This window comes from Trifolium pratense, linkage group LG2, assembly GCF_020283565.1.
Source record: "Trifolium pratense cultivar HEN17-A07 linkage group LG2, ARS_RC_1.1, whole genome shotgun sequence".
In the NCBI taxonomy this organism is placed as follows: Eukaryota; Viridiplantae; Streptophyta; class Magnoliopsida; order Fabales; family Fabaceae; genus Trifolium; species Trifolium pratense.
In genome coordinates, this window is record NC_060060.1 from 20,413,727 (window position 1) to 20,477,840 (window position 64,114).

Consider the following 64,114-nt stretch of genomic DNA (forward strand, 5'->3'; position numbering starts at 1 on the left):
GACAAATACTTTTCACACCCCACATCTGATTTTGTATCTCATATTATAAAAATAGTTGTTTTTTTTTAGTTTAATGGATATACTTTGTCAGTGTAAACTAATTTTACACTGACATTCAATAGAAATCAAGCATTCTTCCATGTCATATGCTTAAAGTGGAGTATAGTAGAGTGGTTTGACAGAATACGCAGTTACTATTGAATGACAGTGTCGAATTATTTTACACTGTCAATGTGTATCATATTTTCTTAGAAAATTTATATTTTTTATAAATAAAAATTTATAATCATACTCTCACATTATGGAATCTGGCTCCTCTAAAACGATTAACTCTAAAAGGTTAAGTGAGTATTACGGGGCATTGGTTAAAAATATATTTAACTGTACCTTTTATATTCTTAATAAACTTTATATCAAATATATAAAACTTAATTAATAAGATTTTTATTATGAATAATAAAATTTATATCAAATTTATATTTAAGATAGTAATTTAAATTTATTAATTTAATATATCTTTCATATATTATTAAATTAATTTTTATATACTAAAATTTTATTTTAAATTTATTTTTACTATAATGTAATATATATTTTACGTCAAGATGTACATGTGAATGATTTACATTAATTTTAACCAATTAGAGAGTAAGCGTCAAAGAGTATTAAAAGACGATATTCCTAGTGCTTCTCATTTTTATGTAATATCTAGATGGAAAAATACCTCTATAGGCGCAACCACATACAAATAATTTTTACTGTATTTAGGAATACATACATAAACATTCACATTATTTATTTATTTTAGGGTTAGATATGTTTTTGGTCCCTATAAAATCACAAAAAAAAAAAAATTTTGGTCCATATAAAAAAAGTGTTATGTTTTCATCCTTAAAAAATTATTAAGCACATAGTTTTAATCTCTGTTGTTAAACCAATGTGTTTTTTTTTTTTAATAATTATTTTGCATACATGTTTAGAAAATTATAAAAAACTTTTCAAAAACAAGGAACTAAATATTTCTTAGTCAACATTTTCGTTACTTTTATCTTTATCTTTTGAAATTTAAAATATTCTAAAATTTTGTAAAGTAATTTTTTATAGTATTCTAAACATGGTTAAATAAATGAAACAATTATTAAAATGCTAAAAAAAAATTGTAAAATAGTGTGTACTAATTTCGATTGTTGGAGAATTACACCAGAAAAACCAAAATATTGGCCCCACATATCATATCTATTTTTAGCAGCCGAAAGTACAATTTCAAAAATACCAATCGCTTTCTTCTATATTGTGTGGGTAACAACAAATGGTATATCTCTATCATTCTAATGTCTCTTCTTAGAAACCCTAATATCGACCCATACTATATACCATATTATCAAATACGGGTTGAGGTACTGATTTTACCTTGACTTTGTCGACTTGCATTACAACACAAGTGACACCACCTCCCGCTTCTATTTCGTTGAATAAAACTTTGAAGTAAAACATTTTATGCAACTGTCAGAACAAAATCTAGTTAAATTTTAAATCCGATGCAATGTTATAAAGAGAATAGTGTAGCCATTATATTCATCACCAACATCATCCTTTTCATTTTTGTCGTATATTTCTTTCCCAATTTCTTGTCCTTTCAAATAGGCACACACCGAACAAATTCGAGAACATATTTTTTGTCCCTTTATGCGATTATTTAAATATTTTAAGTTATTTGATTTGGTAAAAGATAAATAAAAATTATTTGATAAATAATATATAATAAATGTATTAGGGATTTCATAAAATTAAAATAAAATAATAGGGGTTAAAATTTATAATTATTTTGTATTTCAATCATATATAATATGATTAAATATGTTTTAAGTTTCTATAAATATCTCAAATTTTGTTTTTAGTCTCTATTAAAATTTTAGTAAGTTTTTGTCCCTCAAATATTTTATGTCATGATTTTTGGTCTTTGCTTTTCAGTCAACTCATATATATTATTCGAAATTTCAAAATAAAAATGCGATCATGTTTAGTACATTATATGAATCTCTCTTGTAAATGTTGATATTTTTTTAATAAAGGATATTAAATATGATATTTATTGTTATTTTTTGCGCTTAAAAAATCATAAAAAATTCTAATTTATTGTGGGAGGTTCTTATAATATTATAAACATGAATACAAAAAATCATTCAAAAATGTGAAAGTACACAAGAATTGATTTAAAAGTAGGACCAAACGTTGTGATAGAAAATATTTGAAGGACCAAAAGTTGATGAATTTTTTATAGAGACTAAAAATAAAATTTGATATTTTTATAGGGACCAAAAATTTATTTAACCCTATATAATATTAATACTCACATCCATGATTTAAAAACTCATATTTAACACATGAAAATAAAATAAGAGAGATATTATTCTTTACAAGATATATTAATAGGTATATAGTTGTTGGTGTTATTTATTTTTTAAAATGCATGACTACGGTCGTATTTAATTCATGAAAATTAGAAAGAAAAAAATTAATTAAGTATGTATGAATCTGGGTGCATCTTGTGCTAGGTTGAAAATGAGGGACGACTTAGCTGACTGAGTTTGAGAAAAATATACTAATGCAAACAATCAGCATGAAAATAATTCACATATGTACTTCACCTTTCTTTTTGTATAATTTATTTCCATTAAGTTGATGTCATCAGTAATACTTAGCCTATAATATATTTTTTTTATACAATTAGCCTATAACTTTAAAATAATACTAATAATGCATTAGTTTTTTTAGATTTAATAAATTAAAAGAAATGATATTAAAATTTTAATTTTAATAGAGATTAGAAATATTTTTTTAGAGTGTCACATGATTGCTTATGAACTACTCAAGCTTCCTTTTACTAGTAATAAAAGAAGACTTTTGAGAGAAGGTGTTTGTCAAAATCTGTGATTGATTTTCAAATGAGGCACCGAGCCTTCTTAAATACAATCATAAAGGGCAAAAAAGTAAAATGTCATGATATAAAATTATATTTAAAATAATCTAATAACATAATACTTAGTTCCTATTACAATAATTATTTCCTGTTACAATTAGCCACCTCTTATCCACTTTCTTTATTCTTTTACCCATAACTGGTTATAAGAGTTTACAAAATATGGACAAATTGGGGATCAGATTATTCAAACCCATGTCTAGCTGGGCGTTGTCCTTGTTGCAATTTTGGTTTCAACCCATGTTTTTCTTTAAAAATAGTGATTTTTTGTGTAGTGATTTATTGTCTCCAACATTAAATTTAAAGAAGAAATATCACATTTGAGATCAAAATTTACCTTTATTTTGAGTCAAAAATCACTACTTTATTTTATATTTTGATTTTTTCAGAATATATTTTGATTTTTACGTAATATACCATTATTTTGTAAAAATATTTATTTAAGATTTTATGGAAGTTCTATTGAATTCAAATTTATAAGTCGTAAATCTCATATACTCCTTTCTAATTCTATTTGGTAAAACTAAAGAAAGTGTGAGATGGAGAAGTTGAGAACAGTTAGAAGGATATTGTTGAAATTTCAAGAAAATACAATGGTTAAGTTGTGTGAAGGAATGACAAATATATTCACTTTTAAAAAACTGTGTTATTTTTTCATATGATATAATAGAGAGAAAAAAATTAAATTGGTTAAAGAAAGAGGTAATTTGAATTTGAGCAAAATTAAAATTAATAAATATGCAAAATATTATCCATAAGTTCTAGTTTAACCGATAAAAACTTCGAAATTGTTAGCCAAAATCTCTCATCTACGTGTTTGAATTAAAAAATTCAGCTATTTTAAAATCAGTAATTCACTTTAGAGTTTAAAGAGAATAATATTAACATTCAATTAATAAACAAAAAATATTCTCTAATTGTAAAAGAAGAGTTGGGATCTTTTGATAAAAATAAAAAATAAAAAAGAAGAGTTGGGGGTCCATGAGAAAAGTGCTTTGTGTTATAGTCCTTATACTGAAATTCCTGACTTCTTGCACTCACAAAGACAAGCAAGTATGAAATCCTTTTGCAGACAACTACGCTGCTGCTCACAATGCTTTGGAATCTTGAATCATGGCACGCTGCTTGTTTGATGGAACTGCTTCCTTGTAATTTCTCTTTTATGTTATGTACGGCGGTTCCCAGGTATGTTTGGGAGAAGCGACCGTATAGGACATCAAATACCAAATTTTGTTTTGTTGTTTAGTGTGTATATGTGGGCGAGCGTGGATGCATGTATATTAAAATAAATAAATTATCATATTATGTCTTATGAAGTTCCTGAATGAAAGGAAAGAGAAGTTGTGATGGGAGTGGCTTCAACATTGTTGGCGTAGTTTTCATGTTTCTACTTTGGAGTGCGGTTGTTGAAAGAAAATTCACAATTTTTGTTTTAACGGAACACAAATACTGTTAACTTAAAAGGGTGTATAGGTCAATTGAAATACTATTAAATAGGGGGAGGTCAATGTCATATTAAAAAATAGAGGAGGTGTGAGTGACATTTCAACCTGCCTAAAAAAGATCGATGTAATTTTCCTATAATTTTATGGATGCAATATTAGGCTTGCTCCAGTTCAAAATTCAATTCGGAACAATATATTAGCTTGATAAAACAATTAAATCAATGTACCGTTGAGATGATTTGCATCATGATTCTCATTTAGTGAAAGAATCTGAGTTTGCATGTCTAGAGACAAATTGACTACGTTTGAAAAAATTGAATATCTCAACACAAGGATTAATTTCGAATTCAAAAAGCCTCACAATCCATAGGAATATCTCTGGACATTGGTCAAAAATTCTAATTACATTGGCTTATAAAAAAAAAGTTAACGGATGGACTTGTAGCAGATAGTTAATAAATGGGTAAATAGGGTTTTACCCCCTGCAAAATACGTGAAATTTGCTTTACCCCCTGCAAAATTATTTTTTGTGATTACCCCCTTGTAATATCAAGATTCCATCATTTACCCCCCCAATAGACACCTAGGCCTTAGAATCTTTACTTTTGATGATGTGTCAAGCTTAGTTGGACGCTGACTTGACAAAATTGATGATGTAGCACGCCTATGTGGCTTTTCATTCATTTTTTATGAAAATAATTTGTGTCACATAATTTAATAATTATTTTTTTAAAAGAAAAGAAATTAAAAAAATTATTAATATAAATATATAATTATATAATATGATCCAATTTTTTTTTTGAAGACATAATAAGATCCAATTATAAATATAATTCTTTCCTTTTCCCATAAATCTAGAAAATCAAAGTTCACTGATAATTGCTTTTTTTTCTTCCCAAAAAATACAGAACCTGCTTCTTCTCAAACGTCAAATCTGCTTCTTCTTCCCAAAAAACCCAAAAATCAAAACTGCTACTCAAACCTACTTCTGCTTCCAATGAGTAAACAAAACTTTTCCTCTTCTTCCCAAGAGTTTCTCTTTGTTCTTACTCAATTATTTTTGGATTTCACTTTCCCCTTTTTTTCCCTTCATTCTGCACAACATATAGTAACAAAAAAATCTCAATAGTTCACAAAGAAGTTGGAGCAAAAGTTTTGCAGTATAATCAATAATAAAATCAAACTTTTGTTTTGTATAGATGTTAGCAACAACAATGTGAAACAGAAAATCCAAGATTGTCGTCGCCGTAAAGTGGCGCTCGCACCTTCCAATATTATTAGGGTTTGGTGATTGAAAATTGATTGGTTGAATTAAGTTATCTTTTGAATAGAAATTATGAGAGAGGGGAAAAGTGGTGCGATGATGGAATTGAATTTGAGAATTGGAAGAAGGAATGATTTTTAAGATTGGGAAGAAGAAGATGAAGGTGAAGTGAAGGAGACAAGTTAGCGTGAGAAAATAATTTGTTTAGTTTTTTTTTTTTTTACTAAAAAAATATTATTTGAGTTTAGTTAAAACAAATTTAAATCAGGGAAAAAATTATATTTTTATAAAATAAATTGCATGTGGCATTAAAAATTAATAATAAAAAATTAAATTCCAACTAAGCTTGACACGTCATCAAAAGTAAAGATTCTAAAGCCTAGGTGTCTATTGGGGGGTAAATGATGGAATCTTGATATTACAAGGGGGTAATCACAAAAAATAAAATTGCAGGGGGTAAAGCAAATCTCACGTATTTTGCAGGGGGGTAAAACTCTATTTACCCTTAATAAATTAGTAAATTGAATATGAAGTATTTGATAAAATTAAATCAATAACAAAACTTTATAAACTCGTGAGACGCAATAAATTCAACTCTATTTTTCATTTTCATCAACATAGCCACACACAGCCATTTAGAAAGAATGATCTATCTATCCCATTATGCAATCCAGCCATTGACATCGCTGGATGAAACAGAACCCACGCTTTCATCACATAATCATATTCTCTATGCTGAAAGGAAGGAAGTGAAATTATTCTCCTTTTCTTCCACTCTCTCTTGCTTTTGCTTACTTCATATGTGAAATCATTTTTTCAAGTACTCACCCAAACTATTCCCTTTTCCTTTAAAGGAATTTCTTTTTGTCTTTAAACGAATACACAAATACTACTGAAATCCACACACTATTACGAAGTCTTTAGTTCGACCTAATAATATCAACATTGTCAGTTGAATTAAGATTTACCGATAAAATTATATTCCCTTTACTACATGCATGTGGCAATTTTGTCCACATGTCATGGTTTTATGACCAACTATATTGGACTCCTTGGCTAAGGAAGGAATGAAGTTACATAAAATAAGAAAGAAAAGAACAATTAAAGGAAGAGCATAAAATGCTCACCTTTATTTTCCAATTAAGCACTTCTGGGAAGCTTTAACATAGAGTCATTTATATTTATATAGGTTAAAATTCAATTTTGATTCAATTGATGTATTTGGTTTCTACTACTAAAAATCATTTTTTGAAGTAAAAAGTCTAAATCTCAATTTTAAGTTAGAAATTAGAATCAATATAAAAATACTTCCACTTCAGAACATTGAAATATAAAAATTAATTCTATAAAATAATTTCAAGACCTCTCAAATTTAAAACCAAACCTTCACAAAATGTTATTGAATTTATCAAGTACAAGTACACTGACTTAACATAAATTTTTCTGGACTCAGATTCAACACCTTATCTTTCTCTCACATTTTTTAAAGTATACTATTTCAAAAAAATTACTTGAAATGAAGAATCAACTTCTCAATATGTATGAATGATGATATCAATATTACCAACTCAACACTCCTAACTAAGATTCCATCTTTCAAAAGGAATAAAGACAGGGTGACCCCATTAATCTAATCTAATAAGGTTGCCCTTGTAATTGATTGCTAGTGCTTCATACTTTTGTACAGATCCCAATGTTAATAACAAAAAAATATTGGTCTAACCTTTCACAGTTTTCAATGAAATCCTTGACCGGATGTCTTAACATTTTTTATTTATTAATGATATGATATTTAGGGGAATGACCCGATAATTTAGTGTCCAGCTGCAAAATAAAAAAAATTTGAGTAAAAATTATTTTCACTAAAAATTAAATTTGAATTTTTCTAGAAAATTCATTCAAAGAGAAATTCATTAATTATTTAAACTGAATGTCTCGATTTAATATTTAATCTTAAACAAACTATCCTGCAGCTAAATAATCATCTTTTTTATAATAGCAAATCCTAGAATTTTATGTTGGTTGGTTGTTGTATATAAGTAGTGGGGCCAATCAATAGTGATCTAATAGTTTTTGAATTATAGATTTTAGTACTGTACTCATATATTAAAATTTGAATGGAACATAATTTAATCATGCAAAACCAGCTCAAGGAAAATTTACACTCACTTATAAATCTATGTTCGGATTATCTTCCATTTACTATGAGACTCTTTAACAACTAATTAACATTTTTATGCATTCTATATTTTTACTCATTAATTGTATTAGTTGAAAAAAATAAAGATATAGTACTATTTTCTTCTGAAAATTCAGTTTTTAAAATTAATAGTGCATGAGAGCATGATTAGTTTTTAGTTGTTTAACAAAGTATACCAACCACGAACTATGAACTAATTCTTTAAAATAAAGAGATTCGTTTAAAAAATTGACCTCAACATACTTGAGAATCATCTTAGTCTTCTTAGTCCCTCTTAGTCCTCTATATACATTGTCGAAAATCGAACTCATAATCACGTACAAGAGACTTGGGACCATCTTCCAACTATACCACACTATGGTGGATCAGTTTTAAATCATTATAAAATGTCTCCCCATTCATATAATTTGTAGCAAGAAAAGTAACAACATATCATAATCCATGTTTTGTATGTAGTGTGTAACATCTCATTCAAATGATTATCAAAGGGAACACTCCAAGTAAACAAAAGCTGCACTTTCCTTGGGCCTTGAGAGTACTATGTCTCTTGATGCCTCAAGATATCACTTTCTCTTCTTACAAAGCAATCTCATTACTCATCAATGAGTAAAGAACACAAAGAATATCTTTATTCCTTTTCTTTATTAAAGCAAATTCCCCTCTCCTATCTTTTTAAATTCAAAAAATATTCCTATTTATTTCACACCCAAATTTACTCTCTTCACACCCAATATACTTGAGTAATTCAATCACTCTAAATTTACCTTAGTCTACACTCAAAGAACCACAACTTCAACCTCAAATATCAAACAATTTTCCTTATTTCCCTCAAAAACAAAACTTTCTTATTACCTAAGATGTCTTTACAAGAACAACCAATGCAGCAGCAGCAACAACAGCAGCAACAGCAACCAGTTCAAGTCTATCCAACCACTGTCACATACCAATCACCACCTGAACCTGACCACCATTCTTCAAATGGATCATTTGGGTCAGTATTTGTTGTCTTAGCCATCATAATAATAATTTCTGCTGTTGCTTGTTGTCTTGGAAGGTTTTGCAGCCGTCGCGGTAGCGGTCACAGTCAGAAACATGTTAAGCAACAAAAGCAGCAGAAGCAGAACAACCAACATAACTCGCGTCCAAAAGAAGTTGATATTGAATTTGGATTCGACAAAAAAATTGCCGCTTCTAAGCCTATGAGTAATGGACATGGCCATGGAGGAGTTAGAGTTCAGAAACCAGTTTCTCATGGTCATCATGATATGAAGAGTTTTGAAATAAAGCTTGGTCCTCCTCCTCAAGGAAAGTATAGGCCAGGTCCATAATGGGGTTAGAAGAGATGATTATTATGTAAACATGGTTCTTTTTCTTAATTATTGCAACCATTTCACCACTATAACATTTTGTGGCTATTAATTTTCTCTGCTTTTCTCTTTTTCTTAGATTTGAAGATGTATGATGAAATGTATAATTATCTTTTCTACTTCTTTTTTGCATGCTAATGTTTTATTATAAGATTATGAAAAATGTTTTTGTATTCTCTGCCATATGGCTTTGTGAAAGTAAAGACAATGTAAAACATGTGGAAATAATTAAATTTTAAATTAATGTACAACAACAGAATTACTCGAACATAAATTCAAAATGGAAAACACAAATCGTAGTTTTTTATATACAAACTCAATGTATCATTCAAAATGTGCTATAAGACACTCAATCTTCAATCATATCCCACAGTATAGTATAAGATGTAGTACAAATTTTCAATGTTCCCTGCTATAAAAAAAATTTGGGGAAACAAAACAGAACAAAATTTGAAGAGAGATAGAGAAGGAGTTTTGTGAAATTTGTACTTCTGGTTTCTAGAGAAAGAGTTTGGTGAATTTGTGTTCTCAACAAGACTTGTTATCAATATCAACAGTGCTGTTTTAGTTTTGGATAGGTCTAATTTGTGAATCACCACTTGAAGTGTGTGGCGGCGGCACAAATGTAGATCTAGACATGTCTCCTGAACTGTTTTCTGTGTTGTACATATCAAATTCAGCAGAGTCACCAAAACTTCCATTAGCCATCCTTTTGAATTTCATTAAGTCTTCATGATACTTTTCAGAATCATAAATTCTGCTCTGACCATACTTCACCCCGTTCGATAAATCATATAGTTGATCTCCACTGTCCAAGGCTCTTGCAATCTGATTAAAAACAAGTAAATGATTACTAAATTGTGAATGGTTTGAATATTATAAATACATATAATTATGATGAAAATAGTCCATGTTTAATGGCTTAAATTTTTCATGGTACCATATAAATTTGTGTTTGAATTTTCTGTGGTTGCAGAAAACCCTAGAGTTGTTTCTCTAAATATAACTATCGTAAAGTTCTATAAGTTCGAAATTAGATCGTCTACACCTGCTTTATGGTGCAACAGCTGTAGGGATCGTTAGATTTAGAAAGATAAACTTTATCTCCCTAAATTAAAAGGTCCCTACTCCCTAATGCACCGTAAATTCTTAAAACAAGATAGGAATGACTTGGTAGTGTTTTCACCTGAACCATCCGCGGTCGTTTTGGGCCAGAATGCCGAACACATGCTGCAGCTGCTTCAATCATTCTAACCATTTCACTGTCAATATATTGTCGTTGAAGTCTTGGGTCTACTAGTTCACTAAAGTCGCCTGTTTCAATTGCACGAACGAGAAGTGGACGGGCCTGTGAAGATAGAGGGAAAAAATTCAAAGGACATGTTAATTTTGTGAAATTTCAAACGAAAAAGAAAAAGAGAGAGAGCAGTTGAACAAGTTAACTGTGTTCATGATCAACATACTTTGCAATTAAGGCTCAATTGCAATTTTGGTACCCTTAATTTTTCTCGCTCACAGGATTTTGGTCTCTATTTAAAATCTAGTTTTTTAGTCTCACTCAGATTTTTGGTTACAAAACTGATGTGAAAAGTATTTTGCCAAATCACCACTTTTTGGTAATGAACATCAAAAATTTTAATTTTAGAAAGGAGTGATCAATTTTCCGAGCAAGTGAAAATAGACGAACAAAATTACAATTAAGCAAATATATAACGAATAGGGTTAAATACATCTTCGGTAAATTAGCATTGTAATTTCTACTTGAAATTAAGATGATGATTGATGAATGTTTTTCAACTTGGAATTAAGACTTCTAGTAAATAAGGAAATAGTTCATACATACCCACTCAACCAAACTCTCTTCTCCCACAGGCTGTGTTGAATCAACAGGTTTCCTTCCAGTTATAAGCTCAAGAAGAACAACTCCAAATGAGAAAACATCTGATCTATCCGTTAGTTTTCCAGTCGTTGCATACTCTGGAGCCATGTAGCTGCAAATTGATGGTAACAAATTTGATATTACTCGTAATTTAGTGCACAAGGATTTATATTTAGAGACAAAGGGAGAGTTAATTTTAATCACATAGGAAACCTACCCAAAAGTACCCATCACCCTAGTTGATACATGAGTATGAGCAGCATCGGTTAATTTGGCAAGTCCAAAGTCTGCAACCTGGGTTAGAACATGATTAAATTACAATCTAGGACTTCAATTTATAAATAAGGAGCCATGAAAAAATCAAACTAAAAATGTATATGCATAATATACCTGAGCCTCATAAGCATTGTCCAAAAGTATATTCGATGACTTAATATCTCTGTGAATAATCTTTGGGTTGCCTAGATAAATAAAAAATAAACTTTAGCATTACATTAAATACAAAATTACCTTTCAAATATTAAAATACTAAATTGAAATAAGGAGCATGTAATAGAAAACATAAACCATAGCACAATGCTATCAATATATACATATACTTACAGCCTTCATGTAGATATGCAAGGCCCCTCGCAGCACCAATTGCTATCTTCATCCTCTTGGGCCAATCCAAAACATTCCATGCACTTTCTGAGATCATGACACACAAACAGCACACATATAAGAAACACTTCACACACAAAAAAACACATCATTTGATATTTGGATCCCCCACAGGAAATACATGGTGCAGTATTTGCGGAGACCATTAGATCTAGAGAGAAAAAAACTAAATCTAAAGGTCTCCATAGTTGCTGCACCATGCAAATCTATTTTCGCTCTTAATTTATCTAAAGAGAGGGGAGAAAGTAAAATGAAACTCACGTTACCATGCAAATGTTGATCAAGATTTCCATTAGGAACAAACTCATAAATGAGAACTCTTTGTTGCTCAGATATACAATAACCAATCAACGATACCAAATGTCGATGATGAACACGACTAATAGTATCAACCTCTGCTCTAAACTCTCTTTCTCCTTGACCACTACCAACCTTCAACAACTTAACTGCTCCAATTCTACCATCGGGTATTGAAGCCTTGTAAACACGCCCAAAACCTCCTTCTCCTATCACGTTTTCACTTGAAAACCCGTTAGTAATTTTAGCAACATTTTCATAACTAAAAACTATTTGGCCACCACTAATTTGTTGTTGTGTTGTGTCTGAAGGAGTTCTCATATGTTGCATTGCACCTACATTGTTGCTATGACTATATCCAAAACCCGGTGACTCTACATAATAATGCACATCTGCAAAAAAGTTAATTGCACAAGTCAATAATATTAATAATTAAAATAGCAAAAATGCTAACAAGTAACAACAAACTCTTTAACACTATGTATGAGTATTGGACAACGACACAACATTATACTTGTGATTACATACATACAAGTACTTTTTCACAAATTATTATCAATCTTTATGTGTTGACGTCAGTGTCATGTCTGGAGGTTGTGTCTGTATCGGTATTTCATAGAATTTTAGCACACTCTTTACAATATTGACGATAAATTATGTACAAAATATTAATTTAGTACTTTATTACCTCCATTCATTTGAGGTTTCATATGGGGTGGCATACCATAGAAATTCCCTCGTCTTTCTTTTCTTTTTAATATGAAACAAAGAATGAATGCAATAAATGCGAGAATAAAAACTGCTGCTATAGCAAAACCAATGTATTGTCCTATATTATCATTGGAGGAGGGCTGTTTAGATATAGAGTTGTTTTTGGAAGGAGGAGAGCTTGGTTTTGAACGGGGCGGTGAAGGACGATTTTGCAGCGGGGGAGGACTAGTTTTGGAAGAGGGCGGAGGTAAGGACGGAACTTGAGGAGGGGAATTTGATTGTGAAGGAGGGGGGGAATTATTGCCGACCGGTGGTGGTGGTGAAAATAATTGAGGCGGTGGAGACAATGTCGGTGTTGTAGGCGGTGACGATTTAGAAGGTGGAGGTGAAACTTTTGATGGAGGTGGTGAAGAATGTGGCGGTGGAGATTGCTTTTGTGGCGGTGGTGATAGAGAAGGTGGCGGTGCTGTTGGCAACGGTGGTGGAGAATTTGATGGTGCTTTTTCTGGAGGAATTGGGTCCTCAGATGGTGATAAAGATGAAGATGGAGACGGGGCAGAATCTTTTTCAGAATCCCTTTTTTTTAAATTCAAAGAAAAAGACGTTCCATTTGACTTAGTTTCATTAGCCATTTCTGAATTTATCAAAAATTTAAAATCGATATATTCTCAGAAATGGCTAGAAATTGAAAAACAACAATATTGAACTTTTAGACCATTTTTGAGGATTTTTGTTTTTAAGATCCAATACTCAAATCAGAGAAACAAACAAAAACAATGTAATGGTATTGTTCAGAGAGACAAACAAAAACAATGTAATGGTATTGTTCTTGTTTGAAGGATGAAGCTTAATCTGATGATGAAGTATCCAGCAAATTCATTGATTTTGGGTAACAGAATTGCCAGCACAAACAATGCAACAAGAAAAAGAGAGATGTACGCGTGTGTCTGAAATATGAGAAAGATAAATTAATGATAGTAGTAATTATTATTATAATAATAATAATAATAATAATAATAATAATAATAATAATAATAATAATTCTGAAAATGAGTCATTATAATTCCTTAAACATTATGTGTTAGCACTTAGCATTATTTTAGGTAGTTGGTTTCATGTTTGTATAGATCCATGCTCCTTTTCGGTTGGGTTTGTTAAGGAGCCAAGTATCACTCTTTTTCTATTGTCTCCAACTAAACCAACTTTGGTCCTTTACATAACAATGTCTTACATATTGGGGGTTGGGGTACATATGCTCACATTATTGGAAATGGACTTTAAAGACTAGTTATCCTTCTAATTAATAAAGTTTTCTTCGTTATAAGTTATTGACCAAAAAAGAAATTTTTTACATGTCTTCAATAGTAAATCCTTTGTACTCCTACAAAAATAATAATTTATGATCCTATATTTTTGTCTTTGCTGAAAATTTCAATTATGACCCCAAAATAGTATAACAAAATTGCAACTTGAATAAAAATCAAGTTATGCAAGGTTCCAGCAACTATTCATTGATGGAGTAAAGTTGTTCAACTTTCAAACAGAATGAAAGAAGTTAGAAACAACTGATGAATAGGTCATAGTTAGTTTTTTAAGCTTACACGGTGTATATTTGGATGATTAGTGAGTTTGATAAAATTACAGTGTCACTGTGATTTTGTTGTAGCTAGTAGCTACAGAGAGTAGTTTTTACCAAAATCATGGTGTCGCCGTGATTCAGTCAGTCTAGATGTCAGTCCAAATATGCACTCAAACACCTAAGTAAATGTTTGTCATAAAATAAATCAAGTTGTAAGGTACTCCAAACATACCCTTACTTACAACTTATTTCTACCAATCAAATAATTGACCCTGCTACCAATCTTACTCTTTATTTAAATTACCCTTTTTTTTTTACTACTGTCCTAGTGGCCAACGCATACACAAATAAACAGGGAGTTGAAAGGGGTGTCGTGGGTTCGACCCCCACACACCCATACTCATGTCTCCATTAGTACTAACCACTATACTCCAACATGAGGGACAAAAACGAATGAGAGGAGAAAATTGGACAGACGAGCACGTCCATACTAGTATATATAAATATAATATCTTATCATATTTATAAAACTGTGGTATGTGAATTATCAAAAAAAAAATATGTGGTGTGTGAATTATAAATTGGCCCTACTCTAAAAAAAATTGGCCTCCACCCTGCTATGTGGACGGAGACAATTTGAGTGATCCAGTTTCTTGTCTTTTACTATAGTGCTTTGATTACATATACATTATCATTTTTTATTTAATTAAATAAATGAGTAAATTACATCTCTCTTTTCTGGAAGATAGATATAATATACTATCCACCCTCTTTAGTTAATATATGCAGTCAGGTCCATTTAATTTAAAACTTATTCTGGTATGCCAAAAAGTTCAACATTATTTTGAGGCTAAGGTTAATTTATCAACCACATTCCTCTACCACCGAGGAGCCTTTAACATATGGCAAAACTGTGAGTAATTACACAAAAGCCCAAAAGGGGAAAATACTTCAGAAATGTGGTGATGTGGGCTTGAGGTTAGAGCTAGTGCTCCGGTACACTAAGAAGTCACACATTGTTTGTAAGTTGAAGTCAAGGATAATTTATAAACACACACAATCACTCCTCTACTCATTGATTCTCATTTTACAAAAGACAAAACTGTGAGGGCGTGCCCAAGATCCAAACGCAGACAATAACTCGAAAATGTGGTGTTGCGAACTTGAGGTCGGAACATAATTTTTTTTTTTGAAAACTTGGTATCCGGCCCTAAGACTGACTAATCCAAGGTCGGAACATAATTATTACATTTATTTTAATCAATATTTTAAAATAACTAATATTAGTTTGTCATATTACAATTAACCTTTCTGCTGTTATTGTGTGCCGTACTTGTCCTAAACTTTCATGCTATGATTACTGGATGTTTCTAAACATAACACTACTAGAAAAATTGGTTTGAGCGTTGGCCAAAATCCTACACTGTTAAGAGGCCTACATTGGATGACATGCCAAAATAGAAAGAAAGAAAGAAACCAAAAAGTCTCTTACCATTATAGTCCTCTGGAAAAATCTTTCCATTCATGTCAATCATTGGTAGTACAAACCATAGCTGGCTTAGTATCCTTTCTCAGTCTCCCTCCCAACAACATCGAATTCCTTCTGAAAAAACAGGTCAGAGATTTATTACTCACAGTTTACTTAAGGTTAGCAGCACCAACTCAAAAAGTAACAGATGACAAGCCAATATTAAACACAAAATCAAGCAGAAAGATCGAGTAAATATGAGAGGTGGAAACAAAAGGCACTGATCAAATAATGAAAATAGAGAAAGAAATAGTGTCAAGTCTTAAATTCTGCAATATCCCAAATTAATCAAAGCATCATTGACTACTTGCATGTAAAGTAGCCTGTATATGTTTGATACATCTAGGACAGAGATTCACTCAAATCTGAATGGCTACATCTTGATTCTTAAGATTCCAAATGAACCCAATCTAAGCAAAGATAATCACACATCAACTTTGCCTATTGATGGATAAGCTTGGGAAGTTACAATGATAATAAATATACTCTAGTCCCATTCAGAGACACACATCAACATTACACTAACACACAATAGTTAAGTATAAACAACAAGTAACAACTATAAATAAATCAGTAAAGGATTGAGATATGTGCTTTCAAAGAAGGAAAAATGCTTACATTGATAGAAAGAAAATTTGATGACCAAGTAAGATCCAGCAGTCATAGGAGTAAAACAATCCAGTTACTTTTGCAGTATGAACATAAAACAATGTGAGAGTAAACCCAAGACTCTGCAACATGAAATACAGTTTTAGACTTCCGATAATAGTAATAGAGTAAGAAGAAAAAGCAAAAAAAAAAAAAAAAAAAAAAAAAAAAATTGATCGTATCATTAAGAGTTGGGAATGAAAAGTTCTTATCTTCAGAGAATGATTGAAAGAAAAGGATTTAAAAAGAATAGATGGCCATTTGTTTGTGTGATTCTAACAAGGGTAACACTAACATGTAACACTTCTATTTCTTTCTTTCCTGAGAAACTGAAGTCTCCTCAATTGGAAATGATGCATAATGAAGGCAATAAGCGCCTGGAGTTGTGCCCAATGCCACGGTATATCTACCTCTCAAATCACAATTTTCAATCATGGCATTTGACAAATGAACTTAATCCAATTATTCACTCAACTGACTCTACATATTGTACATGCTTGCATATCTCATAAGAACAAAAACAAAAAATCTCATCATCACACAAACCAATATAAATTTGTTTTCCTCAGTTAATGGATGATTTGCATAGTAATGGTTTATAAAAGAATATAGGACGTCATCGCACATTCTTGCACAAGTAGTAAGTATTCTTATTTTTGGAAACATTAGTCCAACGAGCGAAAGTCTTGTTAAATAATGAGGATAGTAACTAGAAAAAAAATAGAGATGCATTGATCGTGCATTAAAATATCATATACAATGAGGAGGGATTATGGCAAGCAGGGGGTATCAAGGTCATTCAAGGATCCCTCCCAACCAGTGACAACGGGAAAATGGAACAGGGTTGATGAACTTAAAATACTAGTATCAAGATTCAGGTATGATAATAAGCCATACAGAGATTTAACATTGACAAAGTTTTAATCAAGAAACATAGAAAGTACTAACTTTAATTAGATTATACAATTGAAGACAAAAAATAGAGGAATTGATAAAAAATTACACAGAGAAATTAAGTTCAGTTAAGCAGAAAAATGACTAGAAATCTCTTATTAAGATATTATTATTAAGCAGAAGAGTTTAGTGTGCAATATGTAATGCCATTGATCTGTCTTTTATATGTTAGCCAGAAAACACAAACATTTCTCTCTATGACCTAAACTAGTAAATGAAATTTACTAAAATAAACTATCAATTTAGTCATTAAATTATGACTTCCTCAATAAGTTGTCTCTAAAGTATATAAAATCCATCAATTTAGTCCCTTTTTTTCAGTCAATTAGCCTAGTAGCTAGAAATTCACATCTTGAGGTGAATAAGTGGAGAATCTCGGGTTTGAACCCCCGCTCCTGCATATATAATGTGATGTCCCAACTAACAGACACATCAATTTAGTCGTTCTATTAAGATGTTACGGACTAATTTGATGGATTTTTATATACTTTAGGAACGAAATTGAACAATTTCATATTTATCTTTATATAGTTTATGGATTAAATTGATGATTTATTCAATTTACACAATGCATTGCAGAGAAAAATAGAGTGTGTAAATATGGGATGATAGTGCATTAGTGTGTCCTAGCAACAATTACCAAAAAGCAATAGAGAGATCACATTCAGCTCCAGCATGTAATCAGTAAGAACTGAGGAAGAACAAGTTTTGACTTGGTGAACAGAAACTGAAGCGCAACGAGTTGAATTGCTGAATATTTCAGAACTAAAGAAGTGATTTGAAAGTAAAGAAGTGGTAACTAACCTAGACAACTTCTGGCTGATGGGATTCGCAGAAGAGGGGAGTTTCGACGGAGAAGAAGGAAGAGAGTAGAGACTACATGATTCGGTTCAGCTCCAAGTTCGACCGAGTTCAATTCCATATCAACTCATTTTTACGGATATGGATTATCTGCAGATAACCGTAGTTAAAACTCAATCATTGAATTAGAATCAAGACATTTTTTGTGGCTATGGCGGTGTGGTTTGGTTCGATTTTGAGCATAAAAGTCATCTTAATCGCGAGATAAAAATACATGTGGTTCAGTTTGGTTCGGTTGGTTTTTAAAAAGTCATTCAAACCAAGTCAAACCAAACCAATGCGGTTAGGATTGGTTCGGTTTGTGCGATTTATTAAGATATAAAAAATATTACAATATTACCAACTTGTTACAAAATAAACAAAAAAATTTAATTTATTTTATTGTTTACATGATATACTATGCATACATGCATATTCAAAAATTGCATATACATTAAAACTTATTTATAATTTATAATATCAACAATATAGTTATGGACTAAATGTGGGTTTACATTCAAATTGGTAGAGTACATCAATCGAAGTCATTACATATTCAATTTCGCTAAAAACTAAAAAGGATGAATTTGCGAACAATCTCACAGCATCTGAGTTAATAGCATAAAACAGCTTAATGTCTACAAATATGACAAAGCATACAATTGATATAACAAATTCAAGTGTCTGGAATAGTCATGCCTTCGGATCTGCAACATTGATGACTCTAAACTCATTGAATCTGCACTGAATTTGGATCAAAGTGAATCTGCAAATCTGAACAGAACAAACACTCCGCACTAAGACGGGATCAAACAACACCAAAGAAAGAAATCACAAAGGAAAAACTCAAATAAAAACTAAAATTATGTGTAAACCACTTATTTAATTGAAAAAGAAATAAAAAACGATCAAGAGGAGTGATTCCGGATCAAAATTGATCCTAAATCACCCCTTTCTAATGGATGAATCAAGAAAAAAAAACAAAAAAGAGAGTAGGGTTTGAAGAATGTGTGGCGGCTGCTAAGAGGCAGAAACTATGTAAATATGTTGATTGCCACTAGTTGATAGAGTTAAATTAGTTATTGCGGTTTTGTTCGGTTTGGTTTTATGAAATAAAAACCGCAAACCAAACCGTGCGGTTTAGAAGAAAAATGATTCGTGCGGTTCACACAAAATGCACTTTTTTGCAGTTTTCGGTTTGGATTGGTTCGGTTTACGATTTTACTTTTGGATTGGTTCGGATACGATCACCCCTAATTAAATCTGTGTAATTTGATTTAAATCAGACGGTGTATAATGCACCGGCATGGAATCCATATCCATTTCTTACGCAAACTTTTTTTTTTTTACAAATACTCCGACTCTTTTAAAATTACGTAATTTAAAAATAAAATTCAAAATAACATAATTTAAAAGTAAAACTTTTTTATGTGAATAGATTTGGCATGTTCCGTTAATAGTTACGATTAGAGGTGGAAATAGGCTAGGCCGAACTAGGCTTTGCCAAGTTTGAGTCTGGCCTGTCAAAAAATTGAAGGCTTGAGCCTGGCTTGTGACGCGCCTATCATAGGCTTATCTTTTAGGTTTGAGCCTGACCTTTTGAAAGTCTAATGTGATCTGTTAGCCTGTTTAAAAGCCTATTTCACATAAACATATTTAAATAAAAAATAATATTTATTTTCAAATATGCTTATGAACTAATAAATCAATTTCCTTTTGATGTTTAATATGATATGTTAGAGACTTTGACTATATATGTCATCATATTTCAATTCTAGTTTATAATGATACATTATATATGTGAAAAACTAATGTCGATTAATAAACTTAAACTACTGAAAAAGTTAATAAATTTATAATTTAATCAAAGTACAAATTTTAATATATAAATAATAATAGTAGTAAGAATATTATTCATATTAATTTAAATAGGTCGGCCTAATAGGCTAAAATGCTTTTTTAATGGCCTGCAGCCTGGCCTATTTAACTAATGGTATGTTTGGTAAAAATAAGCTATAAGCTAGCTGATAGATGATAAGGTAGGTGATAGCTGAAAAACTAGCTTATAGCTGATAGCTGAAAAACTAGCTTATTGAAATTAAAGTGTTTGGTAAAATTAGCTTTTAAAGTGGTTATTAAATATAAAATTACATAATTGATAGTGGGTAGTTTATTTTTTAGAGCGAGTAGTTATTAAATTAAAGGGTAAAAATGGAATAAAGTGTAAAAAGCTATAAGCTCAAATGCTACTTGAAATAGCATCTGAAAAAAATCTATAAGCTAGTACAAAAAGCTTGTTACCAAACATCTCTAATTTTTTGAAACAAGCTTATAAGCTCATATAATAAGCTATAAGCTAGCTTATTTGTGTTACCAAACACACCCTAAATAAGCTTATAAAAAAGCACGGGCGTGCTCTATTTAAAGAAATAAGTTGATCTAGCTTAAGCCTATGTAGGCTAGGCCTTAAGACCCGGTAGGCCGATCTGGCCTGTTCCCACCTCTAGTTACAATGATATTGATCTTGCCATATCAGAAGGATTGTTGTTGGAGAATGTTAGGTGATTGCGAAGGAGGGAATGTACACAACACATTCTGACGTTCAACTCAATGTTCGGCATGAGAAGGGTATATGTAGTCTCCAATGCAAATTAAAGGACATCAATGTGAGAGTGAATCTCGCGGCCTTGACATTGATGGTTGTCATAATAACGGCTGAAAAGTCATGATTGACAATAAATATCATATATTATAAATGTCAATCATTTTGATGTCGATCGTTATAGAATTTCAGACCTTTGTGGTTGTTGGGAAGGAACGTGTGGCTCTAGGCCAGCGTGTAAATGGGCCGAGCTCGACGCCAAGTTTGGCTCAGGCCTAGTTAAGAACATAAGACACTCAAGTCGTTAGTCTCATGCAATAGAGTGATGACTTGAAGTTGCTTCGTTGTTAGATTCATGTTGCCGAGCTTGAAAAGGTTAAAATGTCTTAATGTCAGACTTTAAAAAGTGAGCATGCCTTGATGTCGTGTATATTGACTTAAGATCTCTTCGAGAGGATTAGTTGTCAAAGATCTTAGCGAGCGGATGGCTAAATCACCAATTTCATAATGTCGATAAAAGTATTTTAAAATTCCATAATTTTTTTTTCACCACCAGTTGAATCTGGTTCGAGGGTCAGTTATGACATCAAGTGGTTCCAGCCCCCTCCTGATCGCAGTTGCGGGGGATCGAATCGCGTCCTCCCTACCTTCCGTAATTTAATTTAACTTTCTATATTTTCAATTACTCAATTAATTTGTCATGAAGACTAATTTAAAGAATGGACTAATATTTTATTGAGATTGCATATATTAAATGGTTTTTTGGCAAATCAAAGGTGTTCTCTGCGCGCAACTGTAGAGACTAATCCCCTCGAGATAATTGAGATCCATTTAAGGGGTTGACATCTCCCAACAGATGCTTCTTCATACGCACCGGCTGAAGATCGAACTCATGACCAAATGATTAAATAACTCAAGTGTCTACCACTTATATCACACTATATTGGTTATTAAATAATTTTTTGATGCAAAGGCCAAAGAAAAATAATATAAAATATTAATAACGATCAATGAACAAAATATATAAAGACGAAGATATAAATTTCATCAAAAACAAAATAATTAATTACAAAGTAAAGTCACTCATATAAACCAAAACGATCACGTTGTCATTAAAATAATAGTAAAAGAAATATTTTACTTTTAACTTCACTTCCAAACAACTAAAATTTTACCGTCTCAAAGTTGACTATTAACTTTGTCATATTTACTAAGGTGACTACTTCTCTACCTTCACATAAATTGAGGGTAGTTACCCTATGCTGATGTGACACCAATGAAATTCATCCATGTGTATTTAAGTCAAACATAATTAATTTTTTACCATAAATTATTTTGACTACTTTTATTTTCAATTAATTATATTTTATGTTACTAGTTTTCTTTAATTATATTTTAGACTATGTGTAAATATAATTAGAATTAATTTGATCATTGAATGCTTGTTTCTAAACATTATATATTGATTCTAAAATATCAATGTTATTAGTAAAAAAAAAAATCAATGTTATAGGCTCGAAAAAATAAATATATATCAATGTTAGTTTAAATAAAAATAATAAGAGAACAAAAACAACAAAGAAAAAAAAACTAATATCTCTAATTTAAATATACAATTCCACTTGTACATTTATTAAATGAAATCAATTAATGCTTCAAAAAAAATCAAATCAAATAATTTATGCTATTCCGGTGTAAATACTCCCTCCGTTTCAAATTACTTGTCGTTTTAGAAAAAAAAATTGTTAACTATCTAAGTCACTCATGTAAATTCCAAATATTTAGGAGTAGTCGAAACCGTAAAAGATTTATATATTTGGAAAATTAAAGTTCGTCTTCTTATAATAGTCGAACCTTTTCATTTTGATCGGATAAATTTCATGTAGACCGCACTTGTGATCGGGCGAGCTCCCGTGTGTATGTTTTCCGACAATGGTCCGACCTTTCTTTTAGTTCAGATGAACTATTTATATTTTTACTTCTAAACAAGTTCAAGAATTAGTTCGTCTTCCTAAAATAGTTGAACCTTTTCATTTTGATAGGATAAATTTCATGTAGACCGCACTTGTGATCGATCAAGCTTCTGTGTGATTGTTTTGCGACAATGGTCCGACCTTTCTTTTAGTTCAGATGAACTATTTCAATTTTTACTTATGATCAATAGTTAAACCCTAAACCCTAAACAAGTTCAAGAGTTAGTTCGTCTTCATAAAATAGTCGAACCTTTTCATTTTGATCGGATAAATTTTAGGTAAACCGCACTTGTGATCAGTGTTTTAAAAACCGGACCGGTCATCGAACCGGCGAGGGTACTGGGTCACTGGTTCATTGGTCGAACCACCGGGTCACTGGTCGAACCGCATGACAAACCGGATTAAACCGGATTAAACCGATGGAATGAACCGGTCTCTATGATAAGACTATATAGTTATTAAACCGGTTGAATCAGATAACTCGGTCTTTAAAAAAGTATAAAAATATGAAAATTTGAAAATTTCATAAAAAGAATGCCATAAATTCTATAAAACAAGGACATATACCACTAATAATAATAAATAAATTTTTATATAAAGAATGTCATATACAAATAAATTATGTTTATAGGTTTTAAAAGAATAAATAATAATTGTATATCTTACCAAAAAAAATTGTATGTCAAATATACTTGATTTATTTTTATTTGGTTAAAAAGAAAAGTAGTCTTTTTATAATATTTTGAGCTATTAATTTACCTAGTTTTGTTGACCCAAAAGCCCAAATAAAAGCTATAACCCTAAAATTGAAATTTCATTACTCCTATTACACAACCTACTTGCACAACCGCTCTATCTTCTCTCTTCCTCCATCTGTTACGTTTTTTCTTTCTTTTTTCTCTTTTCTTTGATTCTTTTCTCCTCACTATTTAGCCAGATCTTTGTTCTTTCTTTTCTTTCTTCTTTTCTCTCTCTCTCTCTGTCTTTCTTTCATCTTACTGATTTTTTTTTCTTCTTTCAAACATGCCTAATATTGATTTTGTTAGCCAAGGTTAGACCTTTTCGGTGATTGATCTATGGATTTCAGTTCATGGGATGATATTGTTACTTTCTTCTTGGAATATTCAAATGGGTTAATAATTTTGAGCAAGCATTTGTTTCTTTTCTATTGTTATTAGTTTTGCCCTATCCAATGTTACTTCTTGTTATGCTTTGGATATCAAGTGAAATTTGTTTCGTTTCAAAACAATTTCATCCGTTCTGCTTGTTGTTTACCGTAACAAAAAAAAAAAAACGTACAAAAGAAAGAAAAAAAATAGAAAGAAAGGAAAAAAAAAACGTAAAAAAAAAAAGCATAAAAAAAATTTAAAAAATCTGCCCGCAAATAAACCGGCCGGTTCAAAAAACCGCCGGTTCACCGGTTTTTCCGGTTTCCACCGGTTCATTCCGGTTTCCACCGGTTCATTAGCATGTCCGGTCCAACAATCAGACCAGACCGGTTTACCTCCGGTTTCTGGTTCAACCGGTTCGACCGGCCGGTCCGGTCCGGTTTTTAAAACACTGCTTGTGATCGATCAAGCTTCTGTGTGATTGTTTTTCGACAATGGTCCGACCTTTCTTTTAGTTCGGATGAACTATTTATATTTTTACTTCTGATCAGCTAAACCCTAAACAAGTTTAAGAGTACGTTACTTGATATACCTAGTCTCTATTTCCTTTTATGGAAAGGCAAAACAAATAATTTTTATTTATTACTAGATCATTCCTTACAAAACCCGTGTCTATTGCATATTGTAACCCGAGTAAATTGTGAAATACCCCTTGAAATTTTAAATTCATCAAATATCCCATGAAATTTAGAAATATGCAAATACCCCTCCTGAAATTTTAAAAAGTCAATCAAATTGCCCCCTGGCGTGGACTTTGACTGGTAGTACAAGGGGGCAATTTGATTGACTTTTTAAAATTTCAAGGGGTATTTGCCTATTTCCAAATTTCATGAGGTATTTGACGAATTTTAAAATTTTAAGGGGGTATTTGACGGTTTACTCATTGTAACCCATTACATAGTGCAATTAATTTGATTCATTTGAGTTTTGAATTTTCAATAATATAGTAATAAATATTGAATCATATTCCTTATTAGTCAACAATCATAAATCAAATTCTTCTTAACTCAGTGGCCAATCAAGTGGATCAATTTTCTTGATTACATTCTCCTAATTTCGTTTTGTCTTCTCTAAACTATTTTGTTTTCAATTTTTTCCCGATATGGACAACCAAAGAAAACAAAAACAAAATGACGATGAATAGGAATCACATTCTATGACATAACAGGAAAAAATAAGGAAAAAAAAACAGGAAAAAATACGCTAAAAACATAACATCTAAGAAATTGAAAATCATAAGTTTTAGAATCTTGAAGAAATCCGGTAGATCGGCGGCGAAGGCTGCAGTAAAGATTGACATCGGATAACACAAAAGCGGAGGAGCCGTAAAATGCTAACATGACGGTGGTGGAGGCTGCGGCAGAGATTGAAAGCATTAAGAAGAAGAAGAAAGTTTTTTGACGATAAGAAAAAAACTTTTTTTTTTATGCGAAGAAGAAAGTTGTTTGAGACGTAATACAATTTGAAGAAGAAGCAAACAAATCAAAAGTAATTAGGTCCAAAATATAAATTCATAGAATATAATACATAAAATATAATTAAATGAAAATAAAAGTAGTCTAAATTACTTTGTGGTAAAAAATTAATTATGTTTGACTTAAATAAATGTGGATGAATTTCATTGGTGCCACATCATCATAGGGCACCTACCCTCAATTTATGTGAGGGTTAATTAGAAAAAACCATTTACCAAACACCTCTTGATCAACTAAGGCGTAATTTAACCATTTTGTTTCCTTATAATTGATTTTAAAAGTATTTTCAAAAGTATATAAAACTGCTTGGTATATGCACGAATTCAAAATACCCTATTCATACACTATCCATTACTACTACTATGGAGAAGGATCCCCTACAGTGTATTATTTACTTAATTTTCTCTAATTTTAATCACAGATGTGAGATGTTAAATTCTCCTTGTCTTCTTTTTGTATTTTTTAAATTTTTTATTGGAAGGCATAATCTCACAAGAAAACTGCTAACGGGAGATAATCGACTCCCGGTACCATCCCTTGATTGGTCCCACGTGATTAGTGAGCTGATTCGTGCAGATTTAATTTTATACTGATAGCGATACTTAACATTAATTAAAAATGGCTTACTCCCTCCGTCCCAAAAAGAATGACCCAGTTGACCGAAACACGCATGCCAATGCATAACTTTGGCGACTAATATCTTTAATTGTATAATAGTAAAAATTATAAAAAATTGATATTTTGAAAATACTCATCGAGACGAATCTAACAACATCTTATATGTTAATATTTATTTTTATTTATTAGTAGAAAAATATGGTCAAAACAATATATATGAATAGTGCATATATTCAAAATGGGTCATTCTTTTTGGGACGGAGGGAGTAATAAACAAGATAAATCTTTGAAAGTCAACAAAGTTAGGGGTTGCTGAACTTGGAAATACGTGAGTCAAAACATGGATTAGGAGAACTATTGATTCGTTGAAGTTTAATAGGTCAGCGTTGGGCTTGGCTACCAAGAAATGAGAATCAAATCCCATCTACACGTGCTTGTCTACATTCACATTCAATATTCACGATTCTGCGATACTACTTATAATCTGTATTTTAATAGATACTACTCCATTGCATATGAGACTAACGATTTGGGTCTTCTGTTCTTAACTAGGCTTAAGCCAACTACACCGTTAATCCCAAAATATAAGACCTCATTAATCATATATGTTTGTCAATGCATAATTTTGATTACAAATATATTTAATTCTCTATTAGTAAAAATTATAAAAAATTGATATTTTAAAAATACTCACTCAAAACAAAATATATTAATAGTGCATTTAGTCAAAGAAAACCTTATTCATTGCATGATACTTTTTTTTTTTCTCTTTCTAAATATAGAAATAGAATCAATATAACTTTTGTCCTGATATCAAAATATTAAATAATAATTGATCAAATAGAAGAGAATGAGATGGTGTCCCTTGCTAGTGGTCGATGATTTTCTCTTCTATTTGATCTATAAATTTGAAAGAAAGTAACACCATCTCATTCTCTTTAGTTTTTCATTTAATTCTTCTATTATTTGTTATATTGAATACAAAATATTGAACTATTTGAAGATTACGAATTTTTGGATAATGAAATTTTAGATGTAAACAAATTTCAATCTAACCTTTTTTTTACCACCAGTTTAATCTGGTTATTTCAATCTAACATATAAAAATTTGGTTGGACAAACGAACATACAATAGTATTCTACACCTAAAACTCTTACATAATTTAGAAATCAAGATTAATTATAGTTTATATATAACATTTACATTCTTGAACCTATCAAAAGGCCTTTTACAAAGGCAGAGGTGCGCTTTTGGTCTAAAACAAACAATATCATAATATGTCTTATGTACTATCTGAGAGTGAAACAGAACGGATAGAAATCTTAAAATTCGATATCCAAACAAGACCATATTTAAGCGATATGGTTCAATTATGCATCCCATAAAAAATAATGTCTAATGTTCACAAATTCTAGCTCAACTGACAGAAAATGTCGAAATTGCTAGTGTCGGACGTCTTGATCGGAGTTCGAACTCCGATCACTCCACTTTGTGTGTGTGGGTTTTCAATGGCTTTGTAATTTCATCTATCAATAAAAAAAAGTCTAATTCAAACGTCTAGCATTGATTTTTTTTTTTTTTTTACAAAACGTCTAACATTGATTTAAATCTCAGTTTATTTCAGTTCATCCAAATTCAATTTATTAATGAAAAGAATCACCACCAAATATATGTTTTTGGCTGACACTTATTGTGTAACAAATTGACCACGATGGAGGAACTATTTAATAAAGGGATCATAACTGATGTTATTAATAAGTTTTGTGTGTTATACTAGTGCATATCGGAAAGTCACGCATCTTTTTTTCGAATGTCCGTTGGCTTGTAGCTTATGGAACGCTATTTATGCCTGACTCGACTTTTGTGCTGCTACGCAAGAAGTTGGATCGGCGCACTTCATTGCTTTTGGCGAACCCCTTAAAGCTAGCAAATTTAAGTAGGTGAGACAATTGGTTTGGTGTGCTACAATCGTTCTAAGAAATGTAGTGGATACTGAATAGGGTTAAACACTTTTCTTGGTTTTGGTTTGTTAGTAGGAGTGAAAGAAATTTATATTATTCATATACCAATTGATATACTACTTTAGATTATCTTAAAAACATCTAAAACTTTTTCTTGTATTGATTGAAATACCCTTTGTACTTTCTTTTATAGTATAATACTTTTTCTTATAAAAAAAAACAACCAGAACACATTACAAAAGTGCACTAAACAACTTTTATGTTATTTTAACTTTAATTTTAAAGTAGGTTTAAACCCCTAAAAAATTGGATCAAACTCAAAGTAACCTTTATACTATTCAATTTATTTAAGAGAAATTTTTCGGTACACATATTATGTGGATATGTATCAGTACATTTGTTAAGGTGAGTAATTATAATTAATTCACAAATAGTATGAACTTTTCAGAAATTGTTTTTAACCAAATACAATCATTCACGTAAGCGTGTCCCGGTACATATCTATATAATATGTGTATTGGTGTTCATCTTTATTTAAGTACTTATACTTATCAGTTACATAATTCACAAGTGTTAACAAGTGTGCACCCACACTTATTTACCAAGTCATCAATGAGATCTTCAACCACGACCATATCATAATCCATTAGATAACCCATGACGTAAACTATTATGCTCATGCTTTTTTTAATCCCACACCAACTCAATAAATCATATTTTAATACTCATTAATTTCAGCATTATTCTAGATGAAATTTTTAAATAATTTTATTTCTCACACATTTTCTCTCTCATTTTGTTTTACAATCTTAATTATTTATTTATATTCCTTCACCAACACGAAAAATCACTTTCTTAATTTCAAGCCGTTATTGCCAAGGAACTTCACTTCTCGAAGGTGAAACGAAACTTCTCCGCTTCAACAGTTTGAACATACAAAACGTGTGAATCTATCTATTCAATAAAGGAAAAATCCCTTTTTCACTAGAAAATTATTCAGAAGACCAAATAAAAAATCAAACATAACTCTTTTTTTAATAGCCTCCTCAACTCACACATATAAATACCTAACAACCTTCTCATTTTACTCCTCACCAATCTTCAACTCCAACCACTTTCTCAACAACAAAAAAAATAAAACATAACTCTTTCATCTTTCAGTTACTCCAAAAAAAAAAAAACGCAAAAGCTTTCATTCACAATGCAAAGCGTTTCAGTTTCATCTCTCAGCGAGGTTTCTGGAAAGTTCGAAAACGATTTCTTTGCAAAGCTTAGAATCGAAGACGAGAAAATCGAAAACGAAAACGAAGTTAAACACGAAGAAGATGAAGTAGAAGAAGAAGATGAAGATGATGATGAGTTTACCTTCGTTTTTGCAGATCCTGATGGTTCACCGATTTCCGCTGACGATGTATTCGATAACGGTCAGATTCGTCCGATTTTTCCTATATTCGGTCAGGATCTTGATCATTTCACCGACGATTACGATAACGAATCTGGAAACCGTTCACCGGTGAGAAAAATCTTCGTTGAATCGGTTTCTTCATCAGAAACTGCAACCTCGTCGAGTTCCGCGGCGGCGGAAGGAACATACTGCGAATGGAATCCAAAAAAAGCAGTGAAGAGTAACTCAACAGGATCATCTAAGCTATGGAAGTTACGCGATCCGAAATTAAGAAGTAACAGTGACGGAAAAGACGCGTTCGTATTTTTGAATCCGGCGAAGGTAGAGAAAACGAGTTCTAGTGAAACGAAGAACGTTAATGTTGTTGTGAAGAAAGTGAAAATGGTGAAAGGTAAAACGACGCCGTCTGCACATGAGAAACATTATATGATGAGTAAAGCGAGGAAGGAAAGTGATAAACGGAAATCTTATTTGCCATATAGGCAAGAATTGTTTGGGTTTTTTTCTAGTACAAATGGATTGGGATTGAGTAGGAATGTTCATCCTTATTGAGAATATTTTTTATATGATTTTGAGTTCATGTAATTGAATTCATGTTCTTTTATTGATTTAGTTGTTGTAAATGTTTGATGAATATATATTGATCTAACTTTTGAAATTCGTATGAAATTTTATGTATATATTATATATTTGTTGATACTTGATAATATAGCATTTTCAGTCACAAAATAGTTGCATGTAGTATATATTAATAGGATTAAGAACCAAGATTAAACAATTGCATGTATATCTTTTCTTTTGAACAAACGAAGAGATTTGAAAATAGTTTTCTTTTTGTTTCTTTTTGGTTGTTGAATGAAAACAAATAATATAGTATTGAATTAAGTATGACTCAATGTTCATCAAATCAGATACAAGAGTTGACCCAAAAAAGGGAGATCTTAGCTATCCACACCCCTTTATAGTTTATGACCCTATCTTCATCTAAAAGTTTTTTTTTGTAGAAGCTAAATTAGCCCTCCTAAATTGGCACCAGAGAGAATCGAACCTCAGACCTCAAGATGAGCACACTCCCAAGTCCCAAGTCAATACCAATGCACCAACCCAAGTGGGTTATCTTCATCTAAAAGTTGTCTTCTCTCCTTGTGAATTGCTCATAATCTCTCATGTTCTATAGGAAAATATTTTTGGATAGTTTGTTTTTGGACAAAAAGGAGGCATTAAAGTTGAAAAAGAACATACATCCTAACTAGGGTGGAGTTTAGTGAAAAATGTCTTCTTCTTCAACTCAGGACGATTAACTCGTTAAAGTTTAAGCTCACATTTGCGACAATTATAGTTTTTTCACATTTTTCAAAAATAATACAATTTTAATTTTTCTCCCTTACTTTTCTATGGATGCCATATTTCATAATCTTTTTTATGAATATGAAGAATTTCAAGATGACTAGTTCATCAAAACAGGTGACAAAACTTGGGATTGTGTGTTCCCGACATGGGGATGAATTTGGTAAATTCAGTTCAAATATATAAAATCTCGGATTATGATTCTATGCTGTTAGATTTTTGCCAAATTGCCTTCAAAACAATAGTGATATCGATTGAAATTGTATGGTTTAAATTTCAAGTTCGATATTTTATTTTAAATAAATTAGAATCTATATTGTAATTTGGACCATCCGATCTTAATTCAGCGACCACGATTGTTCTGAATACGTGAATGTGGCCAAAATTGGCAGTAGTGAATCCAATATTATTCATGGCCGACCTGCGACACTGTGATATTTAAAAAGCAAACATATAGTACATATGTGGCAGCTAACCATTTTTCTGCCTAATATCTGTTCCGATTACTGCATTCATCGTCAAACATGTGTTAGTATGATCAAGACATTGAACTCAGGTGGTTAATAAACTCTCATTAGATTAATTGTTCGGAAAAATTCGAGTTTAATTTCTTGTGGGAACAATTCGTAGTCAGACTCTTATTTCACGGCCGAACTCTGAATTATTATACCCTTTCCCAAAAAATCAAAGGATTATCGCAAAAATAAAAAACATGTATTAGTGTGATAATGAGTATAAGGCAAGATGCTGATACCTACAATAATTAATGGTGTAATGTGAAGATGATTTGGTTTCACCGCTCCAACCAGAAACACAATTATTACGAATGAACTGTCCAAATCGTCGGTGGATCCACCCCTCTGCGACATAAATGAAAATAGCAGCAGCAATGGCCAGCAAATTAAAGTAAGAATAAGAACTTAACTCAAGTTGAGAGTTTCTAGTTTCTACTCACTGATGTAGTAAATTTTAGCTCTAAATATGTGTATTTGTTTCTCCGAAGTTAAAATTATATTTGACACAATTTTGACCTCAAATTCGTCAATAAATTTGATGGTTAATCCGGTTCAACTATGTGTTTTTTTGTTACATGAGATAAAAAAAGGAAACTAAGGTAAAAGAAAACTAAGTCCTAATAAAAAACACACCAACAACGTCAACTAACAAGGCCGAGAAAAGACACGGAGGCGGCTCATGAATCATGACCAAGGTTTCAATACAATTAACTACTAGTTTGTTAGAATATCTGCACAAACATTACCCTCTCGAAGAATGTGGTTGAGGGTAAAATTCAAATCCTTCTTCATGTAATAATCTAATACTCTCTAACGTATGAGCGTAATGATGCAATCGATGTGTGCCCATAGTTGTTAACTGCATTACATGAAGTGAATCAAAATAGTATATGACCTTTCGAAAGTCAGCTTGCAAACACAACTTGAGACCTTTCGAAAGCCATCTCGGCATGAAGCACATTTGACCAACCTATATTCTCATAAAACCCGAACTGAAAATAAAGTTCCATCATAATTACTCACAAGAACCCCAAACCTGTTTTTCTTGGATTCCACATTATGCATCAAAGTATCATGATCACCTTTATACCAGTGAACTTCTCGATCAAGTAAAGCAGAACAAGGAGAGGGGGTCTGCAAACGCTTGAAGTGACATTCGAAGCTGGTATAATCGAATGTCGAATTGGTTGCGTATCTTCATAAATTATTGTATTTCTACATACATATATGTTCCACATGAGCAAAGGGTCGAGAATACTATAAAAACAGGAAATATGTACACAGAGAGAAAAGTGTGATATCAAACTTTGATATCCCATTGAAATAGCTGATTCTAGTTACTGATATAATTTGATTCTCCTTTAAATACCAACCTCAAATATCACTTTAGCAATCAAACTTGGGATATTAGCTATAGCCCAAAGCATGCGGTTAGGTTAATATAGTTTAGTCAATGATTAATGGACAGAACAAAGTGTCACAATTTATTGATCATTCATCGAATACAACTAACTACAATTGTTTGCCCATTTCTGTGATATAAGAAGTGCAGTTCACGAGTAGATTCTCGTGTATCAAAAGCTAGAAATCATAGAAATCTTCATTGAAGTTATTCAACTTTCAATTTATTTTGAAAAGTTTCAATCCAAAATAAATACGAATGTCCAAGAGGTAAGTACTAAACTGACCTTATTACATTAAATCAAATGTAACAATAAATGTATATCAGAACTATTCTTTCATGTGTAAATATTACATATGTTTCCAGTAATTATACTATACATCCGCCGTGGGATAGTATGTGCCGAATCAGAGTCATTTTAGCGTAAATCAAAGATTTCAAACCTTAGATTGGAGTTTTTGTACACATTGGAGCAGTGCTCGTACACAGGGCTTCCATTATCTGGTTCTTTGTGTGGATGAAATCCCGTCTCGGGGCAATTTTTCAGAATATTCATCCCATCAGGTTCGGTTAGGCGAAAGAGTCCACAGCTCCTGGAAAAAGAACATATAACTAGTAAATCTGTTGCATCCGTCAAGTGAAATTCTTTTTTAACACGGCATTACCATAGCAGATAGGCTTAAATCGTTGTTCAAGAAAAGCTAGTAAAAGAACTTTAGCATTCTGCTTCTATAGGAAAAGTTAAGCAGGATTTGTTCAAAATATTGTACATTCAGAGCCATTTTTTTGCCTAATTATGCAAATTAGATGCAACTACAAGGAATTTTTTTTTTAAAAAAAGAAAGATAATTATAAGACCTTGAGGTATCAGTTGGCGCCAATACAATGGCAAATGCCTCAGGAATCATCGCCTGAAAAATGACACCAAACTGTAAGTTAAAAATTTGGACTGCAAAGAAAGAAAAAAAATTAGAACACTTTTCAACTACTTAATGAAACCATGGCGTCGATAGGAATTATGATTTAATGGATAATATGTTATGCAATATATTTTGCCTACGAAAAAAACATGTTTTCATAAAGGAGATATAACAAGACTTTAGATGCTGATTTGAAGTTGATGATAGAGGAACAAAGAAATGCTTTTACAAGAAATTGTTATACTTGGATCAATCACCTGGTAGGAATATTGAGTGTGCAGATCCACCGATGACATGAAACAACTTTGAGAAGGGTGCGTCTAAAAATGTTAAGAAAAAGCGAAGGGTTAGATATAAGTCAACAAGTAAGAACTGCTATAACATAGGAAAAAATGGATACAAACTCTTAGTATACATTTTGTAGTAATTTTCTACCGAAATAAACATATCTTAGCAATGATTGAAGTTTGTGCTAAAAACCTAAAACTAGTGTCATAACATAGCAAAAAGCTAAAACATACATGGATCCATCCAACAGGATAGAGGGATCTGTCATTTAGAATTGTGAAAACTTCCTCCTCATTTGTGGCATTACACTGTAATACAGTGCCGTAAGTTAGTAACAAGCAGTAATAAAATCAAGACCACCTAAAAAATCTGCTAAAATAATGTAAAACTAAGCCATAAAGAATGTAAGATTTCAAACCAGATACTAACTGAATTAGATGCCGATTCCTGCTTCGGTATGATTAGTGTAGTCATGTAGAGGGTTCCTTTCTCCTGGATAATTGAAAGACATCTCCGTATATAAATTTAAAAGACTACAAGAAAGAATTTAGTATATGTTGGGAATGATAGTAAGTTTGGAAGAATAATTGTGTGCTACCTACCGTAGTTTTGCTAAAAACTACACTTTGGAGCTTCAGAAAAATCACGCCACCATGATTTGGTTAAACTCATCGAGATTTAAAATATGCACTAAATCACTATATTACAATGTTGTGTACTTAAAAATCAACCATGCATGACATTTAAGTAAAAAACAAATAAATCTAGAAGACTTAGAAAGTTGTAAAAATTATTAATGAACATGACAAGAGTATATACATAATAAGAGAGGAGAAAAAGAATTGCAACACAGATTAAGTGAGGATATGAATCTCATTTATTATGAATCTATAGAAAGACCTAATGATAGAGTTATGTTCTTTGTGGAAATTTTCTGATAATAATGCCACAAACTGATAAAGCTAATATCAGTAACGGTAAAGCCTTCATCGTACAAACAAGTTTAATAATCTTTATGGTTTTAAAGTGATTCTTACAAGAAAGGCACCAAGTATACCACATGTTTCCAGATCCTTTTCTGTATTTTCTTTAGCAAGATCAAGAAAATCCTCCATTAACCGCATTGACTGGAAAATATGAAACGAACACTTGTTAAGCATTAATAATCTTCAAGAGTCATGGCCTCAATGAGGCTAATTGTATACAGGAATAGTCCTGCAATGTTGTAAAACCTATGAAGCAATGGCACATACACCGGACACGTATTGCATGTCTCGGTGTTGGACACTGACATACATTCAGTTTAAAGTGTCGGTGCTGCATAGTGTAAAACCGAAAATAAAAAATTTAAATTTGTTGTATAATTTTAAGATTTGCAGTAGTGGTTCTTACAATATGTACATCGCGCACGGTCTTTGATGAAGAAGATTCATTATATGAGTTTGTGGATCCATCTCCTGAATTATAAGCTGTAATATGAGAATTTTGTTCATCTTGAGACACTGTCTCCACACAGCAGAGGGCAGGCGAAGGTGAGGACTTGGTTACTTTATGATCTAAAAAGGATTTATGGAGTTCCATAATACAAATTAGTGATTGAAAAAAATAAGTTCAATTGGCACCACCAAGTACTACTCAAATCTCCTAATTAGAATGATGAAATTCCAGCTGCTTCCTTATCATTGACCCTTAAGCTGCATCCCACCCAAACAAAACAAATTAATTTTGTATCCTAAATATCTATATTCTTAGCATGGTTTTCCATTCGATATTCAAATTGTGAAATGTGGATGAACTATTTTTCATATCGTGAATCAAATGTCATTATGAAACATAAGATACATAGTCTATTAAAATGTCATGTACAAGTAAAACCAAGAGACGAACACAAAAAAAACAAGATATCTTATATATGACTTCAAAATGACAAAAAAAAAAGAAACAGTTGGCTACACAAAGCTTAGGCCAAGTTGTGATTCACAGGATAAGTCATAAATGAATCGAGATTTATGACTAAAATAGACAAGCACATTGAGATACAACTCGCATGTATTGTAAGATATTGATAACCATGATTCTTAGACTTAAGCATGACTTCGATCCAATGAAATATCTCGATTTTTATTCATTTGATCCCTCATTTTAATATGTTTATCAAAGTAGTTCTATATAAAAAATTTGTTTACCAAATGAAAAGAATATGCATAAAGTACCAAAGATATTTCAGAGAGCAAAGGGGGATTTGTTTTCTTCTTTTGCCTTTAGAGGGGCTGGAAGAAAGATGAGCCACAAGTTATCTTTCAATCAATAAAGAAGATATTCATATTACTTACTTCTTGTTCTTCATTAGACTTTTTAAACAATCCGGAGATCAATAGTCGAACAATCAATTAATTTAATTTTTTTTATTAAAAAATGTCCAGGTTTGTTGGATCCCGGGGGCTCACCAGGGCCGGGGAAAACCTTAAGGCTCAAAAAGTACTTACATATTGTCCACCAACAGGATCCTAACATTGACCCCAAGAAAAATCTTAAGACTCAAAGAGCACTTACAAAAGTACTTAAATATTGTCCACCAACAAGATTCTAACACTGACACCGGGAGTTGAAGTCACGCCCTTGCAGGGTATGAATCAACTTCTTCCGAACTGGACCAACCTATATTGTCTCAATTAGATTAATATTATTTTTTTAAAAAGTCGAGGTTTGTTGGAACCCGGGGGCTCACCAGGACCGGGGAAAACCTTAAGGCTCAAAGAGCATTTACAAAAGTACTTACATAGTATTGTCCACCAACAAGATCTTAACACTGACACCGGGAGTTGAAGTCACGCCCTTGCAGGGTATGAATCAACTCATTACCAACTAGACCAACCTATATTGACTCAATTAGATTAATTTTAAAGTTCAATACACCTAATTTTAGAGAAAATCCTCATTTTCCCCAGCCAATGGATAACCCCTTCATGAACAACATAATTCAAACCCACAGATCAGAACCAATTTGATTGCTAGTACAAGAATCAATAATTATATTATACCATCATTTAACATAAAAAGAAAAAGCATGCAATACTACTAGAAAGAGTAAGTAGGAAACAATTACAAGTATAAGATAAACTAGGAAGAGTATTATTTGTTGTTACCTTGTTATTGTTATGTTGAAATTTTTGTTCTGAGAGGAAAAATGAATGATCCAGGTGATGAGAATTGAGATGCATGCATGTCCTTTGAGAGAGTCTGCCGTGAAAACAATGAAAATGAAAAAGAGGATGATGACATTTCAAGCCGACAGCCACGTTAGATAAAAACTTATCACTATTCTTAAAATACCACTTATGAGAGAGATAGTGCCATTTGCATCATATCAAATAGGAGTAGCGTAGGATATTTCAGGGACATGACATATGTTCGAACTCCAAACACTTCATTTATTAATTTTTAAAAGTAAAATTTCTAGATTGATTGAAGAAAAAAAAAGGAGTAGTGTAGTGTGTATAAGGAAATTAGAATAAGAAGCTAATCGAATGGCCGAGGCGCACATTAAATATGAGACTTTAAAATTTTTTAGGAAGAGTTTTAAAAGTACTATGTAAATAAAAAACTTTTAAGTTTTTAAGAGTGCTGGTTTTTAATATATGGTTTTTGGTTGATTATAAGAAAAATGAGTCAGAGTTCGACCAAAAACATTTGACTTAATAATTTCAGCATTTGCTACCAATTAAATTAAAAATTATAGATATTTAAAAAAAAAAATTACACAAACACTTCTATATAAAGTTAAACGTTTTGAATAATCACATATGAAAATTATGATTGGTGAAGAATCCTTTAAGACACTATTGTATTTTCTTCAACAACACTCTTTCATCAATTGAAATTCAAATAAATTTTACTAAATTATATATAAAAACATATAATTCCACATAAATTTAATGAAACTCATATTTTTACCCATATATAAAAATCATTATAACATTTTTTTAATTTGGGTAAAAGCAAATGTGTCACATGTATTTAATTTTTTCTTCCTTTGTCGTCTTAGTATAACATTGTTTTGTTCATCTTCTTGGTGCGACGTTGTGTTGTTTTCTCTTCTTGTTGCATTGTCATTGTTTGTTCAGTTTCAATTGACAAACTATGTATATTTAATCAATAAATTTTATGTTCTTATAAATTTAGAGACATGAGTCTTTCGATCTCTTTAATTTCATCATATTTGTACACCGTTCTGGACTAGACATATGATACAACTATATATCTTTTATAAGATTCTTTAATCAATGATATAGATAAAAATGATCAATACTTTTTGGTAGAGTGGTGGTAATAATACCAAATGAATCCGATGGCTTACTTGGGACAATATGTTTAACGGAGCCGGAAGATGAAAAACACTTACATTCTTTGAATGTGTGTAATAGGGAAGCTTGGAATGAAAAACACACAACACCTGTTACGCAACAACATACAACCCATAGAGTGCATCAATGGTATCCACACCATGTCCCGGTTATTTGAAGTGCGATGTTGACGCTAACTTTTATGACACAACTGGAGCTACGGGATGGGCTTGGTGTATTCGTGGCCACCGAGGACGATTTATTCTTGCGGGATCAAACTTCATTCAAGGAAGATTCAACACAATGGAGGAAGAAGTAATGACACTAAATGAAGTAATTTGTGAAGTAATGCAAAGAGGCATATCACATGTCATATTGGAAAGTGACTCTAAATTCGTTGTTGATGCTATCTCATCTAGACAAGGAGGAACATCTAAATTTGGTATATTAATTTCCCACATTATGTTTTTACTTTTGTTAGTGTCAACTTTTGAGGTCGAGTGAGCGACAAGCGAATATGGTTGTTCATTCTTTAACAAGGACAACCTATTCTTTATCTAGTCGTTATATTTTCAACTTGATTTTTCATTATATTGATAACTATTTGATTAAGAAATAAATTAAGTTTACTATTGTCAAAAAAAAACTAATGACGTATAATCCCACCACAATTTTTTATCTAATAATTTCATTGCTCTTTACAATTTGCAAGTTTTCTTGAGTAAGCACAATTTGCAAATTTGAAGCAACTTTTTTAACAATCTAGCTTAGAATACATTAATTTCTGACCAATTAAACAATTACCAAGTCTCTATAAATATTAAATATAATAATCTAAAATTATGTATGAATTTTTAGTAATAATTGTCACTTCCTCCATATAAAAAATAAAAAGAAACATGAGTCTCCCTTTAAAATGCAAATACAAACATAAATCATCAAATTCATTACAAGACAAAATTGGCATTGGTCAAATCACATTCACAAATATTCTTTTATTACTAGGACTAAGATAACGTTTGGCAAGCAAGTTTTATCTTCACCTTTACCTGTGGCTTAAGAACAATGTAACAAAATGTTCATTCAGATTGACACTGAAAAATAGAGATAAGGAAGTAGTGTCAATTACAAACCAAAAGCTGCTATTAACTCACATTTCGCTTTCTTTATCCTTTTCATTGTGTGCTTTGCATATACCCCCCTTCAAATTCATTTTCATTCCTCTATTTGTTAGATGCACCTTTTAGTCCAATGCAACATAAGCACCTAACAGTCTGTTAGCTATTTTTCTCAAATTCCCTTCACCACCAATATCATTCATCTGGCAAGGCAAAATAAGTCCAATTGGTAATCTCTTTTCCTCCCTCTCTCCAATTATCTACTTTTGATACATGTCTTTAAAATTTATATTTTGTATATTTGCGGATGGTTGGAATGACATTTAGTTGTGAATTTTCTTTTCAATTGTGATGGAGAGAAGATGCATTTGAAAAATAATATTTTGAAATTTATTTAGATTTTTTTAAAAAAATATAATCTATTTAAAAAAAAAACATTTTCAAAACCTTTTTTAATGTTTTTTTATAATGTTTATTTCTGACGAATTCTATAATGTTTATTGTATTAGTGCAAACTGGAACAAGAAACAGTAATAGTAAGTTGGTCACAAATCTTATGGGCCACAAGTATTAGAACTTTCCTGCTTTTGACACCCCCATAAGAACACATTTTTCACCACTTGCTTTTAACAATAAATTAACGTTTATTGTTCTAAAGCGGTAAAGCCCCCCCTCCCCCCACATTTCTCTTCTCACAAAACAAAATCCATTTTTTGCAGCTGAGAAAAACTTTGAGTTGCGTTTCCCGAATTTTTTTGCCTTGGTTTGGGGGATAAAAGATACATGTGTGTTATGCTGATAAAATATATAATTTATTAATATAATATATCTCTCAGTCAAAAAATATATTATCATAAGATACTTTTCAATAAAATATGCACTCCTAAAAGATATCTTTCGATAAGGTTAGAGAATTCTAACAAAATGGTGGAAGAAAAGCAATTGTACGAAGTAATACGTAATATTCTTGGGATTATTTAGATTTGAAAATTGAAATGGTTGATTTTATTTATTTTTTTGTCTGGAAATGCAAAGCAGGGTGAAGAGGAGCAAATACATTCATGGCTGGGGCATTCAAAAAATGCATGCTGTGTTGTACAAGCAAGATTGTGTCGGTATGTTTGTTTATTGAGTTTTGATTGATTTTGAATCTTTAATTACTTAGAACTAGACAGGTTGTCCTCAATAATCAATACATTAGTTTAATAAAATAAAAAATCAATAATTGTTAATCTTAATCAATATTGTCAACAAAAAAAAAGTTAAGTTGATTATGAAATTGGCATGCATGGTCAAACAAAACAGGTGTTATACATTTATGCACCAAAGTACCCATTGGTGACACATTGAATTCATTAACTTGCTAATATAAAAAATTGAATTCATAGTACAAAGTTCTACAAGGCACATGCCTTGCCATATATGTTTTCCTATCCTTTTATTTGTGTTCTCACTCTCTTCAAATTGTTAATTAATCTCAATAAGTCAACTTTCCAAATAAATAAACTACTACTACATCACTGCTCATCATCTATTTATTATCATTCATTAAAATAAAAGGGAATAAGGTCAAAATTTTCCAATTAATTAGGAAATAATGTATAGCACTCCCTCTGGCTCCTTGCACAAAAAAAAAATTATAGTACTAGTAGTATGTATGTAGCACTAACTCCATTATAGGACGTAGTAGTATTTTTTTGTTAGTTTATGACTTTTGTTTACACATCAAATTATTCAAATATACACCCACCTATATATATAATTGGTCATTTTATACCGCTCATTTCCATCACCACACCTTTTTTTTAAAATTTTATTGGATAAATGAAATAATCAGAATTCAAGCTTCGATCTCTTATATATATATATATATATATATATATATATATATATATATATATATATATATATATATATATATATAATATAATGTTCCTCTCTACTGAACTAAATTTACCGGAAAAACATCACAAATTATTGGACTGACTATTTTAAGTTTTTAAGATTAAACCATGATACAATACTCCACGGCCCCACCTGTCATCAGATTCCACTTTGTTTTTCTAGTTAGTTACAGTACGCATGTGATTAAAAAAAGCTCTACATACTATCACCGAATAGAGCCTATATTAGCCATATGTTATTTACACCAAATACAGCCTATATTTTTAAAATTATAAGATCTGTTTAATATGAACAGGAACTCTACTATTTATAATATATTTTAGTGAAATGTTATTAATATTTCCCGTACGCAATCCTTTGTAATTCAATTTTAATTAAAAATGGTAAATTTAAATAATTTGATATATTTATATATTAAATTTGGTTGGGAGAATGGAGTGAGTCATCCCTAACACGGTGAGTTTTTTTTTTTAACAATGTAATTCATTTAACATAGTTACTAAAAAAAATTGCAACCTCTTGACAAAAATAAAGAGGGTAAAATTGCAACCACCTGGGTGATTGTTTTTTTCATATCTTTTCCCTAATTTTTTATGGTATTATCCGGCCATTATGCATGTCTGATGTCTTAATATGTAAGGACATGCATGTGAAATGCAGAAATTCGGGTTCGATCCTTGATACTTGATAAAAAAAAAAATTGGTCACTAAGCTGTTTGATAAAAAAAAAACTAATTTTTTTCACATGATAAGTCTAATCTTTTTTGGTTTTTTGTCAAGTAGCATATTAGCTATAAATTTCACCTTAAATATAAATAATTTGAGTATTCAGGATTCAAACTCTAATTCCTATTGATATATTTACTAATTCACCTAAATTCATGGGGACTATGATAAGTCTAATCTGTTTTGCTGAAATATTCTCCAATATTAATGTGTACGATATTCTATGTTGCATGGGTACTCCATTTTAGACCGAGTACCGGTACCGGATACGTACCGGGTACCGGTACGCGTATGGTACTCCCCCGGTACGCACCGACGCCGTACCTAATTTTTTTGTTTGTTTTTTGCAATGGGTACACGCGTGGTACACCTGTGGTACGCGCGTGGTACACCAATCCAAAAAAACACGATTTTTTTTTTTTCTCCTTTTTTTTTATTATTAGTTTTCTTTTTATAGGAAGATTTACGTTTTTTATTTGTTTATAATATATAGTTGATAATCGTAGAGATGAATGAGATTTATTTAATATATAGTTGATATTCTTGAAATTGCTAGTCTTACTCGCGGTGAACCTAACTAGAGGTCACTCTTTTTAGTGATGATGAAGAGGGAAATAATTGACTCTTTTTGAGCTAATTGATTTTTAATTTTTTGATGTTTCGAACAATTTAAATTACATTTAAAGTGTGGTGTGATCTTTTTTATGGTTAATTATTTGTTTTAACAATATAACTATATTATTTGATATATATATATAATTATATTTTTTAAAAAAAATTATAGGACGTACCCGTACCTTAATTTTTCTAAAAATGACGTACCCCGTACCGGTACCGGTAGCGGGTACCGGTACCGTACCCGCACCCGGGCAACATAGACGATATTATATTTACTTATCTATTTATATATAATCATATATTCAAGTGATTATTTTTTTTATAGAGATTATTTTTAATTGATTATTAGTCACGGCACACATTATTTTTATTGTCATTTTACTAGAGTAATTAATATAAAAGCCATAAAAAGTATTAAAAAATTGTATGTTGAAAAATAAAAACAATTCCTTTTTTTATAACAAAAAACAAAAAAACTACTTGCCAAAAACAAAAGAAGATAAGAACAATATTCAGTCAACAACAAATTTGATCGTATTTTTTTTTTATAATTTTTTTTGTCAAGTAGTTTAATTAGTGATTAAAAATTTCACTCTTAAATTTGATAAGTGTGATGATCGAGGTTCGAACCTCGCGCTTCTGTATATATATATAATGCAATATTACTGTCAATTGAGCTAAACTCACCATTGAAAACCATAATATTTTTATTTAATAAAAGTTATTTCCATGTTTAATCCTCATAAAAGACTCGACCCTAAATAAGATAGTGCATTTATTAATTATTCTCTCATTCCAAATTTTTGATTTTGATTACAAACAAAATTGAGTAATTTGAAAATTGAGTATTGTCCACAAGTCATAACTCAATTGATAAAAATATAGAAATGATTAGGCCGGACTTTATGATCAGATTGAAATATCAACTTCTTCATTTATGTTTTAAATTATAATGACTTTGTCATTTTATCTATCCAAAACATAGTATTAATTTGTCAAACAATAAAATAGAGTAATTAAAAAATGAAACTTATATTTCACGCACAATGCTAAAATTGTTAGATCGGACTCCATGATCGGAATTCTAATCGCGACACCCCATTTATGTGTGTTTATAATAGCTTTGCCTTTATGTGCATCTACCAAAAAAATAAAATAAAGCAAAGACTAAATATTAAACAACGATACTTTCTTTTTTCTTTTTTTTTTGAACTCTGTTTTTTTTTTATATAAAAAAAATCTCAATAATTTAAAATTCGGTATTGAGTTTAATCACTTGATTATATTTTTAAACGAAATATTATTTATTTTTGGAAAATGTTAACTTTTTCACTAAGAACATATATTAAGAAATTCAAAGCAGATATAGCATAGTATTATTTATTTTTGGAAAATGCCAACTTGTTCTTTAAGGATACTCCATAAGAAACTTTTTTTTTTTTGAAAAATTACATATTAAGAAACTCAATATTTATTTTTGGAAAATGTTAGCTTGTTCACATATTCCAAAAATGGGCTGTTTGCCCTCATCTTATCAAAAAAACATATTAAGAAATTCAGTTCAGTGTAGATAAAACGTAGTACTATTTATTTTTGAAAAATGCCAACTTATTCTTTAAGAATACATATTAAAAAACTCAATGCAAATAAATTGTTTTACAAGCCATGCATCTAATATTCCCTTAAAAATTTAAATATCTTTTTATATAAAATTTTTTGCTTTCAAATTTCTTTTCACACAAGTTAATTCAACTCTTTATTTTCTTTTCCTTTTTTCATGAAAATGAAATACTCACTAGTTTGTTTATAGGTGGTGTCAACAACAAATAATATTTCATTTCATTACAATACAAACCGTGTTAAGTGGCACACCAAACAAAAGTCTTGTTCCCCTTTCTGCTCTCTCTCTCTCTCTCTCTAGACTATAGCCATAGCCATATCTATTACCGCGTCAAACTTCTTTCCTATTTCCTCCAATTTTCTTCATCACTATCACACACACCAAACAAAAAAACAAAGGTTCGATTCTCTTCCAATTCCACAACCAGATTCAGATCATACTCGTTTATTACCTACGATTCACGTCAAATCACAAATATTAATTATAATTTATTTATTGATTTCATTCTTGATCTTCACTCTTATCTTTGTTTTATTATTAATCAATTTCAACTTATCTTGTAATTAATGTCATTCAACTCATCGATTCATTTTCTGTTATAAAATAATTTTGATCGGTCAATTTCTGTTATCATACGAAAAAGTTGATTCGTTGTTTTTGTTTCGTCTCTGTTTTTGTTACGAATTCAGAAGGAAGACATGGCTGCAGAATCATACGAAGAAACCATCGCAACACTCACCAGACTTCTCCAGTAAGATAACAAACTCTCTCTCTCTCTCTCTCTCTCTCTCTCTCTCTCTCTCTCTCTCTCTCTCTCTCTCTCTCTTTCTCGTGAATTTCGGTTATGTTTTTTGGTGTTAACTTTTCATTTGAGAAGGAGGTGACGGTGGTTCTGTTACGGGACCCACAGAAACTTTGTATTTTCCGTGCAATGTAACGGTTTCCGTTTCATTTTTTAATATTTTTTTATTTTAGGGAGAAAGCTGAACTAGGAGGAATCGCCGCCGTTAAGATAAAGCAGCTGACGGCGGAGTTACAGGCAAACGGTTCAAAGCCGTTTAACCCGGAAGAGAGGATCCGATCCGGATTTGTTCATTTCAAGACAGAGAAATTTGAGTACGTTTTTGCTTTTACTGATGAGTTTAATTAGGATCATTTTTGCTACAATTGGTTTCGTACCTACGGAATTAGGAAGATTCTTGTTTAAAAGTAACTGTTACTATTGGATAAAATTAGTTGACGGAGAAAGTGAAAGCCAAACCGATAGTATTCTATTTTGTCTCATATCTTAAATCAGATGATTCTTTTTGGTTAATTAAGCTAATCTACTTACCAAAAAAAAAATTTAAGCTAATCTATAATGAAAAAATAACTAGTATTGGATGAAATTTTTACTTAAAAGTTGAAAATTAGATATTTAACTAGACAATGTTAATATTATTAAGTATAATATCTTATCCGATTTAAATCGTGTATTGTGTTATGTGTCTGTATGAATTTTAAGGAGTGTTTGACACTTTGTATCGTGACATTACACGATACTTTAATGAGACTCGAATATAATTTTTTTTATGTTTTCACAATAAAATTTTGACTGAAATACTTTTTTTTGTTGGTAAAATAGTGTTAAAAATTTCATCATTAAGATGATAAATAGAGTATTTAAAGTTCGAATTTGTGAACTGACTGAACTAAATTTATAGGAGGAAATTCTTCGTTTATTTACATGTCATTAGACTTTAATAAAAAATTCAAATTAAATGAAAACTAAGGACAAAGTCATTGTTAATTTTATTCAACAAAAAAAAAGTTACACTTTAACCATTTAAGGTCAAATGCTAATTTATAAAATAATAAAAAAATGTTGATTTTTTTGACCCTTGAAAAAACTGATTATTACCAATGCTTTGGTGGTCATATGAGCATGGGGAGAGAACCCCTACCCATATGAGCATATTCTTCTCCACTATTGAAAAAGCAATGAGATTAGCCAAGTAGAAAGATGCTTTAGGTATGAAAACGGCATATCAAACCGCGTTTTGAATTTGAACCAAATAATATGCCACAATGTTGGAAAGAATTATTTTTATTTGACATTATTAAAATTTAATGAAAAGTACATTTTACTGAGATTATTGGTTGGTGCTGTACGTCTTCTTTTCAGGAAAAATCCTGATCTGTACGGTGAACTAGCCAAAGGCCAGAGCCCAAAGGTCAGATATATTATTACTACTAGTATATTTCACACTAATTATGTGTTTTCTTAATTCCTAATCAACTTTAATTTTTTATTCTTGCATCTTGTTGTCTCACTAACAATGATTATATTTGTCTAATATTATATTTTTATGATTAATAATTCATCTAGGACCTTTGATGTATTAGTATATATTTCTATTTAAAAAAAATAATTTCATTTTTATATTATTTGATCTATGCTATTATTAGTATACGAAAAAGAAGCATTGACTAAAAATTATGATCATCATAATAGAAAGTCTTCCTTATTGTTATGGATAATATTCTGTGACTAATGATTATAGTGCACATGCAGTTTATGGTTTTTGCTTGCTCAGACTCTAGAGTTTGTCCTTCCCACATTTTGGATTTCCAACCTGGTGAAGCTTTTGTGGTCAGAAACATCGCTAACATGGTTCCACCATATGACAAGGTTTACTTTTGCAAAACATGAGCTAATTTCATTTTGTGATTTGATCTCTAACATTAAGAAAAGGTTATAACAATAATTATTAAAAACTAACCTTTAAAATTGAAATATATACTACGACATATTTAAATATGTATATTAAAAAAAAGTACACATACACACATTTATGAAATACTATCAATTAGATTTTTAATTTTGATGAAATTTTGTATAATTAATCTACCAAGAATTTTGAATTCAACATTAAATTTATTGAGTTCACATGGAGTAAAAGGAATCCCCACCTACATGTGTGAAGTCACTTTATCATTTTTCACTGATTCATTCTCAAACCAAAATTCATTTTCTTTGAATTTTTGCAATATACCCAAAAAAAACATGGCTTCCATTTTATGAACACCAGCATCATTTTATCTTTATTTTCTTTATACTATCATTTTATCTTTGATAAAGCACTAAATATAATGAAACATTTGCAAATAATCATTAAAATATTAAGTATTTTTTAAATTTTAATAGCAATACACTATATTGTAATTACTTTATTATTACAGTTATACAATTAAAATTAATCTACATCAAACTAATCAATTTCTAAAATATTTTTTAATTAATCTATAAAATATTTTTGTATTTGTATATTTGATTAAAAACTATAATTTCAGATTTCATGTATACTACTCAAACTTTTCATTTTCACTATTAGATCAATTCTAGTGACTCAATACTTATGTGTTTTCAAATCTTATTAAATACAAGAAGTTAAATTATATTTTTTCAATATTAGTTTCATTAGTATCCTTCAAAATGAATGAAACTAAATATATACTAGTACCGTACATTTTTGTTGCAAAGTTATCCTCTTTTTGGATTACTGTTTTGGTGTTTCAATTGAGACACGAAAGTCTGACTGGCCTTTTTAATTTCGCAGACCAAGTATTCGGGAGCAGGGGCGGCCATTGAATATGCTGTCTTACATTTAAAGGTACCACTGTAATTTCTTTTTAGTACTACTACTTCTCTTTCTTCACCAAAGTCCAAATATTGTAGGAGTGGCATCTTATTATAATCGTAAATATAAATATCTTACTATTATGCTCTATTATATATATGGTGGGTCATGGTGAACGGTGGGAAGTTTGGTAGTAGTGGACATCATTTGGCATTGTTATGTTGCATTATTTGTGGATCCACACGCATCTCAATTTCCATTTCTTATTGTAAATTACCGGAAATAGCGCATCTGTGCATGTCAAAATATCACTATCTTATCTGATAAGATATAAAAGTTTGAAATGATCGAGTTATAATAAGAGATGTCTCACTGATCTAAGGGTCCGTTATATGAGTTAAGAGACAGGATAAGATAACTGTCTCATATCTTGCCGAAATTCAGTGTTTGGTGATACAGCAGGATATGATAAGTTAATCCTGAAGCTTATCCTATCATGTCTCTCTAGTTATAATTCTTATCCTGAATTTGAGCTGGGTTACCAGCAGGATAGAAAAAGAAAAAAAAATTACTGATTTATTTTATAAAATATATTTTAAAATACATAAAATAAAATTAATAAAATATAAATAATAAAATAATTAATTTTTAAATATATATATGTGATTTTCTCACAAGGGTAATTTTGTAATTTATATATTCTAAGAAATCAAAATTTTACTAAAATTACAATATTTTAAAGTAAAATGATTATTAAAAAATTGACAAATAGGGATATTAGTTTAAATTTTATAAAAAATTAAATATAATTCTTTTGCAATAGTAATTTTATTATTTACGTATGAGATATATCATATATTTATTTAGTTTATCTAACATGTATATATTATTGAGTTATTTATTTAATCATGATTCATATAAAAAATTAAACTTAATTACTTTCTCATGATTTTTATTTTAAATTATATAAAGTTATTTGATTACTTATTTATATTTTTTATTTATAAAATTCAAATTATTACAAAATAATTTTAAAAAAATAACAATTGTTTTACAAGAGTAATTTTGTCAATTAAATATGTTATATATCTTATCATATTATTATGAGCAAATGTATTAAAAACAAAATATAATAGTTATCATGTTTGTTATCCTGTGTGCACCAAACATAGGATATGATAACTGAGTATAACTGTTATCCTGCTATTATCTTATCCTATCTTTATCCTGTTTTATATCCTATCCTGTCACTGTGTTATCATGCGCACCAAACGAGCCATAAAAGTATAGTAAGTTATAATTATAAAAAAAAAAGTATAGTAAGTTAGCTTCGTATATATTAAGTTAGACTTAATATAAATTCTGTAATATCATCAAAACATATTCATTAAACCAACGAGGAGTGCTAGCAACACACTCTTTAACAAACACACTCTAACACACTCTCTTTTATTGGTTAAAATTTATATGGGTCCCATAAAAGTTATATGGGTCCACATTTTTGTATGGGACCCATGTGAATTTCAACCAATAAAAGAAAGTGTGTTGGAATGTGTTTACTAAAGAGTGTGTTGCTAGCATTATTCTTAAACCATATACTATTGGCTACCCGCTAACAAGCCACTTTAATAATATGTACGAGGGAGTGTTAAGAGTTTACATTGAATATATTTTTAGTTGCGTAGCTGTGGTAGGTGAGACGCTGCACCATTTTTTATCTTGCTTTTGTTGCGTTTGTCTCACCGCTAAATTTTGCTAAAATTTTTAGTGGACGTCTATATAATAGTTGATATTGCTCACTTTATGATTGATTTCTTTAATAGTTGAATAATACTGAATTGAAATTTTAAGTTTGGCATGCCATTTAAAATCAATTGAATCTATAAGAAATTTGATCTATCTGGTTCGTGAATATAATTTAGTTAATAGAAGGATTGTAATATGCATGGGTGATAAATGGGAATTGAAGCTTAAACTTTAAGTTTTCCGCTTATTCATCTATTCATCTTAACGAATGAAATTATGATTATTGAATTAAAAAAAGTTTGAGAAAAATCTGTTAATTATTTTGAAGAAATTGAAAAGAGTGATGTTTGTATTGATGAACAAAATGTCTTTCTTCTCTAAAACTATAATAATAGAATTTTTTTTTTTGGATTCTAAACGCTATGCTTTATAGGTGGAGAATATAGTAGTTATTGGACACAGCTGCTGTGGAGGTATAAAGGGGCTCATGTCTATCCCAGATGATGGGACCACCGGAAGGCAAGTTTTTATTCATTATTATATTCCTTGGAATATCTCTTATAAAGAAAGAATAAAGCATTTTTATGAAAGGATGAGTTATCAAATTACATGTGATTAAAATTTAATTAATTTAAAATATTATGATAGCTTTTCAGAACTTCCAAGTATGTTGTTGATTCACAGATCACCTTTTCATTTCACCACATATCAATTATCATTCACATGCCAGCATTAATATTAAGGTTCCTAATATTAATATATTAATTTATATGTGAAATATCTATAAAGCAATAAACAACATGATATGCTATCCCCGTTGGTTCCACCTTATTGACAAGTGAAAGCTTAACAAATCAAAAGTAACAACAACTTTTGGAAATTTTGCTTTGGACATATACCATACTATAAGAACAAATTAAAACATTTTGTATAGCATATTATTATTAATTAATATTAATCATATAAAGAGAAACAATTGAATAATCAATGACTATTAGTCTTTAAAATTATAATTTTTAGTCATTTTAACTTCTCAAATTTTTGAAATAGAAATTTAATCATTTAAAATTATCAATAATAATAAATTGATGATTATCTTGAAAAAAATAAATAATTTCTCTCCTCCATCATCTTACAGTGATTTCATAGAACAATGGGTCCAGATATGTAATCCAGCTAAGTCCAGGGTTAAAGCTGAAACAAGCAGCTTAAGCTTCTCAGAGCAGTGTACAAACTGTGAAAAGGTAAGCAAATTTACACTCCAATCCTTCAACTTATTTATTTTACGACTTACTTTCTGTAATGGATGCAGCACAAAGTTATTTAGATTTATTGCATTAAGTATACAAAATAATTTTGATGCACCCTAGGTGTGAAATTCTTTATATTATTTGTATGATTTTTAAGTTAGATACGATGAAAGATCGTCTTTTTTAAGGATCAAATGATTATGATCGACTGTTTTTTTTAGCCCATAAAAAACGATCATGATTGACTGACATTGTTAAAAGTATTTACTATGAGTCAGAAGTAATCCTAGCACAAGGATACTAAAGTCTTAGTTTTAGGCCTACTGTAAAAAAATTGTTTTTCATTAGATTTTATAAGTTAAAAGACGTCAGTCATATTCATACAAAAAATCCAACATACATTAAAACTTGTTTTGAGTCTTAGTTACTATTTAAAATTATTTGGTCCGTCTTGCCATATCTGCGTACAAAATAAATTCTTAAATTAAATATAATAGTGTGTACAATTATGTACCAAAAAAAATTGTCTTCTAATTAATATTTTGCTTCGTAACTCCAATGCAGGAAGCTGTGAATGTATCACTTGGGAACTTATTGACTTATCCATTTGTGAGAGATGCGGTTGTGAAGAAAACACTTGCTTTGAAAGGAGCACACTACAATTTTGTTAATGGCACTTTTGAGCTGTGGGATTTGAATTTCAACCTTTTGCCCTCTATATCCATTTAAGGTTTCTCCAACACCAAAGTAAATTTGCAGTAAATATGATGAACAATAGTTCTTTTGGCAGAGTATTTTGTTAATTTCAATTGGTAAAGCACCAAGAAAGAAACATACATTCAGCTATAATAATGTTTTGTGAACAAACAACAATAACTTGAGTGTTTTGTTTTCATATCAATATATTTTCTCCATTTATTTATAGTGTTCTTTTCCCTTTTAATATCATTTCATGGATATGTGGGGTATATGATCTTATGCTGGCACACACATCGTTACCACTTTGGATGAAATTGAAAAATGGCAAGCAACATATAAGTGTTAGCTAGGATTTGTAAACATGTAACTTTAAGTTTTTTTTTATGAAGATGTGTTGTTTAAACATGTTTCGGACTGAGTCAAGTCTAATTCATCAAAAAAAAAAAAAAGTCCTCTCAGGATTAATAGCCCATTATAAATCATATGGTGATCACGTCCTAGAGGTGCACTCGAGTAGGTTTGATGTTCAATTCAAGACTGTTTAGTAGAGATCACGTCATGATTTGTCTACAACTATCATTCATTCAACAAATTTGTGTGTTGAAATGAGTTTCAATCTATTGCACAAATTGTTACCTGTTAGAGAGTGATGATCAACTGGCTGGTTTAATTGGGCGTGGTCAAGAAATGGTGATGGTTGGTATTCAGTTAAATCAGCAAATCAACACCTCAAAGAAACTAGTCTTGCTGCTTGCAGGGGGATCTCATTTGCTCTATTATGCAAGAAGTTAGTAGTCCAGTACTGATTCGAGTGTAGGAACAAGGTTGTTTTCAAAGGCGAATCGACAAATACGAAAAATATTGTATATAAAATAAAGTATCTTTACTTGAAGGAAGGTAAATCTTATACTTCCTTCAAACATTGGAGCCTATATATGTTTAGCTTTGAGTTGGTGACAAACTTTGTCTTTTTAAGTCTATTGAGTGGATGATGGCGCTCAAGATAGAAAATATGATTTTTGAAGTGGATTATGATTTATGAGTTAATAGATGTCATTGGAGTTGAGTATCATCTCACCATTGGTTGATTAGTTAGTTAATCCGTAATCTAGATATATATATTTTTTATAAGCCCGTAATCTTGATAATTAATAATTTTAAAGAGATGGTGTAAAGGAGGGAGGGGGGTGTTAAGCCAAGTTGTATTGGTCTTAATAATGACAAACTGAAATCATAGCTTTAGGCCTACAACCCAAAAAAGAGTTTCATTGGATTTTATAAGGATTAAAGAAAACTTATTATACATTTCACTTCCTATTTAAAATTACCCCCTCCGGTCATTTTTTATTTTTATAAAAAACACTTTAATAAAAATAACGGTATACATAAAATAAATTTAATAATAAAAATAAAAATGCTTCCAATAATTCATCATTCTATAGCAAAATAATCAAGTATTAGTTCTTCCAATAATTAAATTCGAATTTTCCTGAACCATAATTTTATGGGATTCATTAAGCCCATTTAGTCGATTGAGCCCGAGTTTAGTTACCCAAACGATAGTAGCTTCTATTTTGTCCTTAAAACCCGACCTTAACGCTTGCGTATCACACATCAGTTTCATCTCTACACTCACAATTTCGCTTCTCTCTTCTCTCGCACACCCTATTTCACTTCCGCTTCATTTTCAGGTTCAATTTCAATTTCATCCCCCTTTCCTTTCAAATTTTGTGATTCAACTTCCAATCTTGAGCTTTTAATTTTCATCCTGTAAAATTGTATGTATATAGAATCTATCAACTAGGTTTCATTGAATTGGAAATTTGGTATGTGTTTGGATCTTATCGTTGTCCTTGTTTCTGATGAGTTATTATTATATAGATCAAATATTTCTTACTCACTTAAGCTGGTGATAGTTTGATTATGAGCTCTACTATATTGTAGTGATTGATATTGATTGAGATAGCTTACATGTATTTTAGTTCATATTTGAAATTTAGGTCTAATAACTCTTTAATTTGCAGCAAAAGATTTAATTAATTTTAGAGTGAAGACTCATTTTAGTTGTCACAATTTTCTGACAGCTCAATTCGGCTCTGGATATTTTCATACTGGGGACAAACTAGTCTCTGGTTTGTTATAATAGAGCGACTAATTTGTCCCCAGTATGAAAAGGCCGGGGACTGAATTGGGCCGTCAGAAAATTGTGAGGGACCAAAATAGGTCGTCACTCTTAATTTTAGGTTGTATGTAACAATCTACTAGCAATATGCTCATTACTTATGATGTGGAATGGTCCAGATTTTTCTGTTGTATTAATGGTGTTTGATGTGGTTTTTGGGCTTTTGTAGGATTTTTAATATGGCAGAGTTGAAACAAGGATTGAGGAAGCCAGTGTTTACTAAGGTTGATCAGCTTCGCCCAGGGACTAGTGGACACACCATAACTTTGAAGGTTGTTGATACTAAGATGGTGATGCAGAGAGGTCGTACTGATGGACCTCAACCTCGTCAAATGCGAATTGCTGAAAGTTTGGTTGGTGATGAGACTGGAATGATCATTTTCACTGCAAGAAACGATCAGGGTATATATATGCTATTACTTAAACCTTTATACAAGTTTTCTTTAATGCATATTTGTGTTGCATTATCATCATATTTTTAGATTCTTGTTGAATTTTATTTTTGGGGATGGAGGAAGGATTTTCTTTTATTATTATTTTGCATGGGGTATTCACGTTTCAAGTGTGAGCGTGTGTTTTATTTTGTCGGTTTTGTGGGCATCATTAATATCTGTTTTGATGATGACTGTTACTTTATGTTTTTGTCATGCATACATCAAGTGTTTTATTTTGGCATATGTAATTTGTGTTTAATGTGTGTATTGTGAACCAAAAGGCTAATGTCTAGTAATTTTGGTAGAATCATTGTGGATGTGATTTTTTTTAAATGTTAAGTATATGCATATTAAATGAAAAACTGGCAATAACTGTGGTTGGGTGTCTTCCACCACACTGTGGGACGTGTCAAAAGTGTTTAGCAGCTGTCACCGCCGCTTTTGCATCACAGAATGCTGTTGCATTTCGCGAATGTTGCGTTGCCCCCACGATGCGATACTGTCAGGGTTCCAAAACACCCGGCTTTACAGTTCTTAAAATTGAATCATTACAGGAAGTATTTTAGGTTTTATGCAAGTAAAACTTATTTGAGTCTTCTCTTTGGTGTGAAGGACTACACCCTTTCATCCCTTCAGTTACCCTCACCTCTGTTTTGAAGTGCAAACCAGGCACTAGACTCATCCCTTGCCTTCACCAGCCCTCGTCGTCCCCTCTTTTGTTCGCAGAATCTGCCTATTTCACAGCCACTCTTTTTCTGTTTCTGTCTCCCTGTTTCTGCCTCTCTGTTTCTGTTTGTCCCTGTTTATTAGCGACTGTTTTCATTTCTGTTTTGTTTGAGTTTTAATGTGTAGTTACTGTAAGTTTTAAACTTTAAAGGCTCAACCTATTTGTTTCCTTGAATTTTATTGGTATTTACAAGTATGTTTTGCTTAAAACCCATGACTACTATTTGTAATTATGCATGTTTCATGAGACTTTTGAGTAATTTGTTTCGTTTTTAGCAATTATTGTGTTTCTTAGTACTCCCTCCGGTCCTAAATATAAGAAATAAGTTACTTTTTAGGTTCATTGAACAACTTACTTATCTGGCTTATAATATAAGTCAGGTATGTTAGTTGTTCAATGAACCTAAAAAGTAATTTGTTTCTTATATTTAGGACCGGAGGGAGTATTAATTAGTAATAATTCCTAAATATATCAAATAGAGGCCATCCTGCACCCAATATTCCAGATTTGGGAACCCACTTGGGGTTGGTCGAGTGGTGTTGGCTTGGGCCCTTGGAGTATGCTCCTCTCAAGGTCTCAGGTTCGATTCCCACTGGTGCCAATTTCGGTGGGCTAAGTCCATACATAGCAAAAAAATCTCTGGCTTTAAATGGGGCCCCCGCAAATGGGCGGTGGGATTGGTCCCCTTGGATTAGTCGGTCCTAAGGTCGGATACCAAGTTTTCAAAAAAATTTTTTTTTCCAGATTTGGGTACCTCGGTACGTCTTGTGCTGGGGAGGCTGTTTGTGTTAATATAATTCATTTTAGTTTCTTCAAAAAAAAAAATCCAGATTTGGGTCGACTGCAACGCTCCACTATCCGGGACTGACAACATAAGTTGAGGTTATAGACTTTTAAATAAAGAAGAATACTGAAACAAAAATAAAGAATTTGTAATATTGTTATGGTATAATATGATTGATGATATAGAATGACCTAGCAAAAACACATTTATACTACAAAGACTCAAAATCCTAAATAAATAGAGAAACCTATCACAATAGTAACTAAGAAATATAGAAATTAATCTGTCATAGTGTAAGAACTTAAGATATTCCAAGATAGGAAACTAATCCTATAAGATAATCTAAGAAAGGAAACTATTCCTATAAGATAATTGAAGAAAAGAAACTGATCCTATGAGACGATCCAAGATGATAAAATAATGTCAAGATATTATTTTTTATATATTCTAACAGTTGCTCTGATCCAATTTAACATGATTACCATGCGGCCTTTAATGTACTATCACTGATAAAACAAACTTGTTTTTATAAATCTAATATATATTTTTAGGTTCATATTTAATTTAGTCAATAAGTATAATACTGTTCTGCTGAATATCCATCTCATTGGAAATCGAGGAAGTCAGTTATGTTGCTGTACTTTTTTTATTTATTATTTTTGACCTAAAGAGCTATAGATGACACATCCTGTTGCATTTTCTAGTACTAAAATAAACCATATAAATTTTTTCTGTAAGTTTTTGTAGAAATCAAAGTAAGAAATATCAATTCTTGAATGTGTTTAACATATCTGAACCATTCTGGTCACTTGATTAAAATATTTCATTAGACCTTGCACATAGTTTTCAAAGAGTACAAAAGTTTATTAACATTATAAACTATGGATTTTCAAATTTTGCTTCACAACTGATCTGAGTCTGTTGCAACCTAATGGTAAACAGCCAACAGAGAAGGCAATTTCTTAACAGCCTGAATCTTAGGATCAAATTGTATTCTAGAGTTTGTTGCAATTGAAACCAAAACCCTTGATTGTAAATAAGTTTATTAATATTGATTAGATTATTCTTTTCCTAAACGATTGTTAGCATTTTTTACCATGAGATATGCCTTGTTTGTTATCTTGAACGATTCTGAGAAATAAGAATTCATTGATTTTTTTGTCTCATGTTGTATGGAAATTTTGAAGTTTTTTAATTTACAATGTATACGTTGAATTGGAGTGTAAAGTGATATTAAAGCAATTCTTCATGTACTTGGTGGCCATAGGTTGACATATAAATGTTTTAGCACTTCTGTCTGAATCTAATAGGAGTTTGTGGACCTGTTACCAATGGTCTTGTTTGCAAACCTACTAAGAAGTATTAACTACTCTTATGGTTGCATTGGCTATAATCTGGGATAACCAGAAAAATGTGAATATGTGATACTTTCTCTGTTAACAAGCTGTATCTCATTTTGGATTTACCTAGCCACTGATTTGTTAAATCCTTCTGAATATGTGACAGAATTTGGTTGAAGAGTTTTTTTTAATTTTTTTTTAATAGGGATAGAAAAGAAAAAAAGAACCCTCTTCTATACTAATGCTACTCAATTGTGGAGATGCGAGATTTCCCCCATTGTATGATTTGAAGTTTGAAAAGATCTTTATTGTGTGCATTGCCCTCTATGTATGAGAAGTGTAGAACTAAAGAAAATAAGATATTGATAGATGTAATTTTAAAAACAGTTCTTCCAATAATTGAACAATGTAGAAAGTATGCAGCTGCACAAAACCTCTTGCCAGAAGTCCAAAACACATTCCTTTTCCCTTTTCCTCTCAAGTAAACTTCTAGAATTTGAGCTAGTCTAACTTAAACCCAAAAATCAGTTCAAGAGGTTGAGTATTACCTCAACCTTTATAAGGACTACTTCAACCATATCTCTACTCTCTGTTTGATGTGCGAACTTAACAAACCCCCTCACGTCTAGCACTTGATATCTAGAGTGTGGTCAATTGTCGGTTGCCCAATAACAATTCTAGGACACTCTAATATTATCTTAAAATTCATACTAGGCGTAATTCAACTCAAAAAGCTTGCTCACGAGTTAAGGATTGCAACAGATCACACAAAATATTTTAGTGCTTCTATCTGGATCTAATACGAGTTTTGTGACCTGTTGCAAATGATCACACAAAATATTTGCCTCATTTTTTTAATGCACGTCTTTTAAGACAGTATGGTGTGTGTTCAATTTGCCTACCATGCTTCTGCCATAGGCTGTTACGAACCCACCATTATGGCGGGTTTTTGCCTTGCTGAGTTGCTGCCATCAACCACACTGATCGCTAGTTGACACGGGATCTCAAAATAAGCCATCTGCCTGCTGCTTCTCTCACTCTCTCCACTTGGCTCTACGGGCCTACTTAGTTACTAAGTACCTTCAAATATGATAAAAAATATTAATATGCTAATGATTAGTTTTTCTTTAAAATTACTTATGATCTATCTTTGTTTCTTTGGCTATGAATGAGTTGAGTTTTCTTTCATGATATCCTATTTCCCGTGGTTCTAATTTTGCTTCTTTTCAGTGGATTTGGTGAAAGAAGGCTCCACTATCATCCTGCGTAATGCCAAAATTGACATGTTCAAAGGATCAATGAGACTTGCCGTGGACAAATGGGGCCGTATTGAAGTCACAGAACCAGCTAGCTTCACTGTCAAGGAAGATAACAACTTGTCCTTGATTGAGTATGAATTGGTGAATGTTGTTGTTGAATGACTTGTTGGGAGCATTCTGAAATGTTCAAATGAAGAATAAAAACAATCGAGCAAAGAAATCTACTTTTTGTCTATGGGAAATATTATCATGCGCATCGCAGTTTACCTTGCTAGAAATATAGATTTGTGTAGCCATTAGTACCAACAGCTGCTCTTACCGTTGCAAGACTCAGAATCGATGGATCTTGTAGCTTCAACCACCAGAGAGATGGTGATGCAAGTTGGAAACAAAGGAATTGGCTTTCAGATCATACTTTTTGCTATGCCTTTCTATATTTTAATTATGTTTATCATCATCTACCATGGATTATATGTATTGATGTTTTATATGGCAGGTGAATGTTTATATAACTTAAAACTTAAGGCAACCTTTGTTTAATCACTCCTCGTCATTATCTACTTACTACCTGATAACCTCCCAAAAGATTCCTATAGAAATTGTATCCTCGATTGATTGTGAAATTTTTTAAGCTGCAAATAGTGTTGTTAAATGATAGCCAGCACCACCATTGCCGGAACAGCACCGTGGAGGTAATTGGTGAAGGGAGGCCCACAATAGTGGTGCATAGGCTGCAATGACATGTTTATATAGCAGAAATTTAGCCTTCATTGGCCATTTGGTGGTAACACGGCCTTCATCGATAACACTTGTTGCAAGAAAATCATTGGTAATAGAAGTGTTGTTACTGATGAATGGCCGAAGGCCAAAAAGAAGCCCGTAAGAAACACTCCATTCCGGTTGACACCGTCATGCTGGGTGGATATCCCTTCACGAATTACTCACAACGGTTGTCAAAATATCTGATATGCCATTTCACCATGGTTGCAGTTTAACAGCACTGCATAAAAAATGATCTAAAATGCATATTTTACTTTGCTTTGTTTAAACTTTGATATTATGGATTACATCAGTGGATATAAATATTAGAGATCAACCATAACTCTTAACTGTTATCGATTGCCTTTGTTTTTATTTCATCACAGTTTTTATGTTCAATATCATGTGCCATGCAATTAAAAGTTGGTTTGAATAAGTGTAGTGTATATAATTTGATTAACAAGGGGAATATCACGTGACAGTCTGTTGCAGCTGTCCCCTACACATACATAATTAAACATGAGACATTCTTCTTCAATATGGCAACAAAAACGTGAGGCCAGCATCACAAATGGCTTGTCATTGGACTTGTAGTTCAAACCATGCCCCTACTCTAACCAATCCATGTCCCTAAGTAGTAAGATCAAAGTAGAGTTCTTGAGTTAGTCCAATAGTAAACTCCCAAAAAGAAAATATCAATTGCAATATTAAAAAAAAAAAAGGTTTTATAGTCTGTTTTCCATTATTGTTTTTGCTTCAAAACTACATGAGCAATTGTTATCCAATTATTCCCAAACTAATCTTTGTTCAGTGGGTATGATTAAAAAAGCATACATATTATGTGAGAGACTAAGACAATTTACATGAAATCCTTTAAATATTGACACAAATACAATACTGATATGTATATGCTGATAATATCATTTTTTTTTAAATGAAAATGATTAAACGTAATCACATATGCTCGTAAAGAATACATGCTTCAATATAAAGTGTCCACGATACATAACTTTTTTTTTTAATGGCAAAATATATTGATTATAAGTAGAAAAGAGTACAAGTAGTACTTCGCCCACAGATTGAGAGTAAGTACAAATGATACTGCACCCACTACAAAAACAAAGGATACTAAAACCAAGCTTAAATCCCTATCTGATAATACAATCCAACGGTTACAAACCACTCATAAAATAAATACGGTATGCGAATTTGTTTCCCCAAAAATCCATCATACATAATTGAATCTTGCAGCTGAAGTAATTGGATATATAAAAAACAATTAGCATGTGATTAACATGATATTAAACTAGAGGGGAATCTTTTAGAATCTAATACATATGTTTGAGGACAAAAACAAAATTCCTATATAGTAGCTGAAACATTGGCTTATTCATCTTCACCATACTTGCTACCACTAAATGGCTTAGTTGTACACAACAAACAAAGGATCACAAACAAGTGGGTGTGTGTATGTGGTATAATAGTATGCCCCACTCATATATACAACCTTCTTTGTCTTTCTATGATCGGTGGGAATCAAGCTCCATACGTTATCATATACTCTTTAAACTAATGAAAGGACCATTCACATGGCCCATATATTTATACAATGAAAAAATGAGGAAAAAAAATGAGAAAAAATTCCAAGAAAAATGGGTACGGAAATATAAGGAGGACAAATAATGAACATTTTATAGTATATGATAGTTAAATATTAAATTGAAAATAATGTTGGTCAAAAATTTGTAAGGTAGTGCCTCATATAACTACCACATTAAAATATGTACTTTTTATATGGTTTGTAAGGATGCAGATAAATGAAATAGGACTCTAACTAAATGTGAACATGAAATCAATTAATAGGGATGGTGGCAGAACTTAGTTATGGTGGATATATAATGCAAAAGCATTACCAAATGCAGTATAGCATTTAAATTACCTTTCTTAATCAACAATTTTAAAAATCTTTAGATGTTTGATTTAATTATATGAGCTTTGGTGGTTTCGAGAAAGAACATAAGAATTGACGCGATAAAATATTGCGTTTAATTCTTCTTACATTAGAGAAAATGGAGAAGATAAAAATTATTCTACTTAGTTGTTAACAACTAATACTAACTTAAACTTGCGAACATTTTAGAAGTCAAATAGTGTGCCATCATGGCCTCATAAAAGAGTTATCGGTTTGCCTTTTAGGCTTGAAAGGGTGAAAGTGTTGTGTGTCATCTTACATATAGATCGAAATCGAACTATGTAGTTCCCGTCGATGTCTATTTTGACGAATCTTTATGAAGGTTACCCGAGAATCCGAGATGACACTTGACAACACGCAAAACACCAAGCCTAAAAGATGAGAGGGTTTGTTAGCTCTTTATTAAGCTCGACTTGGAAGGTAAACAATATTGAAACTCCAAGTTGAGTTTAATGTCTTAGTTAAAAAAAATTATTTTTAATAGTTACCATCTAATTAACCAGCAACTTAATTTATAATGACATACTAATCTCTCCTTATGCATGTAAATATCAAAGTCTTGACCTTTCGGTTTTTAGAGGAAGAGAGTTCCGATAATAGAAAGTTCAAAATTTGATAAAAAAATAAATAAAGTATGACCAAAACTAGTTTGTGTCAGAATTCAAACTTGATTTCTCTCGAACGATTTGACCATAATAAGTACTAAAGAAAAAACAAACATAAAACTTTTTGTGGTCCAATCTTGTAAATACTATGCATGATTTGATGCATTAATACAGAAAGGCCAGTACTTGTGATATGGTAGAGTACATTATATTGAGTTTCACTTCATAGGGAAGTTTGATTTTGATATCTTACTAACTCCTACTTCAACTACAAGCTCGTGTTACCACCATGCTTTAGGTTTCTTTTGATCAGGCAATAATACATGCAAAGATATGGATCGATCCATTCAATCTAATAAAACAAAACACATGGCGAAGAATGTTGCGAAGAAAAGTGGAACGAACAAATAACAATAGAGACTTATATATATATATATATATATATATATATATATATATATATATATATATATAAAGTCCAAACAAATAAATATTGAACTTAGAACAAATCTAGAACCTAATTGTAGATCAAACTCAAACAATCAATCCAAAGAACCTAGAGCAACAAACACGATAAATGAGTTCGATCCAAATTGACCTACATCTGACGGAAATTATCAATGACAGCATAGTTTACTGTTCAATGATATATTATAAATCTGTAAAAAAAATGATATATTATAAATTGAATCGTAATATTTAAACACAAGTTGTATTTTGTAAACTCTAAACTTTGAGTGATAATAGAAAGACAGACGCTCTGCGAGTGTAGACCCAACACCAAACTTCATGCTCAAATATCGTGTGTTCTTTTTTAGCGTTTATTTGCAAAATATACAGATATAGATAATCTGTTGCAGTAACAATTTTAGCAATTTCAACATTTATTGCATTTCTACTGACTACTGTTAAATGTTGACTTGCTCAGTTCACTTTTCCTTAAGGCTCAGCTATATAATTGATTAAACTTTGATGTCACGCACTTATTTACATTGTTGATAAAGAATCCAAGAGGGTAAACTTGCAATATCTATCTGAGAAAATTGAAAAATATATAACTATAAAAGTGAGATACTCTGCAGAAGAATAATAATACATAAAAAGAATAATACTGTTCAGAAGACACAGGTCTTTCTATAAAAAATACTATAAGATAGCAACTTAATATGCATTGTTTTTTAACCAAGAAAATATCATGCATGTGGTGTCACATGTTATTTAGAAGCTCTAATATTACTAGCCACACCCCACATGCATGGACATTTTTCATCATTGAAACAACTGGCCCTGTCCTTAATTGTTGACATTTTAATACTTTAATTTTTTTATTATACTTGTTTGAATTTGACATCATTATTTTTCTTAGCACTCATTGACATTAGCAACAGTTAGATAAACTATTGTTAAAAAAATAATATTCTTTAGATGTTCATTCATCACTAAATAAATGACCAATCAATTAACATTGATCATTAGTGGATTAGTATGATTCTTCAAATAAAATTATTTTGTTAAATTATCATTCATTATGTAATAATTGTTAGTTTTCAGCTTAACTAGATGTCTTAGTTCGGATTCAACTTTGAGAATGCAACAACGTTAAAAATTTTGACAGAAAACTTTGACTCTCATTGTAATTTTATTCAACTTTAAAAATTAGTCTCCGTATGTACACCGAAGATGTCTAGTTTACTACAAAAAAGAAAGGGGAAAAAATATCAATCTTAGCATGTTGGTTAGGTCTTTGCCAATCTAGTGAAGGTTTTGGAATCAAATAAGTGACTTCTTTTTGCACAAATAAGAATTTCATTGATTATTAGCTAATAGCTAGCTAGAATGCATATGCATCTTGTTGAAAACTTTTGAAGTATGAACTTTACAAGAACATGCAATTTTCTTACTAAATATTTCATACATTAAGAGATCTAAACTTACTACATTTAGCTACATAGTTACATTTCAGTTATGTGATTAATTTGCATGTATGTTATATATGTGGTCCAAAATGATGATTAATTAAGAGTGCAACCCCTCACCTATAAACTATGTCCTATATATAGTCCTTTTACAATGTGAATCTCTAAAAAAAAATGCACAATGAGATCAACAAAAAGCTAGGAATGAAGTTTTCTTTTGTAGGTAGGACTTTTCCATTTTCCAAATGGGAGTACAAGAGATAGAGCATACAAAGATAATTAATCTAGTTAGGCATGTAGGTACTATGGAAAATAAATGCACTTCATTTTCAACACACTCCTTTTACTTTAAATAGTGAATGCATATATAGTACGTAAGGAAATTAGATCTTATATATATATGAGTAGTAGGAAAGCACAAAGATAATGGGAATACATGGAAATCAATAACTCATAACA

General features: G+C 31.0%; 6 protein-coding genes across 11 annotated transcripts; 4 read left to right on the forward strand and 2 right to left on the reverse strand.

The window, feature by feature from the left end:
* Positions 1 to 8,576: 8,576 nt before the first annotated feature.
* LOC123908300 lies at positions 8,577 to 9,291 on the forward strand. The gene has a single exon (XM_045958904.1). The coding sequence runs from the start codon at positions 8,747 to 8,749 to the stop codon at positions 9,215 to 9,217; it is 471 nt and encodes a 156-aa protein (XP_045814860.1). The 5' UTR covers positions 8,577 to 8,746; the 3' UTR covers positions 9,218 to 9,291.
* Positions 9,292 to 9,500: 209 nt separating this feature from the next.
* On the reverse strand, positions 9,501 to 18,493 carry LOC123908299 (proline-rich receptor-like protein kinase PERK12). Of its 3 annotated transcripts, XM_045958901.1 has the most exons (11): positions 18,320 to 18,490; positions 18,156 to 18,206; positions 16,532 to 16,644; positions 15,878 to 15,988; positions 12,065 to 12,487; positions 11,739 to 11,825; positions 11,526 to 11,596; positions 11,353 to 11,429; positions 11,100 to 11,247; positions 10,443 to 10,604; positions 9,501 to 10,084 (listed from the first exon to the last, which is right to left on the reverse strand). In XM_045958901.1, exons 4-11 carry the CDS (start codon positions 15,918 to 15,920, stop codon positions 9,821 to 9,823), a joined length of 1,275 nt encoding a protein of 424 aa, XP_045814857.1. In that variant the 5' UTR covers positions 15,921 to 15,988; positions 16,532 to 16,644; positions 18,156 to 18,206; positions 18,320 to 18,490; the 3' UTR covers positions 9,501 to 9,820. The 3 variants fall into 3 exon arrangements, with proteins under 3 accessions (XP_045814857.1, XP_045814856.1, XP_045814859.1); XM_045958900.1 differs by lacking the exon at positions 18,156 to 18,206 and having other exon boundaries at positions 18,320 to 18,493; XM_045958903.1 differs by lacking the exon at positions 18,156 to 18,206 and having other exon boundaries at positions 15,878 to 15,985.
* A 10,862-nt stretch (positions 18,494 to 29,355) lies between these two features.
* LOC123904352 lies at positions 29,356 to 30,111 on the forward strand. Its single transcript, XM_045954029.1, has one exon. The coding sequence runs from the start codon at positions 29,356 to 29,358 to the stop codon at positions 30,109 to 30,111; it is 756 nt and encodes a 251-aa protein (XP_045809985.1).
* A 2,982-nt stretch (positions 30,112 to 33,093) lies between these two features.
* Positions 33,094 to 37,394, reverse strand: LOC123910075 (AMSH-like ubiquitin thioesterase 2). 2 transcript variants are annotated; one of them, XM_045961114.1, is made up of 8 exons: positions 37,178 to 37,394; positions 35,424 to 35,587; positions 35,069 to 35,158; positions 34,461 to 34,523; positions 34,265 to 34,339; positions 34,001 to 34,063; positions 33,682 to 33,734; positions 33,094 to 33,416 (listed from the first exon to the last, which is right to left on the reverse strand). In XM_045961114.1, exons 3-8 carry the CDS (start codon positions 35,153 to 35,155, stop codon positions 33,242 to 33,244), a joined length of 516 nt encoding a protein of 171 aa, XP_045817070.1. In that variant the 5' UTR covers positions 35,156 to 35,158; positions 35,424 to 35,587; positions 37,178 to 37,394; the 3' UTR covers positions 33,094 to 33,241. The 2 variants fall into 2 exon arrangements, with proteins under 2 accessions (XP_045817070.1, XP_045817069.1); XM_045961113.1 differs by having other exon boundaries at positions 35,424 to 35,725; positions 37,178 to 37,393.
* Positions 37,395 to 39,538: 2,144 nt separating this feature from the next.
* On the forward strand, positions 39,539 to 51,900 carry LOC123908110 (carbonic anhydrase 2-like). Of its 3 annotated transcripts, none has more exons than XM_045958642.1 (10): positions 39,539 to 39,721; positions 40,531 to 40,607; positions 45,052 to 45,113; positions 45,338 to 45,478; positions 46,527 to 46,575; positions 46,917 to 47,033; positions 47,962 to 48,015; positions 50,162 to 50,247; positions 50,867 to 50,972; positions 51,543 to 51,900. In XM_045958642.1, exons 2-10 carry the CDS (start codon positions 40,554 to 40,556, stop codon positions 51,705 to 51,707), a joined length of 834 nt encoding a protein of 277 aa, XP_045814598.1. In that variant the 5' UTR covers positions 39,539 to 39,721; positions 40,531 to 40,553; the 3' UTR covers positions 51,708 to 51,900. The 3 variants fall into 3 exon arrangements, with proteins under 3 accessions (XP_045814598.1, XP_045814599.1, XP_045814600.1); XM_045958643.1 differs by having other exon boundaries at positions 39,582 to 39,721; positions 40,528 to 40,607; XM_045958644.1 differs by lacking the exons at positions 39,539 to 39,721; positions 40,531 to 40,607 and adding an exon at positions 44,597 to 44,760.
* Positions 51,901 to 53,186: 1,286 nt separating this feature from the next.
* LOC123909035 (uncharacterized protein At4g28440-like) lies at positions 53,187 to 58,946 on the forward strand. Its single transcript, XM_045959813.1, has 3 exons — positions 53,187 to 53,368; positions 54,029 to 54,261; positions 58,375 to 58,946. Exons 2-3 carry the CDS (start codon positions 54,039 to 54,041, stop codon positions 58,563 to 58,565), a joined length of 414 nt encoding a protein of 137 aa, XP_045815769.1. The 5' UTR covers positions 53,187 to 53,368; positions 54,029 to 54,038; the 3' UTR covers positions 58,566 to 58,946.
* Positions 58,947 to 64,114: the final 5,168 nt, after the last annotated feature.

Coding starts and splice junctions, on each gene's coding strand:
- LOC123908300 (XM_045958904.1), top strand. CDS start 8,747: ATGTCTTTACAAGAACAACCAATGCAGCAGCAGCAACAACAGCAGCAA.
- LOC123908299 (XM_045958900.1), bottom strand. CDS start 15,920: ATGATTGACATGAATGGAAAGATTTTTCCAGAGGACTATAATG. Junction 11,597..11,738: donor TGCATATCTACATGAAGGCT/GTAAGTATATGT, acceptor TTATTTATCTAG/GCAACCCAAAGATTATTCAC. Junction 11,430..11,525: donor ACAATGCTTATGAGGCTCAG/GTATATTATGCA, acceptor GTTCTAACCCAG/GTTGCAGACTTTGGACTTGC.
- LOC123904352 (XM_045954029.1), top strand. CDS start 29,356: ATGCAAAGCGTTTCAGTTTCATCTCTCAGCGAGGTTTCTGGAAAGTTC.
- LOC123910075 (XM_045961113.1), bottom strand. CDS start 35,612: ATGGAACTCCATAAATCCTTTTTAGATCATAAAGTAACCAAGTCCTCA. Junction 34,064..34,264: donor ATCCTGTTGGATGGATCCAT/GTATGTTTTAGC, acceptor TAACATTTTTAG/ACGCACCCTTCTCAAAGTTG. Junction 33,417..33,681: donor GCGCCAACTGATACCTCAAG/GTCTTATAATTA, acceptor TTCTTTTTCCAG/GAGCTGTGGACTCTTTCGCC.
- LOC123908110 (XM_045958642.1), top strand. CDS start 40,554: ATGGCTGGGGCATTCAAAAAATGCATGCTGTGTTGTACAAGCAAGATT. Junction 46,576..46,916: donor CCAAAGGCCAGAGCCCAAAG/GTCAGATATATT, acceptor GTGCACATGCAG/TTTATGGTTTTTGCTTGCTC. Junction 48,016..50,161: donor ATGCTGTCTTACATTTAAAG/GTACCACTGTAA, acceptor TATGCTTTATAG/GTGGAGAATATAGTAGTTAT.
- LOC123909035 (XM_045959813.1), top strand. CDS start 54,039: ATGGCAGAGTTGAAACAAGGATTGAGGAAGCCAGTGTTTACTAAGGTT. Junction 54,262..58,374: donor CACTGCAAGAAACGATCAGG/GTATATATATGC, acceptor GCTTCTTTTCAG/TGGATTTGGTGAAAGAAGGC.